The sequence below is a fragment of the Coenobita brevimanus genome, chromosome 39 (assembly GCF_032717465.1).
Source record: "Coenobita brevimanus isolate Jiangsu-jjx chromosome 39, ASM3271746v2, whole genome shotgun sequence".
Taxonomy (NCBI): Eukaryota; Metazoa; Arthropoda; class Malacostraca; order Decapoda; family Coenobitidae; genus Coenobita; species Coenobita brevimanus.
In genome coordinates, this window is record NC_136992.1 from 3,555,001 (window position 1) to 3,607,500 (window position 52,500).

The 52,500-nt window shown below is 43.2% G+C and overlaps 1 protein-coding gene across 1 annotated transcript; it reads right to left on the bottom strand.

Moving 5' to 3' along the window:
* Nucleotides 1-14,404: 14,404 nt before the first annotated feature.
* LOC145396856 (uncharacterized) lies at nucleotides 14,405-36,750 on the bottom strand. Its single transcript, XM_080270144.1, has 4 exons — nucleotides 36,338-36,750; nucleotides 18,107-18,344; nucleotides 16,964-17,073; nucleotides 14,405-16,627 (listed from the first exon to the last, which is right to left on the bottom strand). Exons 1-4 carry the CDS (start codon nucleotides 36,425-36,427, stop codon nucleotides 16,541-16,543), a joined length of 525 nt encoding a protein of 174 aa, XP_080126270.1. The 5' UTR covers nucleotides 36,428-36,750; the 3' UTR covers nucleotides 14,405-16,540.
* Nucleotides 36,751-52,500: the final 15,750 nt, after the last annotated feature.

Consider the following 52,500-nt stretch of genomic DNA (forward strand, 5'->3'; position numbering starts at 1 on the left):
AAGGGCCACACACTCATCCACTCACCACTTATACTCCTGGAATCCTGGCTCTAAATTACACCCATAACTTCCTACTTGTTTATAATTTCGACAACAGAGGCGTCAAAATATAGAAAATAAAAAAAATAAAACAGTCAATATTATTTCATCTGCTGGGGAAGTAGGAAGTTGCTATGGAAAAAGAAATCCTTTTTGGGAAATATTTAAAAGATTTATATAGGATACACATTGACTGCATGCTTCCTCGCTAGAGATACTGAGAGAGAGAGAGAGAGAGAGAGAGAGAGAGAGAGAGAGAGAGAGAGAGAGAGAACCCCATCAGACCGAGGACGATTTTTTTGCTACCTTCAGACGATTTCCTTCAGCATCTTAGTATTGAAGGGACAACAACAACAACAACAACAACAATAATAATAATAATAATAATAATAATAATAATAATAATAGTAATAATAACAATAGTAGTAGTAGTAGTAGTAGTAGTAGCAGCAGTAGTAGTAGTAGTAGTAGTAATAATAATAATAATAATAATAATAATAATGTATCGCTCTCCTCCAGGTAAAATAATCTCTCTCAAGCTGAGTAAGACTGTCTGGAGATATGGAAGAGGCAAAAAAAAAAACGCTTCTCTGTCTGTCTGTCTGTTCCTCTATCTGTGCTTGTCTGTTCTGTGTGTGTGTGTGTGTGTGTGTGTGTGTGTGTGTCTGTCACTCTGGCTGCCTGTCTGTCTGTCTGTCTGTCTCTCTCACTCACTCTCTCTCTCTTGCTATTAATGTTTTAAACTAGAAGCCACACACAAAGAAATATGAGAGAGAGAGAGAGAGAGAGAGAGAGAGAGAGAGAGAGAGAGAGAGAGAGAGAGAGAGAGAGAGAGAGAGAGAGAGAAATAAGGTAATGAAGAAGGATTGTTGTGTCATCTCTTCCCTCCCCCTCCCTCCCCAACCTTCCCCTCCCTCCTCCTCCCCTCACCCTTAGCTCACACTCCCCTTACTCTTTACCCTTTCCTTCCCTCCTTTCTCTTTCTCCCTATAGCTACTTCCTTCCTGTTTCCTCTCCCTCCCCAAGCCTCCCTCGCCTCCCCTGTGTCCCCTCTTTTCTTCCTTCCTCCAACCTCCCCTCCACACCTCCCCTTCCCCATGCATTCTTCCCTCCTTCCTTCCTCTCCCTTTCTTCAAACAGCAATTTCCTTTCTCTTTTTTCCCCCTCCCCTCTTCCCCCCTTCCTTTTTCTTACAAACATTTCCTCCACTCTCCCCCTCTCCCTCTCCCTCTCCCTCTCCCCCTCTCCCTTTCCCCCTCCCTCTCCTGCTTCTTCTTCTTCTTCCTCCCACTTATGTTTTCCCCTCCATTTCTTCTTACTGGTCTTTCCTCCCCCCTCCCCCTCCCCATCCCCACACTCTCTCATCTCCACTTTTCCTTCCCCTCCCTTCCCTCTCCCCTTCTTCCTAAGACCATTTCCTCCCTGATCTCTACCCCTTCTCTCCCTCCTCCTCCCCGTTCTCTCCCCGTCCTCTTCCTTCCTTCTTTCCTTCCTACAACTATTTCCTCCCCCTCCCCTCCCCTCCCCTCCCCTCCTTCTACCCAACTTCCCATTCTCTCCTGAACCTTCCTTGTCTTCTTACATCCTCTTCTCCCCACGTTCCTCTCCCTCTTCTCCTCCCCTCCCATCCCCCCCTTCTCCCCTTTCGTCCTTTCCCTCCTCTCTCCTCTTCTCCATCTCCATTCTCCCCACAACCACCCGTCGCCCTCATTATTTTTCCCTTCCCTTCTCAATCCCTTTCTTTCTCCCCCTTCATCGCTCTTCTCTCCTCCCCCACCTTCCCATCCTCGTACTTCCCCTCCTCTTCTCTCTCCCCCTCCTCATTTCCCTCCCCCTCCCCTCCATCTTCTCCTCCCCCCTCTACCTCTAACTCCTCTCTCCCCCCCTCCACCCCTTGCTTTTTTTCTCTCTCGCCTACCCTACTTTCTCCCTCTCTTCCTCTCCAGTTCCCTCCCTTCCTTCTCCCCTTCCCTCCTCTCTCTCTCCCCATCTCCTCCCCCACCCGCTCTCCCCTTCGCTCCCTCGTCTCACCTCCCACATTCGTACACAAAACAGGGTACAATGGTTTCTAAGAATGTTTATCCTTTGCCCTGTCATCTTGTTGTTGTTGTTGTTATTGTTGTTGTTGTTGTTGTCGTTGCTGTTGTTGCCGTTGGTGTTGTTATTGTTGCTTCATTTTATTGTTTGCTTGATTCTCTTCACTGATGGTTTCTGTTGTTTGTTAATTACCTTACTTTACTTTTTTTTTTTTTTTTTTTCGGTTGATGCATGGATGGTTAATGCTTTTTCTCTAGTCTCACAATTTTGCATGGGTAAGTCAAAGCAAAGCCAAAAAATATATAAATAAATAAAAAATGCTAAGAGCCTCCCTCTTTGTTATCTTTGTCTTATTCTGTTAGTTTAGTCACTCTTGTAGGAGCTGCCTAGCATGAGACAATTGACCTACTGCAGTTATCCTCTTATGTTCTTAAGTCCTTCTCTAGCATCCCACCCCACCAGCTCACCTGTCAGTTTTACCCCACATAACCCCAAGCAACCCCACCAACAACCCATTCCAAGCCATGCAACCCCATCTTTCTCTAGCCTACCTTACCCATTAATTCTACCCCAAACCACCTCAGGCAACCCCGCCATTACCCCACTCCACCCCATCCAACCATGCCATACCCAAATATACCCAACCCCACCTGCCAATATTAATCATACTACCCCAATCAACCGCGATATTACCCAACGCTACCCCACACAATCCCACCATACTCTACCCAACCTCACCCCAACCAAACCCGTCACTACCCCATCCCGTCCCACCCCATACAACCTCCTCATAGAAAGATACCCAATATCACCTTTCAGTTCTAAGCCAAGCCACCTTAACAAACCCCACCATTACCCCATTCCACCCCATCGAACCCACCTATTCTCACCTCCCAATTTTGCTCCATACTACCTCAGACAACCTCCCATTATCCACCCCTACGTCATGTATCCTCGTCATACTCAATCACCCTTCCTTACCTGTTAAAATTTACCCCAATCACCCTGCCTTACCAATCACACTACCTTACCTGTTACTTTTACCCTAATCACCCTACCTTACCTGTTACTTTTCCCCTATTCACCCTACCCTACATGATAATCTTACCTCAATCACTCTACCTTACCATACCTGCTATTTGTACCTCAGTCATCCTACCTTACCTGTTACTTTTACCCTAATTACCCTACCTTACTTGTTACCCTAACCACCCTACTTTACCTGTTACTTTTACCCAAATCACCCTACCTTACCTATTACTTTTACCCCAATCCCTCTACCTTACCTTTTACCCCAGTCACCCTACCTTACCTATTCATTTTTCCCCAGCCAACCTCAGCCATTACCCCACTCCACCCCATACCACCCCATTACACTCTTACCAACCTCATCCCACAGTTTGAGGCCACACAACCCAAGCAACCTCACGAATACTCCACCTAACCCCATCCATTACTCTGTTTCTCTGCCTGCTTCAAGATTTGGTTTGTGACAGGTGTATGCTCCTTTCACTTTAACGTGGTCCAAATTTACGTCCTTTTGTAGCTTATTTAACGTGGCTGTAGGAGAGAGAGAGAGAGAGAGAGAGAGAGAGAGAGAGAGAGAGAGAGAGAGAGAGGAAAGAAAAAAAAGTAAAGTACAGCGCTGCGATTCTATGTAATATCCATAGCACGTTTCGTGACTGGCACCTCCTTCATGCTAATACCCTGTTACAAGTCAAATATTCAAAATGGAGAGACGGCAATTTTAGGCAGAGTTAGAGTAAAAAGAGCCAATTAAAATGCTTTATTTTCCGGCATGCAGTGATGAGCAGGTGTTGTCTCTTTGTGTTATATATGGATGTTATTAATTCTGACCAGCACGAGAGAGAGAGAGAGAGAGAGAGAGAGAGAGAGAGAGAGAGAGAGAGAGAGAGAGTCACCATACTAAAGAATTAAGTCTGGATTACTAATATTTCATTTAATAAACACAAACATCAGCGTTATACATTCACCAATGAAGCAACGTTTCAGTGTACTACGGTAGATGTAAATACAGGTGGTAGGCTTTATTCATATCCATCTTTCTAAAGCCAGACGCCTTAATCCCCTAAGGGATTGCCACAGACAAATTCCCTCCATGTCGCCCTGTCCCCGGCCATTTCGCTGCCCTTCCTCCAACTTGTAACCTCCCCTCACATAGACCCCTCCAGTCTCCACTCCATCCCTCCCTCTCATCCTCGGTCTTCCCCTCCAGCATAAATATATACGTTAAAATAAGCGGACTCAGGCTTCATTATGACGAGGAAGTATGAATAAAATGTGGTTCATGACCGTGCATAATATTACCTCACGAAGCTTCCTAGCTTAAGCAGGTCTAAAGAGCGTTGGGCTGACTCACTTTTCTGTGTTCCGGATTATTATCCGGAGATCCGGCTGATGGACTGCTACAATATTTGGCCAAAAGAAGCGGACAGCTGTCCGACTAAGCTGACCAAGTTTGAAGACTCAGGGCTAAATAGCCTTAGATATATCGCAGTTTTAAAATTAGTATTAATCCGTCCATCCATCCATCATTCAATCCTGTGTTGCCATGAGGAGCATAGGAGCCCGGGGCTGACTGACCAGCCCCACTCATCTATGAGTGGCATTATGTGAGCAATAAACCCCAACCACTCCTTGGATATAAACCTGCACAGGCTCAATCTGACTGGAGCGCCTTAATTGTAATAATAACAGTAATAATGATAATTAAAATAATAATACGGGTAATTAATATAATAATAACAATAACAACAACAACAACAATAATAATAATAATAATAATAATAATGACAAAAGCAGGAAAACTTCCCAGAGGGATGTGGGAAGTTTTAATTTACAAAATAATATCATACAAAAGATACCATTGTAGGCTGTTCCTAAGCCCTTTAATCCAAATCATTAAACATTTTGCACCAACCAATAATATTTCTGAATTTTCTTACCTTCATGCTAAGAGTGTATGGATGTCAGGTCAGGAGTGTATGGAGGTCAGGTCACGAGTGTATGGAGGTCAGGTCACGGGTTTATGAAGGCCTGGTGACTAGTGTATGGAGGTCAGGTCACTAGGGTATGAAGGTCAGGTCAGGAGAGTTAGTAGACCTGGTGATGTACTTAAATGGCGATGAGAAAAAAAAAAAAAAAAAAAAAAAGGAAAACGAATATTTGCGGATCTCGACACTGACGCGATCGAACTTCGGTTGGTAAACAAAGGCCGCATTACTGCCAAGTCCAGAAATATCGCTAGAGAGAGAGAGAGAGAGAGAGAGAGAAGAAAAGAATAGAAAAGAAACAGCTAGAATGCAGCTTGCAATTGCAGGAAAATTTTAAAACTTTAAATACCTCCAAAGATAACAATAACTCTGTATCCTTGTCCTTGGATGTGGAAAGAACTATTAAATAAAAACGTTTTATCTAGAGTTAGCGGAGAGGAATGCTGCCTTGGCAACACTTGATCGCTTCCCTGTCGCAACTGTGATTTGTTTTTAAAGGAAGGACAAGGAAGGAGACAGCAAGAGTTATCCCAGGCTTCTTGTTCCTCCAAAAAAAAAAAAAAAAAAAAAAAAAAAAAATTGGTTACAAGAACAAATTATCGTAGGTTTATGCATTTTATTTAGCAGGAAGGACAAGGAAAGGAAAGCGCAGTATTTGTCCAGTGTTTTGTTGCTCCTCCAAAAAGAATATCATGGTTACGAGAGGGATTTTGATATGCTGTAGGGACAAGAAGGCTGTAGAATCCTCCTCTTTGTCCTGCTCTAAATATATAAATAAATATTGAGTTTCGAAATTACAGTAGGAAAGGAGTGTCGGATCTTTCCTTATCTAGTTCATCCTGCAAAAATATATCTACAGTGACAGGGAATGGATCGAAAATATGTCTGAGAATCACACCCGGCTCTTGGGTCGTATTCTAAGCTTTGGGCATTCCGTAGCACCCCTTTCTTGGTGATTTATGCTCCTATTGATGTAAACTGTATCGATAAACAGTTTAAGTAACGTATTAGAGAATACTTAGGTGTCACACAAATTAAATCCCAAAAGAAGAGGTGTTACGAAGCCTCCGACACACTCATCAGAAGATTCGACTCGGCGTGGTTGTCACACTTGGTAACCATATTCTCGTCGGTTAAGGAGGCTCCCTAACACCTTTCCCTAAGTAATTTATTTTGCGTAGTACACCTTACTGTTCTTCCCTGGGTAACATAAATCCATCTAATATCGCCATATTGTGCATAAATAACGTACAGAATTATATTAATCAGGCACATCCAAGAATAAATCACTAAGGAGGAGATGCATTGGAGCCTTAGCCTTTCACTCCGATGACGTATTTCTTATTTCGTTCTTGCCATTCCAAGAATATTTTGTTCAGCTTAGGGGTGGCTTTTCTAAGTGGATGGGTCAGGTATATCCTTATTAATCTCTTCACAGGTAAGCACCATTCGGATGATGAATATAAATGTTTGGGAACAGCAAGAATGAAACGAAAATTACTCCACCGGACTGAATGAGTTGAGTAATAGTTTAAAGCAAAATAAAAACTATAAATTAAACTACATTGTCTAATGATTACCAGACAGATTTTTTTTTGTTTTTGCGTAGTAGAGATGCGATACATACATACACATACACACAAATATATATATATATATATATATATATATATATATATATATATATATATATATATATATATATATATATATATATATACATAACCAGACGCCTTAATCCCATACGGAGTGACCAAAAATAAATCGCCTCCACGTCGCCCTGTCCCCTGCCATTTCACTGCCCTGCTCCCAACTTACATCCCCCTCTCTCATATACCTCTCCACTCCATCCCTCCATCTCATCCTTGGCCTCACCCTCCCTCTCTCCCCCTCCACCTCATTCACATACATTCTCCTGGTCAGTCTCTCACTCTCCATCCTCTCCACATGGCCAAACTACATCAATGTGTTTCTCCTAACGCTTCCTATCACATCCACATCCATACCAAGACGCTCCTTTACATCCTTATTTGTCAGTCTGTCTCTCCATGTGACTCCACAGGCTCCATTCATATAACTCATTTCAACTGCTCTCACTCTTGACTTCTGTCCCTCCAACAACGTCCAAGGTTCACTTCCATACGTTAGAGTTGGTATCACAATACTGTCATGTAGTAACTTTTTCACTTCCATGCTCACTTCCCTGTTTCTTATCACTGCTTTTAAGGAACCAGCAACCTTTCTTCCTTGTTGTGCCCTTTCAAACTCTTCACCCTCCAAACTTCCATCCTTACTCATCACACATCCAAGTACTTAAACGTACTCACATTTTCTATTTCCTCATCATCCAACCTCACTGTACAGTCGTGGTCAGAAATAATCACCTATCATCCGGTACCCCGGGCCTCAGGCTGGCTTCTTTATGCGCCGCAAGTCACAGTGGAGGAAGAGGAGCTGAGAGGGAGGGGCCAGAGAGAGAAGGGAAGGTGGGTGGGGGGACGAATGATGGTGCGAGAGTGGGGTGAGGGAGGGGAGGGAGGGTAGGTATGGGAGGGAGAATGAAATACGAAGTGGTGGTCACATTATTTGTCTATTTTCTTTCATTCAGGGCATGATAAAAAGAGTTAATATTCGGTAGATATGCTGCATTGCATCTTGTACAGCGGCGTCAGATAACAAGCTTTAGATAGGTGGTGATATCAACTGCTGGCTCGTGTGAGGAAAAATGCTGACATGATAGATCAAACCTTTGTGCCATCAAGACTGTGTGGGCCCATATTGTCAACGTGTGGGAGCCAGAGAACGAGAGGACACAGGCCCGCGTCCTCCAGCACACCACGGACGAGCAGGAGCTGTTCAGACAAAATCAGCAAACCATCAACAACATTGTTTCCTCGCTGTGGCGAAGACTGCAAGAGGTTATTAAGAGGCAGGAGGCCACCGGACTACTTAGGCTTTCCTTGTTGGTTTGGCTTTACCATTGTCAGTCAACACTGACACAGATTTATTTTGGGAATTTGGGTAGGATTTTGTTTTATATTCCTTGTAACATTTTATGAGAGATATCATTATTATACCCACCCATGTGCACAGACATCAAATTTATTTATCGTTTATGCACAATTATCTTAAATTGCCTTTTCATAAAGAGATGCCATAAAATAGTTGATGTGAGTGTGACTGTAGTTTCAAAGTATTATGACGCAATTAAGAAAACTGAGTGCATTTGTAAGCCAACCTACCCCTGTCTCAAATTTGGTGTCTATATTCCAATAATATTTTTAGTGTGAGTGTGAGTGCGCCAAGTTAATAATAGCAAAGTGAGTATAGCAGCGTCTGAGAGACACTCAATTTGTTTTAATAATACGGCCGTTAATTCCAAAATTAATTGCATGGAAGGATAGAGGACGTTTCTTAATTAAGCATTACGGAAGTCAAAGCCATCCAGATTCCATTCTGCGTCCGAAGTCAAAATATGCGGTTAAACAAATATCTGCTCCCGCACTGATATTTGATCTGGCACGTTGGCTTATTTCTCTCACGAGCTAGCCTTTGATATCATCACCATTCTAAAGCCTGCTGACGCCGGTATACAAGGTGTAATGCAGCATTATCTACCAAATATTAACTCCTTTATATCATGCCCTGAATGAATGAAAATAGACAAATACTGTGACCACCACTTCGCATTCATTCTGTCTCCCCTACCTACCCTCCCTCACTCCACCCCACACGATCACTCGTCCCCCCACTCACCTTCCCTTCTCTCTCTGGCCCCTCCCTCTCAGCCCCTCTTGCTCCACTGTGACTTACCACGCATAAAGAAGGCGGCCTGAGGCACGAGGTACAGGATGATAGGTGATTATTTATGACCACGACTGTACGTTCACTGATTTCAATTCTTTTGAGGACCATAACTTTACTCTTCCCTACATTCACCTTTAGATTCCGTTTCTTACACACTCCCGCAAACTCATCCACCAACACAGTATCATCTGCAAACAACAGTACAGGGAGTTTCCAAACACTGCCCTCTCTCACTAGGGCCACTCCAACATCCACTGCCCTACCTTGTGTATATATATATATATATATATATATATATATATATATATATATATATATATATATATATATATATATATATATATATATATTGTACACACACACAGACACATATCTATATCTATATCTATCTATCTATCTATCTATACATATACACAGTATATGGAAGGAAGAGGGAGGTGAGAAGGGATGAGAAAGATGGAAGTAGTGGAAGCAATGAAAAAAGTAAAATGGGGAAAGCTCCAGGAAATGATGGAGTGTGTCGTGATATGCTGAATGGAGAGATGGCGATTTAAGGCCAAGTCAAAGTAAAAAGAGTATGGTTACCTCGTATTTGGGCCGTATCCTTATTTAACTTCTTTTTGTAATACCTCTTCTTCAGCGATATACTTTGCTTAACTAGAACACTCTTGTGTGCCACTGATGTAACTAGGGGAAAAAAAAAAAAAAAGAGAAGGAGACTGCCAAAAGGATTACAGTTTCGTGCTGGGAATGACCCGTAGGTAAAGAGAAAAAAAAATGTGGTCCCTATTGTATTTAGGGTACCGAGAGAGAGAGAGAGAGAGAGAGAGAGAGAGAGAGAGAGAGAGAGAGAGAGAGAGAGAAAGAGAGAGAGTGCTAAGAAGACTGATTTTTTAGTAGTCACGTCTTTATTTCCATTCCTCTCCCCGTCTCCCACATTCTCTCTCATGGGGGTGGTGGAAAGGGTCGCCTGCACGCGGTGGCACCGTTATAACCAAGCGGCTCCGGTGGCGAATTGTACAAACATTCCTCAGGCCTCTCCGTATCCCCCAAAGGAAGATGGTGAGTTACGGGGGAAAGACATCTGCAACTTGCAGTTCCCCGGCTTCACGTTTAGATGAGGCATTGGCATGTAACCTACATGTGGTGGCGGTGCGTACACTGGGTGGAGAGAGGCAGCTGCGGCGTGCATCCAGGAGCCAAGCTCCTAATATTTCCCCGCACTTCACTGTGGAGAAGGTGGGTCGACCCTGGTGAGGCGCTGTCTACCACAAACTGACCCTGGTTCCCTTCACAATGTACTATACTGTACTTGTAGGGAGGTCCCACAGAAACAGTTATTAACCTGTGGTCGACAGGTCTGCTCGGATAGACAGCCTAGGGTTAAGCAACAACAACAGCAACAACAATAGCAACAACAACAGGAATAACAATAGCAACAACAACAACAGGAGCAACAACAGCAACAACAACTTCAAATGAGCCTAGGGCCACACCAACATCATGTGCCACGGTCGTGCCTTCTTTACTAATAGAGTCTTGCTCAGTCCAGCCAGTTTTATTCATCTGAGTCAGCCACAGGAACTTGGATCCTAACACTGTCACCATCAACTCGCATGATCAGAACAACCCAAGCACTGTATTTAACATCAGAAGATTTCATTCAGCTGAGAGAGTTACGGAAGGCAGAGTGAACGAGTATATATATTTATTCTTTCCCTCCTCTCCCGCCTATTAAGCCCTCCCCCCACACCCCCACCCCTCCTCCACAGCACTTTCCTCATTTTGGCAGCCTGTGTGTGTGTGTGTGTGTTTTGGTAGCCATGGAAGGAATCTTTATTTACCGTCTGGCGAGCATTGGTTCCGTATTCTTAAAATGTCTGATCCAATTATACTCTTTTTACTTTTATTTTGCCTAAAACTACCATGTCTCCACTATGAATAAAGAGCTGTAACAATAGCTTAACACAAGAATATGATGCTAATTACGAAGAAGTGCTCCGGAGGAGAGGATGTAGAGTCATATTAATGTCCTTTTCTGCCACTGAGCTACGTGAAATAAGCTGGAAAAGGACGAAAATCTGGACCATGTTAAGGTAAGAAAACTGTAATACGATAAGCAAGTGTACCTAGCAGTTATCGTCATGAGTAACTTTATTTTTCAGCATTTTTTACGTCAATATTCACTGAACTGCGGTGACTGAGTGGTTAACATTGCTATGGACCTACCGAACCAAGAGCGTCAGGGTTCGAATCTTGGTGCGGGCAGCTGGCGCCACTCGACTCGAATCAGGTGCTGTTAATCCTCTCTTTGTGGGCTGGTGGGTAAAATGAGTACTTGGGTAATACTTAGGTAAGGTAACTATTATATTTTTCACCGTAACTTGGCCTAAAATTGCTATGCCTCCATCATGAATATAGAAATGAATGAAAAGATAAACACTAGGCTATGATGCTGGCCACGAGCTACCATATGATATAGAACCATTACATTTTTGTTTCTTTTGCCACTAAACTACGTGAAATAGCCTGCACAAGGTCAATAAACTGGGTCAAGTTGAAAGAGAATATGATTTGTGTGTGTGTGTGTGTGTGTGTTTATTCCAGGACAGGCTCACAGACGTCTAAGTTACCGTTGATATGAGCACCGCAAGGCGTCCGCCTCCACTTTTAGTGTGGTTGCTAAGTGTATGGTAGGTGCAGGAATTAAAACAAAATATACAAACGGCAATCTTACATCGAATGGATCAGGAGAGTTTATAAATATGTAACCCTGAACTATGTGTGTGTGTGTGTGTGTTGGCGTACATGGTCGTCGAGGGACAGAACTATGTATATATAGCCTACCTGTACTGGCTGCTGAATCGGCATTTTTGGGTCTTCCTGACAGATCCTCTTCTTTACCCTTTCACCCCGAGAGCGTCTTATATATTTTAATTGTGCTATCTATAAACTATTTCATTTGATATGGGAGAATATTTTCGAACTGGAGAAGTTGGATTCAGTCTAAGTTAAGCAGTTCGTTACTGTAGTTCATTTACCTTTATATACTGTACTGTACTTGGCCCAGATTTTCGTATTTTTGCGTATTAGTTCACGTAGGTCAGTGGCTGGGGAAAAAAAATACTGCAGCTTTACATGCTTCCACAACACTTCCTCTTGGCCATCCTGATATTCTAGTGTTAATCTGTCGTCATATCTCAACATTCAAGATGGCAAGTTTAGGTCAGCGTAAAAAAAAAAAAATAAAAATATATATATATATATATATATACATATATATATATATATATATATATATATATATATATATATATATATGTATATATATATTGAGGCTCTTCCTAATTAATCAGTCTTGCACGGGTGTGAGGAAATTAGGTCATCTTAGCAAGAGTTAATATACGGGGTGGTCTGTTGATAGCGCTGCTCAAGAAATTCGCCTGGAAGTACTGTATTTTGTGTTGCAAGGATGGCTCAGTCTGCTGGTGTGGGTGTAGGGATGGCAGTGAAATTAGGAAATGAATAAATGGTGCAGGATAGACATTATTAACACCGAGCTGTCTCTGCAACACACAAGAAATCACCCAGTGGTGTGAAAGAGGAGCATTCTATATGGACAACCTTTTAATATATCAGTCTCATAATTCAACTGGCTTTCTATTCACACCAAGTAAGAAAAAACAAAAGAATGGAAAATAAAAGACATACTGCTGTTGTACCTGTTTTATTTGAATTTTAGAACATATTTTTGCAGTTAACAAATTTCATAACCCTGATAAACATGGGCATAACAGACTCTCATTACAACAAAATATAAGTCTATATTGATCCTTTGTACAAACACAATATCTAATAGCATCCTGGGTACTGGAGCCAAGGAGTCTAATTTCTCTACGAGTCCTGAAAAAGTATAAAAAGTTGCCAGGTGAGAATCAAATGCCAAGTGTACAGTCAGCAACCAATTTTTCTGCACACCTTACATTTCTACCCTGGCTGAAAGTATGTCATTGTACATGTATCATACCGAGCAAAAACTTGTTGTTATAGTCTGAAGCTTTGAAAACTGCATGAGTAACGGTGTCATCACTCAATGTTCCTCGTGTTGCACAGTAGGACTTTCAACTATCACCTTACCAGTGAACAGATTTTCATCTGATGTAAAACCATGGCTACCATCTCCTGTCAGCTAAGTGTAGGGTTAGAGAGTGAAAGAAAAACAATGGTTCATGAGTGCTGTTAACTCTGCATTTGATTCTTTCCTGGCCAACCAGTTCTTGCATAATATAAACAAACTCTAGCTCTAACTTCACAATATAAACTAATTCTACCTCTAAGAAAACTCTGGCACTGACTGAACACTTGATGGTGAACTTTTGGCATATGTATACAACTGTATATTATACTTCAAAAGGTTTTCAAATGAAAATGGCTACTTCTGATTGATTTGTATGAACCTGCTATGTTCTAGGCTAGGGTTCATAGAAGAAATATGCTGTTACTGCGACTTTTTGTTTCTTTTGTACAATTTTCTGGCCACATTAGATAAAATAAATATCAGTGCCTGGACAAAAAACGATTATGCTTACTAAACTTTTCACAGAAAAATAATAAGCATTTACTTTTGAATGCAAAAAAATATGCTAAATCTTAATCTGCATTATTTTCATATTACCAATACAGTAAAATACAATACTCCACATTCATTTTTGACAAAATTTGCATCCTTGCCTGAAATATAGCTTTGTACATGGTAGTTAACCCTCTCAGGCCAATGATATCTTCACTGTAGTGCCACCATCAAACAATTTTATCCAGTTTAAAAGAGATTTATTGCAGAGAAGGGCTTAATGAAGTCTATATCTAGCCTTCCTAGTTAAAAAAAACTCTCTCAAGCTGAACAAAATGGTCTGAAAGTAGCAAGAATAAAATAAAAAATATATCATCAGCTCGAAGAGTTAGTAACAGCTGCTGCTCAATACAGTGCCTATATACAGTACAGTACATGGTAATCAGACGGTAACGCTTAACCCGCTTGCTACCAGCACTACACTCAGAAACAATCAGGACTTGATGGAGGTCTAGGAAGTGTGCAGACAAAAAGCTACTTCAAGTGAAACCACATTAAGCGTGGCTTGACTTGTCTCCATGGCCAAAGGGCTTAAAAAAAAAAAAAAAAAAAAAAAAAAAGAAAAAATCTGGCTTCCAAACAACTTCTCTGTATGGCGAATCATTAGGAACTTTAGGTACTTAATAATGAAGTACATTTAACTGAAAACAAACTGTATACAGTTTGACGGAGATCTTGGGTTTGAGCAGGCTGTGGCTAATGCACAATGGTTTTAGTACTAGAGGTGACCAAAAGTTTTTCTATAATGTAAAATGCAACAAGGTTATAGGTCAGTCTCCTACCCTTAAATGTTCGAGATTTTGGAACCTACTCGTGGACCCATACATTCTGAAGGGAGAAACAAGGGATTGGCAGTTACCATTTTCCCTTGTCAGTATACTTTTTTTTTTTTTTTTTTTTTTTTTTTTTTAAGCCCTCAGTAATTACACAGAATTGCCTGTTATAGTTGCATATGACACTAAAGTATAAAGTTGATTAACCAGTTTCCCCTAATTTACAGTACCATCCATCCATCCATCATCCAATTCTACGTTGCCCCATGAAGAGCGTAGAAGCCCGGGGCTAGGCAATTCGGTCCTGACATTTAAGATGAGAGTGACCAGCCTCACTCATCCCTGAGTGGCATTACATGAGCAATAACCCCAACCACCCCTTGGATATAAACCTTCACTGGCTCAATCCAATTGGAGTGCTGTAATCACCCACTAAACCACCAGGCGCCATAATTTGGTTATATGGTTACCACCCAGCGTAGTAAATGGTTTCCTGGTGTACAGGAAACCAAATGTATAAAAAGTTTATGGTTTGAAACACATTCTCAACTCACAAGGGGATGCTATTACCATACATACTTGTCTCATTTCATCTCAACGACCCTTAGCCTTTAAATAAGCAGGGTTCAAGTTTAGCCATAACAGCTGCACCTTCTTAAAAAAAAAAAAAAAAAAAAAAAAAAAAAGATATGTGGATATAGCTCTTCCTTTTGTTCTGGAATCAAGACATTATCAGATTATCATTATTATTATTTTTTAAACTGAGGCAAGGCACTGGTAGCTGAAGGGTTAAGGGTTACGCAGACACGAATATTACATCTTTTTCACTTCAACCAGACGCTTACCACTCGGCGGACAACAAAATTGCTCATTCAATTTACATCTCACATTGCATATGCACATAGGAATGTTTTTTATATACTTTATTGCAAGACTTCAGTTGCATGCATCACATTACGCTTTAGTGCTGCCAAGTGTCTGCTACAGCTTAAGTATATGAAATATTATAAATTATTTCCCCTAAACATATGCATTAATCTCAGCACAGTATAAAAACAAACGCATACATCTCCAGTTTGACACACGCCACAAGCAACATTATGGCCCAAATTCTTGTCTGCTAAGAAGGCTCCTAGCACCTCTTTCTTATTTACCTATTTTTAACATTAGGCATTATTATTCACTTGTCAGATAGTATCTGCTTCTACGCACAGACTGCATAGATAACAAGAATTATTAGTGTAACATAAAAAAATGAACTAGTAAGGAAGAGGTGCTACGAAGCCTTCTAAGCTGATGTAAATATGGTACTTAACTGCAGAGCAACTTCAACAAGAAAGACTAAATGATGGTGCAAAAATAAGTACAAAATGAAAGAGCAAGGAAGGTCTTGCACATGATCATATGAGTCATTCTCAAACATGTGGACATCTAAATAAAAATAATAGTAGCATGAAAGAGAGCAAAGAATATCTAGTCATAAAACATTACCAGGGAATCTCGATACAAATTGAAAAAAAAAAAGAAAAGAAAATCTGGAACTTTGCATGCCAATACAGGTATAGTAAAATTAACATTAAGCATGTTAATATGGTATATAAATTTCTACATATATTAAGCATTGCATATATCTTTACTAGTCATTACAGTAAACATTTTCAACTACAGTATTATACTGTAATCTTCTGACCCTTTCCAGCAATCATTACTGTATATGCAATTCACATGTCTTCCTTTATTTTACTGAGAGCTGAAATGAGAATATTTTGTTTTTAATATAATCTTGCAACATTTTTCAAGAATCTTTGCACAAATATTTGATTTACATTTCATCTTTTACCCTCATAGGAGTTTAAGTGAATTTTTGTTTGTCTTTAACCACAAACAGTTCTTATTAGCCAGGTATTTGATGATGCACAAGATACAAAATGGGTAAGAGATCTCTCTTGCCCTTTTCCTTTGTCTTACATATCTTTTAACTTTAACAGTGATTTTTATACAAATATTTGATTCACATTTCTTCAATGATCCTGCTGATAACTGAACTGATTTTTTTATTTTTTATTTTTTTTATATATAAACCACTACCTACTCTTGAAATCCTGGCATTTGGAGGCACACACAGAACAAAATACATACGAGAGCTTTCCTCTTCTCCGTCTCCTTTGTATTTCACTCCTGCATCTCTCTTTACCTTGTGCTGATTCTCAGTGTACAGTACTTGGTTTTCCTTTTGCAGTTCATGACTGCCCTCTGGTGCTGTCTTGTTCCTCATCCTGGCTGCTGTCTTCCTTAAGGTGTAGAACATTTTTCAACTTATCCATGACCTGCAGAGTGAATCAAAGCAGTTAAATGCATTCTACTTCAAAACTAGGCTTTCTTCACTATTCCTCTTCCCGTTTCAGATGACACAGGGCTTTCTCTCAAGGAGTTTCTTTGTTAAGGTTGTCCAATGTACAGTTTTAAAAAGACAATCCTAACTTGAATGTCTGCCCACAAAATTGATTCAAGTGAAACAGCTTAAGGCTATACATGCTTCTGATTCATGGTTGAATAGTTATAGGCATAATAGTATAAATTTCAGACTGCAGGGTAACTTATCATGAATATAAGGTGATGATGATGGTGATGATGATGATACATCAGAAGAAACAGTAACTGACCTTGTTGTGGAATTTTGAAAGCGAGAGTGATGATGGACTCTTGGCGGGGCCGTGGGGGGCTGTGGAGGTGCAATGGGTGGCAAGAGGGCTGACGGGTGGGCTGGTTGTGCCTGGCCGAGGGGAAAAAAAAAAAATCATTTGATTGAATGTGAAGAAAATATCAAATGGCCTGAAACTTGCTAACCATTCAACCTAGTAAATCATTTACTACATTGCATGGTAACCATATGACCTAACAGTATGACATCTGGTGGTCTAATGGGTTACGGCACATAAGATCTGGCTCATGAATGGAAGGCTGGGGTTTGCTGCACACACATTGCCACTTCAGGAATAGTGACTGATCATTCTCACCTTCAATATATGGATCCAGTAACCTACCCTGGATGCCTACACTACTGATGAGACAATAAATGAGTAATGCTGTGTAGTACTAGTACCTGTATATTTTTCTTTTATTCTGCTCAATAAGATTATGCTAGTCCGCTTGAGAAAGACATCGCCAGGTCCAAAGGGATGATATACTTCTCTAATATGTGATTTTGGATAAGCTGCAACAATATCATTTCTTTTAACTCCTACAGTTTAAAACTAGTGGGCATCCCATAAAAAAAAACGAATCATATCAATGTCCCTGATATACTCGTACTGTACTTGAATTTTAGGACTATAAGGAATCATGTATTCAGGAAAGTCATTCAACACCTATACCAAACTTTCAGTGACCATGAAAGAGCGGAATAACACACAGTAACAAGGAACCACACTGATAATTCCTCAAAAAAAGAAGAGAGAGAGAAAAAAAAATCTTTTATTTTTATGTACAGCATCTTAATTTTTATTTCATATTCTTACACTCCGTATTTTTAAACTTTTTTTAAATTATTCTCCCTCATGTTTTCACATCATTTTTACTTTTCTCTTTTTCTCATTTTTCCCTTAACAAAATTCTCTCTCTCTCTCTCTCTCTCTTTCCCAAGAAAATTTCACTTTCCTTATTCTGCTCCTAACCTCACAACACTCTAACAAGCTGATACCACAACTGTTGACAGGTTTGCTCCAACATTAAATCCGAACTTAAAACCTCCCACCCTTTAAGCTAACTGATCATACACACACACACACACACCCACACCCACTCACCAGGGGAATGTGGCTCCATGGACGTCCTCGAAGCACACCTTGAGTTCTTCGTGGACAAGTGGTATGCCTTGGGAGGTGACCCTACCACGAGGCCCAGGTTCTCCCCTCGAGCATGAGCATGGTTTGGGGCATGGTAGGAGTGGCTGCGTCCAGAATCAGCCAGTGGTCTCCTCTTGCCACTGGAATGGTGCGAGGACATCCTGGCATGCTGGTGCGAGTGGTGCGAAGTGGCCGAGATCTGCGGGGAGAGAGAGATCGTGCAAGATCGGGAGGCATGGGGCGAGAACTGATGATGTGAATGAAAGGTGTGGGGAGAATGGGTTTGATGGTTCTGTGTGTGTGTGTGTGTGTGTGTGTGTGTGTGTGTGTGTGTGTGTGTGTGTGTTTATCCAATCAGCTTATAAGGGAGGGAGGTTTTAAGGAAGTTTTAGACCATACTTGTTAACAGTTGTGGTACCAACTTGTTAGCGAGTTTTGAGGTTAGGAACGGAGTGAGAAAAGTGAAAGAGTGTGGTGTGAGAAAGGACAAGTGTGTGTGTGTGTGTGTGTGTGTGTGTGTGTGTGTGTGTGTGTGTGTGTGTGTGTGTGTGTGTGTGTTTACCTAATTGTATCTTTACAGGAATGAGTCAAGCTCGTACTGTCCCCTGTCTTAAACCATATTTATCGTACATATCCTTAAATTTGTGTGTGTGTGTGTGTGTGTGTGTGGAGAGAGAGAGAGAGAGAGAGAGAGAGAGAGAGAGAGAGAGAGAGAGAGAGAGAGAGAGAGAGAGGTCATGCTGTGACCCCAGTAGACTGCAGGCAGAGTTTTCTTTCCCCTACAGTCCACCATCTTCCATTGGGGGAGAGAGGGGGAGGTGAGGGGCGTTTGTATACCCGGGCAGCACCACCGCTCGTTCATATCAGTGCCACCGCGTGAAGGGAACACAGGTCATCGCACTGAAGAGATTAAGCACATGGCGCAAGAGACAGGCTTACTCTTCTGCGTCGTATTATCTTTCCACCCTGACATCTGGGATCCCCCTCGCTTATCTCTTATCTTTAAACTCGCTATCTCTAACGTGACTATGGTATCTTTCCTCACCGTCTCGACATGTGCTTTGTGATTCATGGAAATTCAGAATCTTTTCCCACACTATCTTTCCTCATCTTATCTTTAGTATCTGTAAATTAGGGCATCTTTCCTGGCCCTTGCGTGTGCTTGGTGAGTCACTGGGCCTTTATCTCTTTAATATCTTTTTAATATCTTTTTCCTCCAGCTGTTAGTTACGTCCCCAGACTGTTGCCATGGATACAATATATTCAATTTACAAGAAGATCTATGAAGGCTCTCTCTCTCTCTCTCTCTCTCTCTCTAAGGCTTTTTAGAGACAAAAGCTCTAATATTTTTCATTTTATTTCTTCCCTCAGCTGACAAATATTCCTGAGCAGAGAGGCATTGTATATTATTTTCTCTGCCCAAAGGTGATGATATCCTGACATGATGTACGGTAACATAAGAACAGTGATAACAGGGAAGCAGAGATAAGAGGGTGCCTACTGACCCTTAATAAGGATACATGTTGATAAAAAACAAAATCGTTTCTAAGATCAAACTAACGAGTGTGAGAAAAGGATGAATATATATATGAATATATATATATATATATATTTATATATATATATATATATATATATATATTTATATATAACCAACGTGTGTGAGTAAACGATAGAAAAAAAAAAGGGCTCTCACCCACCCCACACCAACCTAAAAATAAATAAAATAAATAAATAAGTAGAAAGTAAAGTTATGGGCATTCCCCAAATGTGAAGCAGACGCAGTGGAAAGGTATATGAATTTCCCCATGACTGTAATCATCTTTGCCAGTGCCAACCCTGTCCACCTGACTGCGACTGCCCAAGCTGTACACTTTCTACCAGCATCCCTCTTCAATCCCTGAGGTCAATTTGTGGGGCCTCATCCCAGGTCTTCATAGGCTCTATCTCTTGACTCTCTATCCTCCAGTTTCTCTTACATCTTTTTAACGCTATTCATCTTCCATCACTCCAAAAAAGCTCTATCTCTTAGCACTCTATCCTCCACAAACACTCTTGCTTCATTTTAGCTCAACAGTCATCATCATTCTCCCCAGTAAGGTAACTACTTACTCGGTTCAATTTAACTAGGATCAGTATTGCTCTTCTCCTCCCTCCTTTTCACCTGTCTGTCTGCGTCTGTCTGTCTGTCTGTCTCTGTCTCTCTCTCAACCCCTCCAATGAGAAGGGAATCCAATAAGTTAAGCCTATTCTCTTTATTCATTTGTCCTTAAGCTCAGCCAAATACCACTGATCCTAACGACGGGAGTTCGATCCTAGGACGGGGCTGGGAAGTCTGTTGATTTGATTTCGTTTCAAGCTAGTATTCAATATGGACGGTCGTTATTAGTGCTCTAGTGGTAACATGTAAAGGAATCTATGTAAATCTGTGTATGTATGTATGTAGCAGTGAAAGAACGAGTATATGAGTGAAAGTGTAGTCAAGTGATGGTCGTGGCTAGCATGTGTGTGTGTGTGTGTGCCCATAAAATTATCGGTGTACACGTGTAGGTAAACGTGAATGCTGCGTGACTACATTTGGGGCGACAGAGAGAGAGAGAGAGGCCAAAGAACCACTCCCTGTCCTCTCTCTCACTGGGCGGGCAATTTAAAAGTAGGCGTGGTCTTCCTTACGCTCCTCCCATTGGCCAGCTCACGCGCCAATCACAGCCACGTCTTCGAGTCCACACCCAAATACTTTACTACCAATACACACCCAAAGCCTTTACTACTCTTATATACCCATCTCCTTTACTACCCTTACACATTCAAAGCCTTTACTACCCCTACACACCTAAATCATAAACTAGCTACCCGAACATACCCAATACCTTTACTATCCTTACTACCACACACCCAACAAAGATTTCCACCAAGTTAGAAGATAAATAAAAATAGAAGTAAGCCATACACAGTTCTTTTCTTAGCACTACAGAATCTTCCAAATACAAATAAGTAAAACTCTTCCAGGTTACACTATAGACTCTTACAAAAATAATAATATGCGTAAGAGCTAATTAAACGCACAAAAGGAATAATAAATAATAAAGCATATGTAGTGCTCTTTCAAGTGGCACAACAGAATCTTCCCGCAAAAACATGCGTAAAAACTTCAAGTGCGTAGTGTCATTTTAAGTCGGCCAAAAAAAGCCTCCATTAGAAAAACAAAGAAGAAGGAGACGAAGAAGAAAAGAGCAGAGAGAGAGAGAGAGAGAGAGAGAGAGAGAGAGAGAGAGAGAGAGAAATATCATTATGAATTCTTATGCTAAAAAGGTTAACAATCCACGATACGTTTTATCCCATTAGTAGCAATAATAATAATTCATACATCTATCCATCATCCAGTCCTATGTCGCCCCAGGAGAAGAGTAGGAGCCCGGGGCTAGGCAAGTTAGCCCTGACATTTAAGATGAAAGCGACTATCCTCACTCATCCCTAAGTGGCATTATTTGAGCAATAAACCCCAACCACCCCTTGGATATAAACCTACACCTGCTCAATCCGACTGGAGCGCCTTAATTACCCATTAAACCACCAGGCGCCATAATTTCGTTATATGGTTACCACCCAGCATAGAAAATAGTTGGCTGGTGTACAGGAAACCATTTGGATTGTCACTCAGTGCAGAGTAACCCGTAGACAGAAGGAAGAGGAAAGAATGAAGGAAAGACAGTAGAGGAAGGAAAGATGGAAGGAAGAGAGGAAAGGGCAGTCCCCGAGAGCAGCGCTACATCGAGTGAGTGGATGGTGAGCACCCCCACCTACCACTTATAATAATAATAATAATAATAATAATAATAATAATAATAATAATAAAATAACGGCGGCCCCAAATTACTTCCTTTTCTTGCTGATTACTCCCTGGTAATTACAGGGACTCTAGACCTCAAGCCTAATTAAGGGCTTACGCAAAGAATAGGTACCGGTATATAATTAATTCCTTTATCCCTTCACCAAGAAAGCATATACGTTTCATCCTTCCCAACACCAGACGATTTTATGTGGCTTAGCAGACGATTTTCTTCAGCCTGGGGGAGATTTTTTTGAACAGGTTAGGTAAAAAATATCCTCTTTCATTAATCCCTTCAAGATACCCAACAGCTGAATAAAATCGTCTGGCCGTAACAAAAGCACACAAATACGAGTACTGTACTGTGGATTTGAGGAGTTCATAGCTTCACTACTGTGTTTTGCTGTGTTCTATTTATGGATCGTGCATACCTTGACTGTGATTGTGGAATAAATGATGATGATGATGAAGAAGGGAACGAGGAAGAGGAGAGGGGATGATGATGACGATGATGATGATGACGATGATGATAATGAAGGGAGGGAGGAGGAGGAAGAGTTATAATAATGATGATGATGATGATGATGGACGGAAGAAAGAGGGGGAGGAGGAGGTATGATGATGACGATGATGATGATGGGGAGGAAGGGAAAGAGGAGGGTAACGAAAATTAACATGTACGTACCATGACGATAAACCTAACAATAATAATGAACATAAAGTTGATGATGATGATAGTAAAGAAACTGATAGTTAAAATGAGCCAAGTTTTAGAAGCGAGTATGATAGCTGTGATGATAGAGGAGTAACGAGAACCAAATACATAATTTAATACAAACAATATAAATACACTTTACGAGTATAATGACATTTTGCTGTTAATTAGATTCCACTGTTCCTACATCCCTCCCCCCCTTTCTTTCTCTCTCTCTCTCTCCCCCCCCCTCCTTTACATCCCTCTGCACTCCCCTCTCTCCTTTCCTTCCTCCTTCCCTACTTCTCCCTCTCCACTTCCCTCCCTCCCTTCCTTCCTCCCTCCCTCCCTCCCTCTAAACCCCTCACTGACTCAAGGTCAACGTGGAGGAGGAAGAAAGATAGTGGGGAGACACCATGGAGGGACACGTGACCTCTCTCTCTCTCTCTCAATAAAAGCAACTCCAACTACAACATTCCCAGACAAGATTATAACATCAACAAGAAAACAAGGAATAAACTGCATTAACGACACAACAACTGCTACCACCACCACAACAACAACAACAACAACTACTACTACTACTACTACTACTAAAAATGATCACTATTAGCACCAACACTTAAAAATAAAACAAATCAAACGAAATTCAAACACTGACCCTCACCCTTACTCAAACAATGGCTGCCAAGTTGACGGTGAGTCCTTTCTGTCTTCTATGTCAAGGGCCGTCGCTATGATAAGATACTAAAATACCTTCACACTAGCCTTCTATGCGCTATCTCCAACCCTATCAGAACAAGGGCCTCTTTGTTGTCTCGTAACTATCTTCTTAATTGCCCTTGTCGAAGTATCTCACCCCTTTCAACTCATGTAGTCGTACTGGAGGATTCATATACCTACACTCTGTTCGCTCTAACCTGGCCTAAAATTGCCATCACTCCGTCTTGAATGCTGATATGCAACGATAGATAAACTCTATAATATGATGCTAGTTACGAAGAAGTTCCATGGAAAGCATGTAGAGCCGTAGTACTGTCTTTTTCTGCCACTGAGCTGGGTGAGATAAGTTCCAAAAGGACGAAATTTTTGACCAAATTAAAATGAATGAACGCAGTAACCAAGGAGACTCATTCAGACATGTAAAGCTCATCGTGTTTCATAGTAACCATGACTTAGTATTCCCGGTGTGGTAAAGTTCCGTCGAATGAAAACAAGCCGAACAGTACCGGTATCAACAATGCAGTAAACGTTAATGAAGGCTCTATGTAAACCCACCATATTATAGAACAAAGCTGTCTCTGGTAGTGACAACAAGAATAAACTAAAGAATAGTTATAGTGAGAATAAAATAAAAAACGTGTCTTGTAAATAAAGGAGTCACCATTAATCCTTTCGGTACAGTAAGACGGTTTAACCCAGTAGATCTGATGACATACTTCCGCCCCCCAAAAGTCGGAGGTTATGTAGTTACCTCTGTCTGTTTGTCTACAAGATATCTAAAAAGGTTATTGATGGATTTTAATGAATTTTGTGGACACGTGTATAATGGGACAAGGAAGAGCTAATAAAATTTTAGTGGTGATCTGAGTTGTTTGGTTCAGGCGTTGCGGGGGTATGCGCTCTTTGTGTGCTGTCTATTTATACGAGTACATTCTTGCCAGCCAGACGATTTTGTTCAGCGTAGGAGACACTTTTCCAACTAGAGGGCTTTGGTAGCCTTCATTTATCCCATCAGTATGAAGTACTTCTCTGATCAGAATAAAATCGTCTGTAAAAAGCACGGATAAAAAGGTTAATTGCGTCAGACGATTTTTCTCAAGGTTATATGGAAGCCTCTGGGAGTGAAGGGGCTAAGAAACATGCTTTATTAGGCCCCTCGGTACAAATGCCTCCTTTCATTTTATCATTGCTACCTGCCTTGCCATTTTATGCTAGCCTAAGGGCAATATCTCGTAGTGCTATGTCGGTGGATTTTGTGTTCAGTAAAGTTAACCAAATTTGTCCGATCGTAGAGCTAGTTTTGCTGTTATGGTGGTTGTTATTATTATTATTATTATTATTATTATTATTATTATTATCATTATTACTGTTATTGTTTTTGTTATTATTATTATTATTACTATTAGTAGTAGTAGTAGTAGTAGTAGTAGTAGTAGTAGCAGTAGTAGTAGTAGTAGTAGTTGTCGTTGTTGTTAGTGGTGGTGATGGAATGCAGGAGAGCAACTTTAGCCTACAGTCCACTACTCTCACGTTCAAATGAGCAGGGGGTTACTACTACTACTGTTTTACTACTACTACAGCCATTAATATAGCAGCTATAGTCCATAAAAAAAGATGAGTTCCGGGCATAATAATGTGTATTTAACCCTATATATTAGATAGCAGATGAAAAGGATGAAGAATGAGGTCAGATGATGGTAAGAGGGAAGACGATTTGCATAAGGAGGAGGAGGAGGAGGAGGAGGAGGAAAACGAATGAAACGAAAATGAGGAAGGTCAAAAATTATGCCATGCGAGATAACACGAGTAATATTAGAACAAGGAAGTAGGTTCGAGAGAGAGAGAGAGAGAGAGAGAGAGAGAGAGAGAGAGAGAGAGAGAGAGAGAGAGAGAGAGAGAGAGAGAAGGCAGCAAGGACCACTCTGTTTACATTCTCTTCCCCCTGCCCCTTCTCCTCCCTGTTTCTACCCCTTCTCTTTCTCCTCCCTCCCTCCCTTTCTTTCCTTGCTTATCTTCCTCTTCCCTCCAACTCTTCCTCCTACCTCCCCCTATCTTTCTTCCCACCCTTCTCTGTCTCCTCCCTTCCCTTCCCTATCTTCCAACCATTCCTTTCCTCCTCCTTCCCTCCTCCACTTCCTCTCCCACTTCTCTTCATCCCTCCTACCCCTCCCCCGCCCTCTTCTTCTTCACTCCCCTTCTTTATCCCTCCTCTTTCTCCCCCCCTTCCCCCTTCCTTCTCGTCCTAACCCTTCTCTTCCTCCTCCCTTTACCTCTACCCCTCTCTTCCTGGCTTCCCCCCCTCCCCCTTCCCTTCCACACCTCCCTCCTCTCCTTACCCACTCCCACCTCAGACCAGACCTGTTCACCTAGCAGAATATATAGGGACGTGGATAGAAATTCGACAGTTGAGGGTGGTATTCTTGGGGAAGATTTGGACTTAGAAAAATTGCCTCTGTCTTTTTGATCCTCATGTACCAGGTAATCGGTAGGCGCCAACATAAGCTCTCCATTCCCTTTACCTCCTCCCTCTCTTCTCCACTTCCTCCCCCCTCCTTTCTCCTTCCCTCCACTCCAACCCATTCTCTCATGATCCCTCCTTTCCTCCCCTGCCATTGATTTCTCTCCACACACACACACACACACACACACACACACACACACACACACACTCTCTCTCTCTCTCTCCCTTATTGACACTTGTGGCGTGTAGAAATAATAGGACAGAATATATTTACCACTTTTCAGTCTTTCCTATGAAAATTCCATGTCAGCTTTTCCATGCCGCATGGTGGTCCTTCTCACTTTTTTCATGCCAGCTTCGACTGGAGGGTTTGGTGGGTGGGGGAGAGCCTTCTTGCCTTACTATCCTTACCTTCACCTTGTAGAATTAGATATCATAGTGATAGTCTTCTCTAACAAGCAGCCTCGAAAGGACCATTAGGTGTTTTGGTGTTTGCTTTCCTTTGTACTCCTTTGTATTCTCTCTCTCTCTCTCCATCCTTTCCATCTCCTCCCTCCTCTTCCCCTTCCCGTCCTCCCTTTTTCTCTCTCCCACTCCCCGTTCCTTTCCTTCTCTTCGCCGTCACCCTTTTCTCTCCCTTCCCTTTCCCATCACCCATTTCTCTCCCTTCCCTTTCCTCCCTCTCTCCCTCACTCCCCCTCCCCCTTCAGGTCCCCACGTACTCACATGATTGGGAAATGATCGATTAAACCCATTCAGCCCTATTACGCCACCTTTGATTTTTTTTTATTGCTGCCTCCAGACGATTTTTTTCAAGTTAGGGAAGATTTCTAGTGTTGATGGTGTTTATGGAGGTTGCTACTAGTTTCAGAGGTTCAAAAAATCTCTCCTAAGCCTAATAAAATCGTCTGGAGATTGCGGGAATAAAAGACGACAGCCAACTTAAGGAGATGGGGTAATAAAGGGCAGCATGTACTGTGTGTGTGTGTGTGTGTGTGTGTGTGTGTGTGTGTGTGTGTGTGTGTGTGTGTGTGTGTGTGTGTGTGTGTGTGTGTGTGTGTGTGTGTTTTAAATCCCACCAATTATGCCTTTCCTGTATTGAGCTGGAAGGTGGTGGAAAAAGAAACACCTTCATCTCCTTTATCCTTTCCTTACACATGTTTGTTTAATTTGCTAAGTAATTAGGTTCACCCCAGAAGATAACCTCGCTCAAGGGCAATGGGGCTCCTCTCACAGCATTTCCCATCTCCTTTTCCCTCATCCTCCCTTCCTATCTATTGCCCAAACATTCCCCTATCCCTCCCAACCTCGTCTCCTCTCTGCCTAAACCCCCCCAAAACCACTATCAACCCCTGCCTTCCTGCTTTAGCCTATCCACCCTCCCAACTGACCCATCTCCCTGCCTAAAACGCCATCATCCTCATCCCTGCCTACCCCATGCCTCGCCCCCCGCACCAACCCTCTCTACCTCCCCTGCCTGACACCCCCCAACATCCACACCCACTCTGCCTCTTCCTGCCTGACACCCCCCACACCCACTCCCTCTGCCTCTCCCTGCCTGCCTGCCTGGTTCTGCCTAGCAACCGGAGTGGGTTCTGGGATGACTGCCAAGCGTGAAGCGTGGATAAGCCCTCAGTATTATCTTTAGACTCACCCCACATGCCCCCGGGTGTGTTAATGTCATCTCTGCCTCCCAACATACACATTATACAAACAGACCCAATGCGTACACCGTCAAGCATAAGACGAGTCTCTCTCTCTCTCTCTCTCATACACGCACATTTAAACTCACCACACACGCACTGCTAATAACCAACACCCCTATCGCATTCCTTTACACACACACGTTCCCGTATACACACATACCGTACCATACGCGCATACTCATGTTCTGCCTCTCTCTCCTCTCTCTCTCTCTCTCTCTCTCTCTCTCTGCCCTATGATCAACGCCTCACGTGCCAGGCCTCACTAAGATATGGTAATTTATTCCAACTACACTTAGCCAGGCACGTAGGCAATTTTTTTTTTTTTTGGTGGGGGGGTGAGGTTGGTGAACGGGGGGTGTTGTCATGGGTCTTATTTTCACGGGCACTGCAGGGACTTAGCACCTTTTTCTCAGCGATTTATTTTCCACCAGACAGGCACGTAAACAGGCTTTATTTTAAGGAAAGGTTGATGACTGGGCTAGGTTTGATTGGTCCTATTCTCACTGGCACTACAGGCTTCGCAACCCCTTTTATTTAGCGATTTACTATGCATAGAACTCTGACCGCTATTTTTACCGACGTTCAAGATGAGAAAAGGCGTAACGTGTAAAATAAATCACCGAGGACGAGGAATTATGAAGCCTCCTATGTCACAGAAAACGAAGGAGGGAGGCTTCTGTTTCTGAATCTTTCCAGACAGTGAGAAACCTTAACTATGACATTGCTTCCTTTAGACGATTTTATACAGCTAAGGAGTATTTTCTTATATTCTCGCATGACCCCCTTCTAATTCTCAAGACTCTAGGATTAGGCTGGGTTAGGTCAGTGTTAGGCTAGGTTGGGTTATTCTTCGGCTATTAGGTAAGGTAAATTTACGTCAATTCTTAGGTTAGGTTAGGATACTGTTGGGCAAGGTTAGGATATTACACAATTACGGTAGGTTAGGATATTAAGTTAGGATATGAATAGGTTACGTTACGATATTGTTGGGTTAGGTTAGGATATCGATACGTCAAATTAGGTTAGCTTCTTGTTAGTTTAGATAAGACATGCATAATAAGCGTTCTCTAATCTTCCCAAGGGCCTGATGATTGCCAAGATGACGAGTGCAACAGCTGACGAAAGAGGTATGATAAAGAAGACAGTTAGGATGACGAAGACGAACAAAACGGATAAAAACGAGATAAGAGAAGCAGCGAAGAAGGTCACACAACCACGCCATACATGCTTATCTCACTGGTAACACCCTTCCCCCTCCCCTTCCCCCTCAAGATATTCCCAGGCCTCAACTACCCACCCCCCTCACTCTTTCCTCCAACCCGTCTAAGGTCATGGAAGACAGCTACCAAGGAGAACAGTAAACAGTCTGTCTCTTTCTCCGCACTTTAATTCCTCCCCCCCCCACTCTCTCCCTCACACACCCACAAACACACCCACAAACACACACACACACACACACACACACACACACACTGAAGCCCTCCTACGTCTTCCCCCCAGCCTAAGGTCACGAGACAGACTACAGCCTTGCCAAGGAGTCCGTTCCTCCTATGGTTCCTTGGGTACGATTTCCCCTCTCCTCATTCCCACAACAGCACCTCATCCTTCCGCTGATCTATCTATCTATCTGTCTGTCTGTCTCTCTATCTATCTATGGGTGTGTGTGTATATGTCATTTACCGTACCACTGATGTAACAAGCTATAGGATTCTTTAATTAAATACAACAGTAGAAAATAATGCTGTAGTTTCACATACGAAAGTCTTTAATTCTGGTAGCCCCACAAAATCGCCATTCCTTAATTTATGAAGCTTAGTCAAACAGCGCATCCTTATGTATTTGGTTTAAACTGCATCGTAAGTCTACTGTTGTATATAGCCTAGCCTGATGCAGTCTTCTATTTAGCCTATTATTTATGTATATGTCGTTTTGTGTAACTCCCAGAGGCAAAAGCACACTGGGTTGTAGAGCTCATACTCGTTCCTTTAGTAGCTTTCGTAACACTTCTCACTTGGCAGTTAAATTTGCTTGGTACACATTAGCCATTATCATCATCGTCAGTGCCATCGTCCTCTCGTCCTCTTTCTTCTACCCAAGGACGGATTATTATTATTAGGTTACTTGCTTAAAGGCCGCCTTCGGAGGCCTCCGGTCGATGTCAAAAGGCCAGAAATGAGTCATAACTCTGAAACCGGTGGCCCGATTGGGCTGGAAATTGTTTTATTCTTCACGTTAGAGCATTTTAATTATACCTTGCTCTACCAAAAATTGCGCCATATTGCGCCGTTTTTACTGCTACGGTAACAAACAAACCAACAAACATACAGAAATCGGATCATTATAATACAGATTACTATTATTATTATTATTTGTTACTGGCGCAAAGGTCGATATCTGAAGTGTGTAACCAGAGGACATTAAGGCGTAATATGCAGAATAAATCGCTCAGAAGTATATATTAAAACGTCTCCCATGCTAACGAGATATCCGGCTTTTGGATCATACTACGTGACTCTGGAGACCGTAACACCTCTACCTTCGCGGTTTATTCTCCACATTACATTCCACTATCCCTATGTATGTTACTGACGAAAACTACTTCTATATTGAAACTACGTAAACAAAAAAATACAAAAGAATGTCAGTGTAATAGTTCAAAAATAAATAAATAAATAAATCTCTATGGAAGAGGTGCTACGATTCCTTCCATTCCAACAAGAGTACCGTACGGAGGAAAAACGTTTGATATGATACCATCTTTTACATTTGCTTGATGCCACTCTTACGCGATTGTATCCAGCCTGGGAGAAAGAACTGGGAGTCTGGATACCTTCCTCATTAATCCTTTCACTATACCTGATTTGTCTGCACGTGATGGAACTGAGTCACACACACACACACACACACACACACACACACACACACACACACACACACACACACACTTTAAATACTAAGTGGTGGTTGCATCATAATTAACAAGCCTCACTGATGAGGTGAGAATGGACCCCACTAATTACACTCTTTTGTCTGCTCTAACCTGGTCCAAATTTTCGTTCTTTTGCAGTTTATTTCACGTAGCTCAGTGGCAGAAAAATACAATCCCGTACAGTCTCTGCATCCCATTCACAGCACTTCTTCGTGACTAGCACCATATTCCAGTGTTAATCTATTATTACAACTCAGCCTCGAAAGTGAAGAGATGGCAATTTTAGGCCACGGAGTGAACGGAATGTAGTAAATCAGTCTTCCAGTCTGACAACCCCTGACCATTAACTAAAAGAAATTATATGGTGATCCTTGCCAGGTCTGAGTGAACGCACAATAGAAGGGGGCCCTCCTAAGGTAAATAAAATAATCTGGTGGTTGCAAGTTTAAAATAAAACAAAAGACCATCGTACTGAAGGGGTACCTGTGGACAGTCCTAAATGCAAGATCAACCTTGTGTTTGTTTACATTCGTGACGACGCTGCCCAAGTATCTCAACCCACTGAATCTGATAACGTAGTCTATTTGTTCGTTTATTTCCCCGAACATTCTTTTTTTTTTCTTTTTTTAAGACTCAGGAAAACTTTTTGTAGAAGGGGAAGTGAAAGCCGTAATGTTCTCATTATCACCCCTCTACTATTCATCCCCTCCTTTCATCTCACTCCTCATCCTTTTTCCTTATCCTACTCTTCCTTTTCTTCTTTATCAAATATACAAGGGGATACGTTCTGAAGTGAAAGGGTCAGTAAAATCTGTATCGGTAAATGTCTCTTTTCATCAGGACCATCTATACTCTTTCCTTCTCTTTATCTTCTCCCTGTCTCATCATCGTCTTCACTCCCTTTTCCTTTCCTCCCCTTTATCCCGATCTCTTCCTCCTCTCCCCTTCTCCCCTTTTCTCTCCTACTGTATTTCCTTCCATTCTTTTTCCCTCTTCTTTCCTTGCGCTTCCCTTCTTTCCATTCCCATCCCTCCGCTTCTCCCTCCATACCTCCTTTCCTTCACCTCTTATCTCCACAGTGACTCCACACCTCACAGTCACTCCACCACTGATAACATACTGGCTAACTGGACATGTCCAGACTAAAGCATTCTAATCACTTCCCTTCTGCGCGCGAGTGCGTGCGTGCGTGCGTGCGTGTGTGTGTGTGTGTGTGTGTGTGTGTGTGTGTGTGTGTGTGTGTGTGTTTTAGGCTATCTGTTGCGCAGCTCTGAATTCCCAAACATTTTATTCACTTTCTTACTGGCAATTATTATATCTCTGCTGTCACTTCGTTCACGTGCCCGAATCTGGACACAGGTTTAACAGCCCGTTCCCGTAGGCCCAGCAGTCCTACCTGCATAAACATTCATCTGTCATCACTTAGACCCTAATACCCACTGTCCATACTGAATGCATGCTAAGGCTGTCTCACCCAGGATTGATGCTTTGTAGTTAGTGGGCGTATTTTCATGATGTCTGTCGGTTTTGTGGAAGATCAATGAAGTCTGCTTTACGAAATTCAGGTAATCATATCGAGAGCCACCCCGACCGAGGAATCGAACTCACGTTACTTCAGATAACAGATACCTTTCTAATCACTCGGCTACCACCTCCCTGCTTTACTATGACAAAGTGGTGACATGTGGAGGTGAATGCAAGTGGGCTTACTGGACCTGCACTCTCTTCGCTTGAATTTGGGCTAAAATTTCCATCTCTCCTTGTTAAAGCTGAGCTGTAACAGGGACACGAGAACTTGATGCTAAACCCGTTTCACATTAACTTGGCCCAGATTTTCGTCCTTCTGCAGGTTATTTCATGTAACTGAGTAGCAGAAAAAGACAATGCTATAGTTATACATCCCTCCCACAAACCTTCCTCGTGACTAGCAATATATTCTAGTGTTAATCTACAGTATTGTCACAACTCGGCATTCATGATGGAGAGATAGCAATTTTAGGCCAAGCTAGAGTAAAAAGGGTATAGTCAGGCAGTCGAGCTTTGGAAAGAATGAAGTGCCGTAGCATTGTCTTATGCTTGCAATGAGCTACGGGAAACAATTTGCTGAAGGACGAAAACCTCTGCCAAGTTAAGGTGAACGAACCCAGGTGAATTCCCAAACATTCTAAACACTTCCTTAAGAATAATTAGTAATATCATGATAAAATGATGACGCGTGAGATCCTGTGCGCCTTCTCTTGTGAAGTCTTTAAAATCCTGAAACCAAATCCCTAACCCCTCTATACTTCTTTCACCTTCACTTGGCGTAAATTTTCGTTCTGCAGTTATGACGTGGGCTACCTTAGTGGCAGGACAGTGCTAGAGCTCCACATCCCTTTCGTAGCACTTCTTCGTGACTAGCAACATAATTCTAGTGTCAATCTATTGTTACAACTGAGCATTCAAAATAAAGATGGCAATTTTCGGCCAGGTTGACGCGAAAGGAGTTTAGTCAGTTTCTGAATAACAGTTCATCCCCGTTGGCAATTAAATACCCTTAAATATCCCTTATTATGTACCCAAACAAAGGACTAATTACACCAAGATCGAGAAGTTAACCTTGTCATGATGGGAACAACTAGCATCGTAACAAACGCCAAACAATTTTTATTCATAAGAGCACGAGTTAGGCTGTAATATATAAAAATACATCGCAATGGACCGTGCTAAGAAAAAAAAATGCTGAGGAGAAAGTACAAGAAGTCTCCTAAGTATGCCGACGAGAATAAACCGCGGAGGAACGTGCTAAAGGGCCCCCCCCACACACACATCGCTTGCCAACTGGTGGACGGGAGTTCGCGCCTCGCTCAGGTTGCGAAAAGTTTCACTGACAAAGTGGGTGGTTACTGTCCCCCTGGAGCAAGGGGACGGGTGTGTGCGTGTGTGAAGGTCACAGCCTTGCCCTTAGATCGGACTATATGAGCTCTCAGCTCCCTTCCGGGAGGGTAAAAGCTGACAATCACAACCATCAAGTGATCCTGACCGACCCGGTGAATTACACACACACACACACACACACACACACACACACACACACACACACAGGTGCTAAATCTAACCCCAGGTGAATAAACAGTTAAGAAATATGCTTCAGAGCCTCCTAAATACACGACAATAAATGATTTGGCAAGCGACGCTAAAAATCTCAAGCCTATAATAAGTAATCGCTAAAAATGTGCTATAAGTTTCCCAAGGCCACTGGATTAAACCGGTAAGAAGTTGCTGCAATAAATCGACGAGAAGCTGCTGCAATAAACCGATAAGAAATTGCTGCAATAAACCGATGACAAGTTGCTGCAATAAACCGATAAGAAGTTGCAATACACCGATAAGATATTGCTGCAATAAATCGATGAGAAGTTGCTGCAATAAATCGATAAGAAGGTGTAAGAATGAGTTTTAAGCTGACGAAAACAAATCGCTCGGGATGTTGCTACAAATTTCTTCATATCGATAGGGAAGATGCTAGAAACTCTCAAACCGCTAGGGAGGTGCCAGAAATGCTCTCAGATCGCTACGGAAGGTGCTAGAAAGCCTCTTAATGCTAGAAATTACCCTCAGTTAGCTACGGAAGGTGTTAGTGCTAGAAATTCTCAGATCGCTAGGAAAAGTGCTGGAAACGCCTCCTCCCAAGTCCATCGCTAAAGGATGAGATGCCAGATAGCCGAAGTAAATAAATCGCTACAGAAGAATTTAGAAAAGCCTGGACACTAGCTAGGTCCAGAAAGCAAGCAGAATCGATACATAGCCTAATGACTTATGAGGGCGTTGGCCGAAAGATTTAAATAAATAAGAGGCCATAAAAGACATATTAGGTAACTCGCTAATGGCAAACCGGATGCCAAGCCCACACCACCCCGTCACAACCAAATTCCTACCTAACCTAACCCACACCATGCATCCTTAACTCCCTCAGTTATCATTCAAATAAACAAACAAATAATAATAATAATAATAAGTAGTAGTAGTATTAGTAGTAGTAGTAGTTAACCTTCACATTACTGTACAAAGCCAACTGGTGAATTGTATTATGAACACTGGTGTTGATTTTAACAATATAATTTCAAAATGGATGGACGTGATTTTTCTTAAAAAAAAAAAAAAAAAAAGCACCAGTAGTAGTACAGTTGCAAAAGACGTGCTATGAAATGAATGTAGTCAAATAATAATAATAATAATAATTAATAATAATATCATCATCATCACTATATACAACAACAATAGTTTAAAAAAATACTCTGGACAAGATAGTCATAGTATTGTCTTATTTAGCCATTTAACTATGAGAAATACGCTGCACTATGGCAAAAACCTCAGCAAAGTTAAGGTGAGCGAACTATAGTCAACGAGGAAGCAATAATTAATAGCTACAGGTACAAGCAGTGAAAAGAATGGTGAGGAGACTGAATTTTATGGAACAAAAATTAAAAAGTACTATACTGTATATAGCATATTATGTCTAAAGGTGGCTGAGAGAGAGAGAGAGAGAGAGAGAGAGAGAGAGAGAGAGACCAACTGCATGACGCCGATCAAGGTCGCGTATGCTTCACCAGCGTTAACCCCTTCACTGCGAGGTCTGTATGAGTATGGTGAACAGATAGATAGATAGATAGATAGACAGATAGATAGACGGACAGCAGTAGTAGTAGTCATAGTAGTAGTAGTGGTATTAATAGCAGAACACCCAAGAGGATACCAAGGCTTAAGGCACAGAATAAATCATAAAATGGTAATGTTACGGTATCCATTGCCATTTATAATACTACCCAATATCCAACAATCCCATCAGTAAATCCTAAGGTCACGAAAACATACCCATAATTACTCATAAATATCAGAGTTTCCCTTAATAATAGCTTCAATACTAGACCAATTTTGTATATTGCTCCTGCTTCCCCAGATTATGCTCAGCTTGCAGTAAAGGGGTTAATGAAGCCTGGCCTGTATCTACGTTAACCAGGGTTCACGAAGTCTTTATTTAACCATCCAGTTCGAAAAATATATAATAAACAGTCGTCTTAAGATGTCAAAGAAAACACGAGAAAAGATGTCAGCGCATAGAGGTGTTTTTAGAATTCCGTAACACCTTTTCCCAGGTGATTTTGCTTTGAAACTCATTATCTTCTTGAGTTAATTATGCAAATGTCGGCGGGATATGAGTAACATACGGAAGACTTAAGGTGTGATATGCAAAATAAATCGTTAAGGAAGAGGTACTACGAGGCTATCTGTGTCACTTAGAGTATTATTATGATCACTGTTTCAACTTATTGCTACGTTATCATCACTATCATACTATCGTTACTATCACTTATGGTTATTACTTCAACTATTGCGAGGTTACTACTACTACTACAGCTACTACTACTACTATCAATACTACAATTATTATTAAGTTAACAGGCTACTAATGTTGGTAAAAACTGCTCTCCCACGGTAAATCAAGAGTTTGATGTGTGGCCAGAACAAGTTTGGACTGGCTAGGACCCTCTTTGGCGTAATTTGCGAGGGAACATTAAAAATAATGGGTTACTGGGGGAGAGAGAGAGAGAGAGAGAAAGTAGTAGTAGTAGTAGTAATGCCGTGTCTGCCAGTGACTACCATCTCCATATGCGATCAAAATTCCATCTGTGCGATCAATGCTAATCCCTTGAAAATTACAAAATATGTTAATTACCACACCTGTCTGAAAAAAAATCCAATATAACACGGACCATTCAAGTTAAAAGGAAAAAAATCACCATGGCTACAAAAATACTATTACTACCACTACTGCTATTACTAACTAAACCATTCCCTCCTACCTCTTACCTGTGAGCTCTCGGAGTTGTTCCTCGACCTTCTAGTTTTATAGATTTCCCAGTCATTTTTGAGAACAGGGGTCATGAATGCACACATCATAGGTACAAATTTTCCAGGTCACCGCTTTTGAAGAATTATAGTGACTCCCCCTTCGATCTCCAGGCTTGATATTATCGTTTCCTTTTTTCGAATGTTCTTACTGACGCCTCGCCTGAGTCGCTTTACTTTCGTTGTGTTTACTATTGAACACTTGTGACAGATGTTCTTTTGCTTGGTAACTTGAGCTTGTTGGCAGTGTTGAGTGGCTTGATGGTGTTGCGGGATACAAAAACGGAGAACTGTTTGGAAATATGAATGGCAGGACCGAAGATCAGGGTTTGTAAGGCTGGGTGAGAGCTGAAAACAGCGTGTCTACTCCCTCCCTCGTCTGAGGAATGACTACACGTACACTTGCTCTCTTCTGGCTCCTGTACGCTCCACCCTCCTCCCTCTCTTTCAAACGCTCCTCCCTTCCTCTCTCCTTCCCTCCCTCCCTCCCTCCCAAGCTCCCCAGGCTCCCTCACCCCTTCCCTCCCTCCCTTCCAAACGCCAAACGCTCCCTTCCCCACTCCCTCCCTGCCAAACACCCCCTTGCCTCTCTCTCTCTCTCTCTCTCTCTCTCTCTCTTGCCTCTCTTTCTGGCTCTTTCTCCCCCGTACTTCCCTCCTGTATGCTTCCTTCTTTCTCTCAATAGTTCTTCACACTTCTTTTTCTCCTTTCCCATAGCCCCCCTTCTCTCTCTCTCTCTCTCTCTCTCTCTCGGCGAAACTCATCTTACGCATCACCATTACTATAAACCCCAATGCTTGAAACAGCAAGGTGTCAATAAATAAATAAATAAGTTAATACGAAGAAAAAAAGATGGTAAACAAACGCGTAGAAATAACATGCGTGATATTTTAACCCCCCTCCTCTCTCTCTCTCTCTCTCTCTCTTGACCATTTGTTCTTGCTTTTGTTTATGTATATTTTTATTATATATATTATTATTATATGTTTATAATTTATTGTTTGTGTGTGTGTGTGTGTGTGTGTGTGTGTGTGTGTGTGTTTACCATCATTTGTCTTCCGCTCAACCCACCTTCCATTATCTTTTTGCTTTACCATCTACCCTTTCTTATTTTGCTTCCTTCATTTACTTCCTGTTATACTCCTCCCCTGTTTGTCAGTATCATTGTTCTCTTCTTTCCTTCTTCTCATTCTCCCATATTATCACTTCTAGTCGCTTCTTCCTGAAATTTTTCTTATCCTTTCCCTCTCTTTAGTCGTTTTCTTTCACCCTTGTTTTATCACCATTATTTTGTTCTTCGTTTTTTCTTAACGTATGGTTTTCTTTTGTTCCTTTCTCCCGACTATTTTTCTCCTGTTCCCTTCTCCCCGCTATTATTCTATCCCCTTCTCCCAATTATTATTCTCCTATTCCCTTCTCCCTATTATTACACTCCTCTTCCCTCATTTTCCTATTTCATTCTTTCTACTGTTATGCTCCTAGGCTAGTCTCCTTTTAGATTCTCCCTACTCTTATTCTCATAATCCCTTCTTCCAACTCCTACTCTCCTATTCCCCTTTCCCTACTATTAATTCCCTATTTCATTTATTCTCGTTTTCCATTCTCACTGCTCATATTCTACAACCTTCTTCATATCATTGTTCTGTTCCCAAGTCCCTTTTTTTTTTTTTTTTTTTGTATATATTGTCCACGCAACTTGTTCAATACTGCGTGGTGTTCTTTCTCACCTTTCTCTGCCCGATCGCCTGAAGGGTTTGGTGGGCGGGGAGAGCCTTCTTTATTATCCTTTTCTTCTAATATGCTCACACTCTTGTAAAACCTGCCCAACATAATCTAACTGGCCTACTGCAATTCTCCCATATTATCTTCTCCCTACTGTTATTCTCCTTTTTTCCCTTCTCGAGATTACTGTATTTTCTTATTCCCATCTGCTTACTATTCTCCTTTTCCCGTCTCCCTGCTATTATTCTCCTATTCTCTTCTCCCTTCTATTTATCCCCTATTCCTTTCTCCCTATCATTCTCTTATTCCCTTCACTCTGCTATTATTCTTCTTTTCGCATCTCCCTGTTATTATTCCCCTATTCCCATCTCCCGACTATCATTCCCTTATTCCCTTCTCCGTGCTATCATTCTCCCATATGTTCTTATGTACTATCATCCCATTCCTCCTTCTCTATATTTCTGCTGTTCCTGTCTCCCTACTGTCATCCTCCTGTTCCCTACTCCCTACTGTCATCCTCCTGTTCCCTACTCCCTAGTATCATTCTCCTATTCTCCACTATCATCACATTCACTTCTTCCTACTGTACTGTAATTCTCTTACTCCCTTCTCCCCGCTATCATTCACCCATTTCCTTCTCTCTCCTATTGTTCACCTCCCCCATCCCCACTATTCCCTTCACAGCGTTGCCACATCTCCTTCCCGCGTGGGTGAGGTGCCAGGTACTCGATTTGCCTGTCATTTCTCATTGTCAAACGGATCGCGTATGTTGGTGGAGAGTTCGCTGCTTTTGCTTCTCGCCACTCATCCTTGAAACTTTAATTTTACTCTGTTTAGCCAAGTTAGAACCCTTTTCAAGCAGCTTCAGTAAAGTGTACCTCGTTGTTTATACTGATTACTTGAAAGTGAGGAATGTAAACAGTGAAAACACAAGTGCGAAGTCCCGAAGGTGACGATCCCCACTAGTGTTCATGCTCACAAAACGTAGAAAGCGTAGTTCTTATCGTCGTTGGGAGGCAGCTTAACTAGGTCAGGAGATTAGAATGGAGAGAGCTGAAGCCGATATTGCGTCACGCCCATCGATATTCAACAGATAGCGCGATACGGATGAGCAATGTCTGGATAAACGGGCACTTCAACCTGATGCAACACACTGAGATACCTTCAACCATCAGGCAGATAATATTCACAAGGTCGGAGATTCAGAGGGGTTACGATATTCAACCTTTATACTGAATATTCTCACCTATGATGTATTATGGGACTATTTTCGTGGACTGTGGCGTATTGTTTCTGCATGTGACGTAATAATAGGTTTGCAATCTCTGTCGATATCAGAAAGATGGTTATAACTGTAATGCTAGGTGAAATTAGGCTCGACTTCTCGTTTCTATTACACCTAACGTGGAGCGGGGTCCTCTTTCCAGACCGGAGCTTAGTGCAAAAAAGAGAGGCAGGACACAAAAACTCTAGGCAACAACCTTTACACGTATATTACCACAATCAGACACAGAGCAAATTAGCAGATATTACAGCACAATACATAGCAATATAAAACCTTATCTAGGATATGTGTATCTCGCAGGATACTTGCTTCTCTGATAGTAATGACAACACAATCAATCCTAGTGTATCAGGAGTACAGCAAATATAGGCAAGCGCGGGAGGCGCGGGGGGGGGGGGTTGAGTCCCACGAGGAGGAGATAGGGGAGGTGCGGGGAGTGACTTGTGACGGCTAGGGGAAAGTTATGGTAATACTGGAGAGCGGCAGATATTAGCCGTGAAGTTTATATGGTTTCCACTAGCCAAGGGACTTTGATAATTGCTTTTATTCTTGATTCACACTTACTCGGGATATTGGAGTGAGAGGGTGATAAACAAGATTTATGGGTAGCGTGGGGGAGGGAGAGAATACCATTAATACTCCCTTTCACAATATTCCTTCACAGTAATGGAGGTATGTCATTATAGGGGAATCTCCAGGCGACACAGGCTTACTAATTGTATAAAAGGGATGTCACTCATAATCATAGTTCATCAGATCTTGTTCCACACACTCGTCCTTTTTAGCTTCTCACTGTGATCTTATTTACCCCGATATTCACTATATGAAATCACTGCACATAACTTATATTAGGGGAAATCACACTTAACCTAAATCACTCATACTACAGTATCAGGCGAATAAATCAGGGGGATAGGCAGGAACATGTCGTCGGCGATCCTGCCTGGCTAGGGCCACCGCCAATGCGAGGCGTGCCGAGAGGGCATGGGATAACTCGAAAGGGCGTCCTCTCGCGTCCTGGGCTACCCGTGACTTCTGGGCTGGGCTCAGGCATGTGGCCCTCGGGACTGGGACTGAATAGCTCCAGGAACCTCTGTGATAAGTCCCTGCCTGTCGTGACGGCCTTACGGCGTCGTGGGGGCGTAGGGAGATCGCGCCCGGGTGTCCTGGGGAGAACCGAGAGAGACTGCGGGCTGTGGTCTCCAGCGTCTAGGGGCGCCGACAGAGGAGGGCTGCGGCAGCGACTTCCACTGGGGTCCGTCAGGTGCGTCTGCTCTAGAGCCAGATGTAGGGAACAGAGACCAGGGGAGGCTGTGAGGCCTGTCTGGGTCACTCTGGGACAGGAAGCCTGGGCTGTAGTCTCCTGCCGTAGGGACGTCTCTCTCCTTACCTCTCTCTGCACACCCTCGGACCGACAATAGATCGTCTCACGAGGAAGGGAGCGACAATAGGTCGTCTCTACGAAGACACTCTCGGAGCGACCATAGATCGTCTCTACCGGAGCACTTCCGGAGCGACCATAGATCGTCTCACGAGGATGGGAGCGACCATAGATCGTCTCTACCGGAGCATTTTCGGAGCGACCATAGATCGTCTCTACCGGAGCACTTTCGGAGCGACCATAGATCGTCTCACGAGGATGGGAGCGACCATAGATCGTGTCACGAGGATGGGAGCGACCATAGATCGTCTCTACCGGAACACTTTCGGAGCGACCATAGATCGTCTGGGAGCGACCATAGATCGTCTCTACCGGAGTACTTTCGGAGCGACCGTAGATCGTCTCATGAGGATGGGAGCGACCATAGATCGTCTCTACCGGAGGGGCGCCGTCTGGAGTGTCTATTACAACTCCACCCCTAGCTGACTCAACAATTCCACTCCGTGAAGGTAGTGTCCTTCTCCTACGGCGGCGACGGCGTGGTGGCTGCGTGACACAGGGGCGCACGGCCCGGGCTGACATATGTCGCTGTTGCCGGGAGTGGTTGTGACTGGTGGCGGCTACCCCGTGGGGTCCGTGTGGGGGTGTCGGCGCATCCTCGGGCATACTGAGCTGTGTTTGGCTTGCCCTGTCGTCGGGGGTACTATGGTATATTTCGGGGGCACTGTTCTTTAAGTCACGCATTTTACCACTCTCCCCCTGTAAAAAGTCACGTCCTCGTGGCTGGAGGTGGAACGCTTGTGTGTTGGAGGTGGTGTACACGGGCTGGAGGTGTTGCAGCGCAGTTTGCCAGGCGACAGTGTAGGGGTTCTCTTCTTGTGCTGGGTCGCAGGTGAGGAAGAGTGTGGAGGTGGCGGTGGTAGACTGGAGGAGGTTTAGCAGGTGGTGTGGCCCATGGAGTCTGTGGTTCCTGCCAAGGGTAGGTGCCCATACGGCCCGCTTCACTCTCATCTTGCTTGGTGTGGCTGTCGGTGTGGTTGGGAGCTGAATGCTGGATACCGAGGGTAAGGGCCGGGTTTTGTGCCGTGGTAATGCGGCGTTGAGTCTCTGGGGAGTACAGGTAGAGGAGATTTGGGCCTGATGTAGCTTGATGGTGTGAAGTCATGGAGAGGTGGGCGCTGTAGGGGTGTGTGTGTATCGGGTGGGTGGGCATGAGAGTCGGCCGGAGGGAGTGGTGGTGGTGGTACTGAGGGTGGGTGTGGGTGGGGAAGTAGGCATGCGGGGTGGGCGGGGTCGGTTAGCACGGGCTGTCACGCGCGTTAGGGGCGTGGTGGAAGGTGAGATCGTCGGAGTGGGCGTGCGTAGGTGTGGAGGGGAGAGGGCGGTGGTAGTGGGTTGTCCTGCGGGGGTGGCGGGGTGGGCAGGGCACGTGGGCTTGGGTGGAAAGGGTGAGGCGGCGGAGGGAAGGGGTGAGGGTGAGCGAGGTGTGGTGGGTGAGATGTCAGGTGAGGTGCGGGGGGTGGTGGAGGCGGTGGAGGCTGAGGTGGTAGGGGAGGTGGAGGGGGATGGCGAGGAGGAAACATAGCACTCGTATGTGGAAGTGACAGGCGGTGCGGGAGCAGGGGGAGGTTGGGGGTGTGGGGTCGGTAGCGGTGGTGAGGTGGCAGGAGAGTTGGCTTGGAGGGTAGGTGGCGAGGAGGGAGTGCGATCTTGTGGCACCATCCCGGTGTTTGGTGGTGGGGTGGTTTGGGCGGTAGCAGGGTTCTGTGCTAGTGGTGTGGGGTGGGCGGTGGGTACGAAGCTAGGGGATGGTGCGGGTGTGGGGGTGATGGCGGACGGTGTGCGGTGCTGGAACCGTGGTGGCTTGGCATGGGCTGTGGAGTGGGATGTGGCAGGAGGTGTGTGTTGTCGGAGGCGAGGAAAGGTGGGGTGAGGTGTAGGGGGAGAGGGAGCCGGTGGTGGTGGGGAGATGCGGCCTCGCGGGGTTGTCTGAATGTTCGGGGATGGGGCGGTGCAGGTGGTAGCAGGGGGCTGAGCTCGTGAGAGAGTGATGGGTGGTGGGGTGCGGGGTGTGGTGGGCGGCGAGGCATCTGGTGGGGTTATTGGGGATGAGGTGGTGGTCCGTGGGGATGGTGAGGTTGAAGGTGGGGTGGGAAGGTTAGAACTAGGGGCAGGAATAGGGGAAGGTAGAACAGAAGAGATAGTGAGAGGGGAGGAAAAGGAAAGATAACGTTCCCCCCTGTCGTAGACTGGGGGAGATGTGAGGTGGCCCCCGCCATTACGGTGGGATGCGGGGGCAATGGGGGGGCGCTTTTTGTGTTTCCTTTTTTGTATTTTCTTCCCCTGAGGCTTAGGGGAATTTGTGTATGGTGGGGATGTTTGTAAGCGCCCTCGTGTCATTTGGCTGCACTGGGCAGCTTCTAGCTGCTCACGGATGTCGTGGATCGGGCATCCGTGGTAGCACGGAGAAAATTCCCACGGGTTGATGGTGATGAGGTCAACGGGGAATTGATTTATTCCGCCGATGCGTTGAGGGGTGGCATGGACGGCTAAAAGGCGCCTCATTAAACTGATATCTCTATCCATGTCTCCTTTTGGGTCATGGATAGTGAAGTGTTGTTTCACAACACTTGGGAGTACTCTGAGCAGAGTGTTAAATGTATGCTGATCCCGGGTTTCCTCATCTGCCTCCGGGTAGGCAGCAGTAACCAGGCGTCTTGCCTGTATCAGGGTATTATCTAAATCCCCGTCGAATGAAAAACTATCCAATTTGGATGGAGCCACTACTTTCCCCAATGATGGGGTGATGGCTTGTACAGTGAACTTTGTAAAGTTCTGCCAGGTGAGTTCTGGGACGATTTTCGGCGCTATGTTCGCCGCCGCTTTACCCAACAGTGGTAGTGTGACTGCAATTTTTTGTTGGTCATTTTCAAAGCCAATATCCAGTAAGGGTTTAATTATTGCCAGATATGTGTGTATATCATACTGGTCGGGGTCAAATTTGGGTAACTGAACGTGCGGTTTAATTGCCATTTTGTCAAATATTTCCTGATTACCTCTCTTTTACGCCCGAGTCTAGAACAACCGCTGGCCACCAGTGTAATGCTAGGTGAAATTAGGCTCGACTTCTCGTTCCTATTACACCTAATGTGGAGCGGGGTCCTCTTTCGAGACCGGAGCTTAGTGCAATAAAGAGAGGCAGGACACAAAAACTCTAGGCAACAACCTTTACACGTATATTACCACAATCAGACACAGAGCAAATCAGCAGATATTACAGCACAATACATAGCAATATAAAAGCTTATCTAGGATATGTGTATCTCGCAGGATACTTGCTTCTCTGATAGTAATGACAACACAATCAATCCTAGTGTATCAAGAGTACAGTAAATATATGTGCGCGCGGGAGGCGCGGGGGGGTGGGTTGAGTCTCACGAGGAGGAGATAGGGGAGGTGCGGGGAGTGACTTGTGACGGCTAGGGGAAAGTTATGGTAATACTGGAGAGCGGCAGATATTAGCCGTGAAGTTTATATGGTTTCCACTAGCCAAGGGACTTTGATAATTGCTTTTATTCTTGATTCACACTTACTCGGGATATTGGAGTGAGAGAGTGATAAACAAGATTTATGGGTAGCGTGGGGGAGGGAGAGAATACCATTAATACTCCCTTTCACAATATTCCTTCACAGTAATGGAGGTATGTCATTATAGGGGAATCTCCAGGCGACACAGGCTTACTAATTGTATAAAAGGGATGTCACTCATAATCATAGTTCATCAGATCTTGTTCCACACACTCGTCCTTTTTAGCTTCTCACTGTGATCTTATTTACCCCGATATTCACTATATGAAATCACTGCACAATACTTAGGTTAGGGGAAATCACACTTAACCTAAATCACTCGTACTACAGTATCACACGTATTCATCAGGGGGATAGGCAGGAACATGTCGTCGGCGATCCTGCCGGGCTAGGGGCACCGCCAATGCGAGGCGTGCCGAGAGGGCACGGGATAACTCGTAAGGGCGTCCTCTCGCGTCCTGGGCTACCCGTGACTTCGGGGCTGGGCTCAGGCGTGTGGCCCTCGGGACTGGGGCCGAATAGCTCCAGGAACCTCTGTGATAAGTCCCGGCCTGTCGTGAGGGCCTTACGGCGTCGTGGGGGCGTAGGGAGATCGCGCCCGGGTGTCCTGGGGAGAACCGAGAGAGACTGCGGGCTGCGGTCTCCAGCGTCTAGGGGCGCCGACAGAGGAGGGCTGCGGCAGCGACTTCCACTGGGGTCCGTCAGGTGCGTCTGCTCTACTGTAGAGCCAGACGTAGGGAACAGAGACCAGGGGAGGCTGTGAGGCCTGTCTGGGTCACTCTGGGTCAGGAAGCCTGGGCTCTAGTCTCCTGCCGTAGGGACGTCTCTCTCCTTACCTCTCTCTACACACCCTCGGAGCGACAATAGATCGTCTCACGAGGAAGGGAGCGACACTAGGTCGTCTCTACCAAGACACTCTCGGAGCGACCATAGATCGTCTCTACCGGAGCACTTCCGGAGCGACCATAGATCGTCTCTACCGGAGCACTTCCGGAGCGACCATAGATCGTCTCTACCGGAGCACTTTCGGAGCGACCATAGATCGTCCCATGAGGATGGGAGCGACCATAGATCGTCTCTACCGGAGCACTTTCGGAGCGACCATAGATCGTCTCTACCGGGGCACTTTCGGAGTGACCATAGATCGTCTCTACCAGAGAGGCGCCGTCTGGAGTGTCTATTACAACTCTACCCCTAGCTGACTCAACAATTCCACTCCGTGAAGGTAGTGTCCTTCTCCTACGGCGGCGACGGCGTGGTGGCTGTGTGACACAGGGGCTCACGGCCCGGGCTGACATATGTCGCTGTTGCCGGGAGTGGTTGTGACTGGTGGCGGCTACCCCGTGGGGTCCGTGTGGGGGTGTCGGCGCATCCTTGGGCATACTGAACTGTGTTTGGCTTGCCCTGTCGTCGGGGGTACTATGGTATATTTCGGGGGCACTATTCTTTAAGTCACGCATTTTAATAACATGCAGCATAATAATAATATTGGAATGTATAGATTAAATCGACTAGGAAGAGGTGTTACTAAATCGTAGGCAATGAGAATACAACACTGCCTATCTTCCTATCTAACCATCTATTAATCTATTTGTCTGTGTCTGCCTGTACCTACAGTACTTATTGGCCTCCCTACCTCTATTTCCTACTTATTTATCTACCAACATTTCCACTTGTCGCAATAGGTCAACTCTATATAGTGACATGAATAACGCCCTCGTCTTGAAAGGTTAATTAATTAAATCCAGTGGCGTATTCTTTGAGCTTTATTTAATCCACTGACGCATTATAAATTCTCTTTTCTCATTCCCCAGACGATTTTATTCACCATGGGATTAAAGTCTTCAAACTGGAGGGGTTCAGTTCAATCTCTTATTAACCCCTTCACTACCACGGGGCTCTCCTAAGTAATAAAATCGCCTGGAGATTACAATAATGAAACAGAAAAAGCTCATTAGAGTAAAGACTTCGCAAAAATAATCCCCATAATCTTCAGAGAGCGTTGGTTTTAGACTCGCTCGTAATATATTCTAGTTAACGCCACACGATTTTATTAATCAGGGAAAGAAAATATGCTGTCAAGGATTGAAGTATGATTTTATTTATATTTATAGTTTTATTTTAATCACACTATCACCAGACGATGCTGTTTAGCGATTTCTTTTCAGTTCTAGCATGGAGGGGGTTGATTGATGCTATATTTAACAACCATCAGTTAAATAAAAAAAAAAAAAATATCTCCTCAGTGGAAAAAGTCGTCTGGGGTTAGCAAGAATGAACTTTAAGAAAATCCTCTTCCTGGAGTGAGAAAAGTATTGCAATTCACAAGCTTCTTTTGAAACTCGTTACTCAGAACTGGGAACACAGCGAAACATGAATAAACATTTCCTCATATTCAGTTTCGGAGAACCTGTGTTAATGTCACTCAGAACTGCCACACACAAATAACGAGGAAAAAGTCAGTCGGGTGTAATTTCACCGACCCAATGAGTAATAAGAACATAGGAAAATAAGTTACCCTTACCTAATTTTACGGAAACAACTATCACGCAACGTTGTTGTAGTCTATACCAGGATCACACACACACACACACACACACACACACACACACATATATATATATATATATATATATATATATATATATATATATACCCCTTATGGGATTATTGCGTCTGTGCTATAGGTAAACAGATATCAGCAGCCTAAATTAGAAGACTGAGGTGTAATATTCAAGCTATATCGCTAAGAAAGAGATGCTACAGATTTTTCTAAACGCGGAGAGTATAGGATCTTTGGGTATATTCTGTGACGTTTCTACCAGAGGCGTTTATTAAAGAGAAGTGATGCAGCGTACATCATGGAAGACAGGATTCTCTCTCTCTCTCTCTCTCTCTCTCTGTTTATCTATCTATCTGTCTACCTATCTGTCTATCTCGTCGGCTGTTCAGTCTGGCGACTCTACTCTCTATCAATCTCGCTGGCTGTTCAGTCCTCCTGCGACTCTCATCTAAAGTAATACTGAAACTTTATCTAGCATTAGTAAGGCCACATTTAGACTACGCAGTACAATTTTGGTGTCCTTACTATAGAATGGATATTAATTCGTTAGAAAATGTACAGAGAAGAATGACTAAAATGATACATGACGTCCGGAACCTGTCATATGAAGACAGACTGAAAAGACTAAGTCTGCATTCGCTAGAGAGGCGTAGAGTAAGGGGAGACTTAATTGAGGTTTTTAAGTGGATGAATGGTATAAATAAGGGAGATATTAGCAAGGTACTTAAAGTGAGCATACAGGATAGAACTAGAAATAATGGTTTCAAACTAGAAAAATTCCGTTTCAGAAAGGAAATCGGTAGAAATTGGTTCGGTAATAGAGTAGTAGACGAATGGAATAAGCTACCTAGTAAAGTAGTTGCTGCCTCTTCCATTGAGAGTTTCAAGCATAGGCTAGATAAGCATATGACAAATAAGGGGTGGATATAGAATAAAGAAAATATTATAACCAATACTAATTCAAAAATAAATTTTCCTTTCAGGTTACACTATGATAGTCTCTATTCTCCTTTCACACTTTCCTGTAAAATGTCCTCGCCAGTTTTTCTATACGGCGTGGTGTTCTTTCTGACTTTTTCCTGCCGGCTTCAGCTGGAGGGTTTGGAGGGCGGGGGAGAGCCTTCTTCTTTGCTATCCTTATCTCATTCTAGTAGTTCAGTTACTCTTCTAGGAGCTGCCTAGCATGGGCCAACCGGCCTACTGCAGTTATCCTCTCTTCTTATGTTCTTATGTTCTTTAACTATCTATCTATCTATTTATCTATTTTGCTGGCTGTTCAGTCCTCGTGCGACCTGACCTCACCCTGTACCCCACTGCTGTTTCCCCACTTGACCTCACCCAGGACAGAAAACTCTCAGGTGATCAGCTGCATCGTCTTTGTTTGCACGAATGCGACCAAATTTCATCGCCTTCTTTTGCCAGTTCATTATTTTTCCTCTTTTTTTCAGGGTTCACTACGATAGTCTGGTTTCCTTTAGTCCTTTTCTGTAGCACAACCGCATCAGTTTTTCTATACTGCGTGGTGTTCCTTTTTACTTTTTGCTTCCAATTTCGGATGTGTGTGTGTGTGTGTGTGTGTGTGTGTGTGTGTGTTTACCCTCGCCGTCACTGTCTGAGTTTAGTGGTCTATCTGCACTCTTAAAGGAGCTGCCAATTACCATCCGGTCTACTGCAGTTATTCTCATTCCTTGCGTACTTATTTATTTACTAATTTGTGTATAATTTTAGCTTCCTCGTATCTGAGTAAGAGTACTGTAAACTGCGCCCCACAAACCCATCAACAGGGACGATTTTAGGCATGTCCTTTCGGCACACACTGTGAAGGACAGGGTCGGAGGTTGTGACTGGTATTCTTCTTAGAGCGCTCAGATTCAGTCTCAGTAAATTTGTGGAGGATGAATACAAATACATATCAACACGTTCGCAGAGTTATATTATCCAATGGGCTTATTAATGAAGTTAAGAGAAGACTAGAAGCATTGAAATATCCATAACATAACAGGAATAAACTTTGTGACTTTAGAAGAAAAGTTACTGGCTTTGGCGAAGGTGAAAAACAAAGGCACCAATAAAGAATACAATATATAGTATTCCTTGCAGTGAGTGTTCATCTGTTTAGGCTGCTATGGTGGATGCTCTCGGGGCCTTGAAAAGTCTGTATGAACATGATCGAACAGAACCGGACACGACTGAACTGGACTGGACAGAACAGGACCGGACCGGACCGGACTGAACAGGAAAAGAGACGACTGAACCGGACCATACCAGACCAGACTGAGCTGGACCAGACCTGATCTGTCTGTCTATCTATCTAACCTACAATCGAACAACAATGATATATGTCAATGAAACAATTATGATTCAGCTTCATCACGGAGAGCATAAGTGATGGTTGACTGGCTTTCTGGGTCGTTTTCTTCCTGGCTTTCTTCCTGACTCTCCTCTTGGTTGGCTTTCTTTCTGACTGGCTTTCTAACTGTTATCTTATTGGTTTTCTAACTGGTTTTCTGACTGGTTTCTAACTGGCATTCTAACTGGTTTTCTGACTGGCTTTCTAACTGGTTTTCTGACTGGCTTTCTGATTGGTTTTCTGAGTAAACGCACTAAAATAAACGACATTCCTGAAGTGGATAAAATCGTTGATGATAGCTTGAATAAATAAAAAAAACGTAACTGAATTAATTGGGTTGGATCGGTAACGCTTCTTCGTGACAGGCACCATAATTTAGCGCTAACCTCTAGTTACAGCTAATTATTCAAGATGGAAAGACGGCAGTTTTAGGTCAAGTTGAAGTGGATAGACTATGGGACAGTGTATGTGAATGAGGTAGACGGAGAGAGAGGGAGAGGAAGATCGAGGATGAGATGAAGGGAGGGGACGGTGAGACGGTGAGATTGTGTGTGTGTGTGTGTGTGTGTGTGTGTGTGAGAGAGAGAGAGAGAGAGAGAGAGAGAGAGAGAGAGAGAGAGAGAGAGAGAGAGAGAGAGAGAGAGAGAGAGTTTGAGCTGAAGGGATGGGACGGGGAAATATATGAGTGGGGTGAGAGGGAAAGGAAGACAGAATGAGGCTGAGGGTCGGAGTGGAGAGGTATATGAATGCCAGTGGTGTGTGATGGAGGGAGGGCAGTCTGATGGTGGAGGGTAGGGCGACGTGGAAGCGATGTGTCTGTGGCCACACCTTACGGGATTAAGGCATCTGGCTATAGACAGGTGGATTTAAGGAACACCTGTAATTGTTGGATGTAATCAGCCTGCAGCCCACATTACAGAGTGCAGTTAGCAACGAAACAGAAAGGTCAGACATGTTTTATCGCCACCACATTTTTCAGGAATTAATATGAACTAGATGCCATCTCACGATGGGATCTCACCACCCGCATAGCCGGAAAGTTTTTCCTCGGCACATAATATTGCACCTCCATTTCTGATCTGACGCAAATTCAGTATATATGTAAAACACACACAAACAAAGCCAGCCAGCCAGCCAACTTCACAACTGGGAACATTACCACTCCGCTCGCTTCGCAACGCGGGTGGTAAGCGAGAAGAGTGGTAATGTTTTCAGTTGTGAGGTTGGCTGGCTGGCATTGGTTGTGGGTAAACAAGATATCTCATGAACGGCTTGAACTATCAACATGAAACTTTGAGGGTATCAAGATATGGCCAGAATCTTGGACGAGTTCGAAAATAGGCATTCGGGGTCAAGGCCAAGGGCACCAAAGGTCAACTAGTTGATCTTTGGCAGCCATTTTGGTGACCTTGACCCCGAGTGCTCATTTTCGAACTCGTCCAAGATTTTGGTCATATCTCGATACTCTGAAAGTTTGTTGCTCAGGTCGTTGATGAGATATCTTATTTACCCACACACAAAGCCAGCCAGCCAACCTCACAAATGAAAACATTACCGCTTCGCTCGCTTCGCAACAAGACAGGAATTTCCACACCTTTGCCCTCAAATTTAATAATTGGACCCCAAAGTGTCTGGTTATAGACAAACAGACAGACAGACAGATAGAACGATAGATAGACTGATAGATAGATAAACAGATAGACAGATAGCTAGCTTTCGAATCTCCTGTATGCAAAATTACGTTAGATCACGGACGAATCCTACGTTTTCTTCAAGATTCAAAGGGTCAATCTCCCGTTTTCTTGAGTGTGCTTGAGTTGCCATTTAGGCGTTAGGTTTACATTTTTATGAACAGAGAGGCGTCCGAAACAAGGCAAATTTTTGATAACGTATTCAGTGTAGGCCGAACTGTCAAGGTGGAAGGTTGATGACGGCTTTCCTAGGACATTTTTCTTCATTAACGGTGAGTATATGTAAAAAAATTCACAGCCTCTTTATTTACACAAGGTTATTACGCGCGTGAGCCAATATGGGTTAATTCAAGCCAGGCAGATAGGTGAAATGTGAGTTGGTTTGAACTGGAGCCGTGTTGTGATGGAAGGCGGCTATGGATGACTTCGGGAGATTTACGCCGTTAAAGGTAAAGAATATGTTAAGCAAATGGTGTATTGATTTGAAAACGACTGCTATGCAAGTGAGTAAAATAATACGAATGGGCTTAAGCCAGGATGAGAGGTGGCTTAGTGGGTTTGTTTTCCTGCATTTTGAAAGCTAGAGGAGCTTTGTGGCCGGTGTGGTTGTTTGGTAGTTACATAAAGGGTATTCTGGGTGCAATGGAGGCTTCGTAGCATTTATATCTGAACTATTTATTCTGGTTATTGCTCCCTTCGTTATTTTTGTGCAATTTATATAGCATAAAACTGAACAAGCAGTGTAACGTAAAGATCACAGGGAAAGGTCAAATCCAACTCAGACGACTTTGATCTGAACTGAACCAAAGTTGGTGGAAGAGTTAGGGGTTTGGCATAAACAAAGTGATTCGATTTTGAGTACGTCTGTCGAAGGTCAGGGTCACAGAAAAGCCAAATATTCGGTCCATAATATTATACCTGTTGGTGGACGCGAGTATTGCACTCTTGAATGGTCCTTTGTGTAGAACGTGGTATTGTTGCTATGAGTGTTATTATTGCTGTCTTTTACTGTTGATAGTCCTATTATTAGTTGCAATTGTTACTGCAATTATTGCTGCTCTTCTGCCATTATTGGTACTGCTATTATGCATATTAACTATTCTCCTACTGGTATTAATGCTGTTAATATTGTTATTGTTTTAACTATTATTGTGATATGGGCTATATTACTCTTGTTCTTATGATTACTCATCTCAATTGTTTGATGATTCCGATACTGAGTATTCTTTCTTTTTCAGATTGATTTAGAACAGGACAGCTAAAGATGAAAATACAAGACAACAGGACAGACGAGAGACCACCACCACCACGACCACCACCATCATCAGCATCAGCATCATTATTATTATCATTCTCTGGGCACCTTTGATAACTGCCTTGTGCAGTATTATTAGGTAAAGGAGCCACTGGAGGAGTGGCCCTGTCAGAGGGTCACTTCTAAGGAGTTTTACACGCAAGGCTCTTCATTCAAACGACGCCTCTTATGGTGCTTTAGAATCAATCTAAGATTTATATTTTATTATTATTATTATTATTATTATTAT

Bases quoted from the DNA above. Each gene is read 5' to 3' on its own strand.
- LOC145396856 (XM_080270144.1), bottom strand. From the start codon at position 36,427: ATGATGTGTGCATTCATGACCCCTGTTCTCAAAAATGACTGGGAAATC. The intron at 18,345-36,337 runs GTAAGAGGTAGG...CTCTCCCCGCAG, and splicing joins ACAACTCCGAGAGCTCACAG to ATCTCGGCCACTTCGCACCA. The intron at 16,628-16,963 runs GTCAGTTACTGT...TTCACTCTGCAG, and splicing joins TTTCAAAATTCCACAACAAG to GTCATGGATAAGTTGAAAAA.